The 69,674-nt window shown below is 44.5% G+C and overlaps 14 protein-coding genes across 14 annotated transcripts; 6 read left to right on the forward strand and 8 right to left on the reverse strand.

Moving 5' to 3' along the window:
• Positions 1-6,655: 6,655 nt before the first annotated feature.
• Positions 6,656-8,282, reverse strand: MYCFIDRAFT_212229 (uncharacterized protein). The gene is made up of 4 exons (XM_007931991.1): positions 8,102-8,282; positions 7,630-8,028; positions 7,317-7,578; positions 6,656-7,287 (listed from the first exon to the last, which is right to left on the reverse strand). The coding sequence occupies exons 1-4, from the start codon at positions 8,260-8,262 to the stop codon at positions 7,024-7,026; spliced, it is 1,086 nt and encodes a 361-aa protein (XP_007930182.1). The 5' UTR covers positions 8,263-8,282; the 3' UTR covers positions 6,656-7,023.
• A 567-nt stretch (positions 8,283-8,849) lies between these two features.
• Positions 8,850-10,553, forward strand: MYCFIDRAFT_190367 (uncharacterized protein; the record flags this gene model as incomplete). Its single annotated transcript, XM_007931992.1, has 4 exons — positions 8,850-8,912; positions 8,981-9,493; positions 9,564-10,165; positions 10,229-10,553. The coding sequence occupies 4 exons, from the start codon at positions 8,850-8,852 to the stop codon at positions 10,551-10,553; spliced, it is 1,503 nt and encodes a 500-aa protein (XP_007930183.1).
• An 8-nt stretch (positions 10,554-10,561) lies between these two features.
• On the reverse strand, positions 10,562-11,740 carry MYCFIDRAFT_34861 (uncharacterized protein; the record flags this gene model as incomplete). Its single annotated transcript, XM_007931467.1, has 1 exon — positions 10,562-11,740. The coding sequence occupies one exon, from the start codon at positions 11,738-11,740 to the stop codon at positions 10,562-10,564; it is 1,179 nt and encodes a 392-aa protein (XP_007929658.1).
• A 961-nt stretch (positions 11,741-12,701) lies between these two features.
• MYCFIDRAFT_34522 (ABC transporter, ABC-B family, MDR type) lies at positions 12,702-16,930 on the forward strand (the record flags this gene model as incomplete). Its single annotated transcript, XM_007931441.1, has 5 exons — positions 12,702-13,107; positions 13,175-13,986; positions 14,048-14,581; positions 14,647-15,463; positions 15,525-16,930. 5 exons carry the CDS (start codon positions 12,702-12,704, stop codon positions 16,928-16,930), a joined length of 3,975 nt encoding a protein of 1,324 aa, XP_007929632.1.
• Positions 16,931-19,014: 2,084 nt separating this feature from the next.
• Positions 19,015-19,452, reverse strand: MYCFIDRAFT_112759 (uncharacterized protein; the record flags this gene model as incomplete). Its single annotated transcript, XM_007931993.1, has 1 exon — positions 19,015-19,452. A coding segment is annotated over one exon (438 nt), but the record flags the coding sequence as incomplete, so codon positions are not given.
• Positions 19,453-20,583: 1,131 nt separating this feature from the next.
• MYCFIDRAFT_190370 (uncharacterized protein) lies at positions 20,584-23,110 on the forward strand (the record flags this gene model as incomplete). Its single annotated transcript, XM_007931994.1, has 3 exons — positions 20,584-20,677; positions 21,365-22,872; positions 22,949-23,110. 3 exons carry the CDS (start codon positions 20,584-20,586, stop codon positions 23,108-23,110), a joined length of 1,764 nt encoding a protein of 587 aa, XP_007930185.1.
• Positions 23,111-23,445: 335 nt separating this feature from the next.
• MYCFIDRAFT_167350 (glycoside hydrolase family 38 protein) lies at positions 23,446-26,830 on the reverse strand (the record flags this gene model as incomplete). Its single annotated transcript, XM_007931995.1, has 1 exon — positions 23,446-26,830. The coding sequence occupies one exon, from the start codon at positions 26,828-26,830 to the stop codon at positions 23,528-23,530; it is 3,303 nt and encodes a 1,100-aa protein (XP_007930186.1). The 3' UTR covers positions 23,446-23,527.
• A 22-nt stretch (positions 26,831-26,852) lies between these two features.
• MYCFIDRAFT_178066 (uncharacterized protein) lies at positions 26,853-27,280 on the forward strand (the record flags this gene model as incomplete). The annotated part of the gene is made up of 3 exons (XM_007931996.1): positions 26,853-26,889; positions 26,918-26,973; positions 27,002-27,280. 3 exons carry the CDS (start codon positions 26,853-26,855, stop codon positions 27,278-27,280), a joined length of 372 nt encoding a protein of 123 aa, XP_007930187.1.
• A 25-nt stretch (positions 27,281-27,305) lies between these two features.
• MYCFIDRAFT_208804 (uncharacterized protein) lies at positions 27,306-28,457 on the reverse strand (the record flags this gene model as incomplete). Its single annotated transcript, XM_007931997.1, has 7 exons — positions 28,118-28,457; positions 28,008-28,087; positions 27,761-27,973; positions 27,634-27,726; positions 27,485-27,600; positions 27,364-27,457; positions 27,306-27,336 (listed from the first exon to the last, which is right to left on the reverse strand). Exons 1-7 carry the CDS (start codon positions 28,292-28,294, stop codon positions 27,306-27,308), a joined length of 804 nt encoding a protein of 267 aa, XP_007930188.1. The 5' UTR covers positions 28,295-28,457.
• A 709-nt stretch (positions 28,458-29,166) lies between these two features.
• MYCFIDRAFT_183731 (uncharacterized protein) lies at positions 29,167-29,920 on the forward strand. The gene has a single exon (XM_007931998.1). The coding sequence runs from the start codon at positions 29,408-29,410 to the stop codon at positions 29,762-29,764; it is 357 nt and encodes a 118-aa protein (XP_007930189.1). The 5' UTR covers positions 29,167-29,407; the 3' UTR covers positions 29,765-29,920.
• A 154-nt stretch (positions 29,921-30,074) lies between these two features.
• MYCFIDRAFT_18509 (uncharacterized protein) lies at positions 30,075-30,451 on the reverse strand (the record flags this gene model as incomplete). Its single annotated transcript, XM_007931402.1, has 2 exons — positions 30,075-30,298; positions 30,382-30,451. Coding segments are annotated over 2 exons (294 nt in total), but the record flags the coding sequence as incomplete, so codon positions are not given.
• A 202-nt stretch (positions 30,452-30,653) lies between these two features.
• Positions 30,654-31,172, reverse strand: MYCFIDRAFT_34126 (uncharacterized protein; the record flags this gene model as incomplete). The annotated part of the gene is made up of 1 exon (XM_007931425.1): positions 30,654-31,172. The coding sequence occupies one exon, from the start codon at positions 31,170-31,172 to the stop codon at positions 30,654-30,656; it is 519 nt and encodes a 172-aa protein (XP_007929616.1).
• A 2,567-nt stretch (positions 31,173-33,739) lies between these two features.
• MYCFIDRAFT_178070 (uncharacterized protein) lies at positions 33,740-34,066 on the reverse strand (the record flags this gene model as incomplete). Its single annotated transcript, XM_007931999.1, has 4 exons — positions 33,740-33,789; positions 33,838-33,953; positions 33,980-34,017; positions 34,046-34,066. 4 exons carry the CDS (start codon positions 34,064-34,066, stop codon positions 33,740-33,742), a joined length of 225 nt encoding a protein of 74 aa, XP_007930190.1.
• Positions 34,067-34,103: 37 nt separating this feature from the next.
• Positions 34,104-35,569, forward strand: MYCFIDRAFT_35024 (uncharacterized protein; the record flags this gene model as incomplete). Its single annotated transcript, XM_007931479.1, has 2 exons — positions 34,104-34,696; positions 34,750-35,569. 2 exons carry the CDS (start codon positions 34,104-34,106, stop codon positions 35,567-35,569), a joined length of 1,413 nt encoding a protein of 470 aa, XP_007929670.1.
• Positions 35,570-69,674: the final 34,105 nt, after the last annotated feature.

The following is a 69,674-nucleotide window of genomic DNA, read 5'->3' on the forward strand; positions in this document are numbered from 1 at the left end:
CACGCTAGAGAAAAAAGGACTAAGCCGCTACTATAAAGGCTAGGAAATCCGCTAGTAGACAATTTGACAATATACGGCGACAAAACAAGCGAGCCCTAGGATTAGTATAGTAAGAGAAAGAGAAAGAGAAAGTAACTACTAAGAAGGAGATAGGGACAGCTACTATATAGAAGTAGAAGGAGAAAAAGGGGATACGAAAGGAGACAGCGTAGGCGGGAGTAAGTCGGACAGCTGCTACCTAACAGAGATTAGTAGCTATAATAGATGAGTTTTATACCAACAGTACGAAGAAGCCGACTAGATACTCGACGGTCCGCTAGCAAAATAGTACGAGGAAGCGGAAAGCACCTATATTCGATTAAAGTCCTACCCGCTAGGTACGAATAAAGACAACCGCTACGACTCGCGCTATAATAGTACAATAGCATACCGCGACCGTACGCGCTAATGTACAACTAGCCCTACTAAGTCGCCGATGTTACGCTACCCTTAACGCCGCTAAAGCAGCAATTACTAAAAACGAACGCAAGCTCGGTTTTACTACTTAAGACAAGTTTACTAGAATAATATAAGCAGAAAAAAGAGTAGGGGTTATATAGCAGGAGAAAGCGAAGGCTAACTAACTACTAGTCGAGAAGGAACGGGCTAAGAAAGAGAGAATCGATCGCGAACTCGACGTATATATAGCTAAAGGCGAAGGTATATCGCGCGCGTAAGAAGCTAGACGAGCAGAACGGCTAACATCTATAGAAGAACGCCGTATATAAGAGTAGGCCGAACAAGAGGAGGATAAGCGAATACACAATAAGAGGGTAACAAACGAGGTAGCGAATATAGAACGGCGCCGACTAGACTCGCTAAGTATAAGCCTAGGGATATAGCTTAAGTACTTTATTATAGTATGTATATCCGGTAAGGCGAAGTCGGCGTAAGGGGAAGTCTATAGTACGCGGACTATAAAGAAGACTGCTATCGAGGAGTTTAAGCATCTATATAGTAATGTAATCCGAGAGGATGTTACTTTACCGCTATACGTCGAGAAGTTGCGAAGAGGGCTACTCCCGGTCCAAGTTAATATATATAGCGGTATAGTATTAAGCTAGCTAGCGTTACTTAGTTGTTTTCTAAATGTAGGCTAGGCGGTTATATAGGTACGAAACGTTTAATATAAGGCGATGTCTAGTTAACAATCTACCGAGCCGACGGACGATAAGGAAGCGTCCTTATTCTAAAGGGCATTCGCCGACATAATAGTAGGCCTACTACGCGTTAACTTAGATAGTATAGCCGAGTCGGAGGAGCTAGACGATTAGGACATAGACGCAATAACGGGCAGTATTAAAGACGTATACACTAATATATATAAGTTTGTAGGACGTCTCGGCGTAAGAATAACTAGCGTATATAAACAATATCTAATATAGATACCGGCAATAGAAAGCCCGACGGTACGGGCTATACGCCGATAGCGTATTACAACGGATAGCGACGACTTTCTATATAGGGAGTAGGAAGACGAAGATGCGCGACTAGCGCTTACTACCGAGATAAACATCTTTATTACTAATAAAGAATATCGTAGACCTCGTCCATTCGACTCTAACAAGGCACCGCTAGAGTAGCGATTTTAGCGGACTAGGCTCTACGAGAGGGGCGGTTCTAGGCTTAGTAACAGATTGAGCCTCGCATCTAAAAGGGTATAGTCGAGTTGTTAGTTGTAGTTAACCGTTCTCCCGCGAATTTCTATATCTGCAGTAGGCTACTATAGATATAGAAACACCCCGCGCAATAGCCGCCTACCTCGGATAAAGGGTTTTGCAACGATATTACGAAACAACGGTATCTAGTAATAGATGTATAGGACTTACGCCCCGAGAGGAGCCGTCCGCCGGGTAAGCGGTCAAACTATTGCTTATAGCAAAGCTATAAGGGCGGCTATAAGGCTATAGTCGTTCTCGCGCGAATTTCTATATCCGTAGTAGGCTACTATAAATACGGAAAATCTAGTTCTAACTTAGTATAGCTATCGTCAATTGCTACGTAAGTATGTTATATAACGTATTGTGCTTGTCGGACTAACCCGTGCGAATTTCTATATCCGTAGCAGTATTTATAGAATATAGAAATTCGCGCGGGGCAGTCGGACAGATATAGATCGCTAGATTCGGGGTCTTAGCAGGACATTAAGGCCGCTAGTCTTCCTCTTATAAGACCTTACTTAGTAGATCGTCGAATAATATCACTATTAATACTATAACTACCCGCAGCTCCGCAGTATATACCGCCTAGCAACTACGTTCCTACCGAACTACAGCGATAGACATACCTTACCCGCTAGCGACGGTTATATCGGAGACTCGGAGTCGATAGAAACAATACGAATTACTCGACGCGATTGCTACGGCCCTCGAAGAACTATATAGATACCGGACTAGCTATCGTACACCGCGTATTTAGTACAAATAATACAACCCGAAGGTTTGTCGAGTACGTTAATATAGACAGCAATATAGACGCGCCTATATAGAGCGATACGTCCTATATATAGACAAGAGGTTCTATAACGTTACTACCGACAAAGGCATCTAGCTCGAGCTAGTTCAAGATGCTTATAAAGGGCTTACGCCCCGAGAGGAGCCGTCCGCCGGGTAAGCGGTTAAACTATTATATACATTGTCTACGAAACTGACTAGGGAATTTGAGTATAGGTCGCTATAGCATATATGCATCGCATAGCTAGCGGATAGCCGCGCTTCTCGAAATTGGTCGTATAACAAAGAGGCATCGGCTTCCTTCTAAACTCCGCCGGAAGCCTATAGTAGCGGCTGCCGATATAGCAGATAACTTCAACTTACTCTTATTACGGCATCGGTATAAGGATGTTATAAATTATAACTAAACAGAAGCAAAAGGATATAGCATCGGTACGAGGATATCATAAATTACAACTAGAAGCAAAAGGATATAGCCTAGGTACGAGGATGTTATAAATTACAACCAAACAGGAGCAAAGGGATATAGCCTCGGTACGAGGATACTATAAATTACAAACAGAAGCAAAAGGATATAGCCTCGGTATAAGGATATTATAAATTACAATTAAGTAGAAGCAAAAGGATATAGCCTCGGTATAGGCAAAAGGATATAGCCTCGGTACGAGGATGTTATAAATTACAACTAAGCAGAAGTAAAAGGATATAGCCTCGGTATAGGCAAAAGGATATAGCCTAGGTACGAGGATGTTATAAATTACAAACAGAAGCAAAAGCAGAAGGACACGGTATCGGTATAGGCAAAAGGATATAGCCTAGGTACGAGGATATTATAGATTATAAATAGAAGCAAAAGCAGAAGGATACGGTATCGGTATAGGCAAAAGGATATAGCCTCGGTACGAGGATATTATAAATTACAAGCAGAAGCAAAAGCAGAAGGATACGGCCTAGGTGCGAGGATGTTATAAATTACAAGCAGAAGCAAAAGTAGAAGGACACGGCATCGGTATAAGGATGTTATAAATTATAAGCAGAAGTAAAAGCAGAAGGACACGGTATCGGTATAAGGATGTTATAAATTACAAGTAGAAGCAAAAGTAGAAGGACACGGCATCGGTATAAGGATATTATAAATTATAGGCAGAAGCAAAAGCAGAAGGACACGGCATCGGTATAAGAATATTATAAATTACAGGCAGAAGCAAAAGCAGAAGGACACGGCATCGGTATAAGGATGTTATAAATTACAAGCAGAAGCAAAAGCAGGAGGACACGGCATCGGTATAAGGCACGGCATCGGTGTAAGGATGTTATAAATTACAAGCAGAAGCAAAAGTAGGAGGACACGGCATCGGTATAAGGTACGGCATCGGTATAAGGATGTTATAAATTATAAGCAGAAGCAGAAGGACGCGGCATCGGTGTAAGACGCGGCATCGGTATAAGACACGGCATCGGTATAAGATACGGCATAAATTCTAAATAGAAGTAAAAGGATATAGAAGGTTAGGTAGATTTACAGGTTAATCCGGTAATAGGGCAGAAGCAGGAGACCAACTTACCTTGCCTTATAGTAACAAGACAAAAGCAGAAGACTTACTAACCTTACTTGCCTTAGAACAAGAGACTTATATAGCCTTTATAGTAAGGGCAAAATACTCACCTTGCCTTAGGAGTAAAAGGCAAAAGACTCACCCCCTACCGCCTAGAAGTCTAAGTTTTATAGGAGGCTATAGAAACTCGATCGTAGCTAGAGGCTAGGCTTATACTGTTCTCGATTTTCTAGTAAGGGGTAAATTCACTTTAACGCGGTACTTTAGCCGAAGTAGGGTTACCTTAGTCTAACAATGTTAGACCTCCTAATCTAATATAGGTGTCTCGGAATAGAGCTCTTACGACGCTGTGCCCGAGGGCTTTAGAACTAATGTTTAAGGAAGCGCGACACCCCCTAGGGTTCTAGGCCGAAGCCCGAGGTTTTACGTAGTATTTGAATCCTCTAGGCAAAGGATATTTACTAATAACTAAGCAGAGGAGGGACTACACTCCCAACCTTACCTACTAGTGTAGTAGTAGGCTCGCGTCGCTATTAGATGCTAACTATCAATTCTTATATGTATATATGCCTTTATAGTTGTCGCTCGCGTAGTAGCTTAATAGTATAGATTGTAGACGAGGTAAACTTTCTACGATATAATAGTCGTAGGTTCAATCTACGATATCGTCCCTAATTATTCACTATTCCCGGTATTATAGACATAGTAACTCGGCAAGTGTCCCGCTAGAGGAGTAAATACAGAACGGTATATACTAACTGCTTAATAAGTCGACGTCTAAGGAGTTTCTAGAGTTCCGGATCTCGCAAACTATCCGAGCCTAAGCCTCGAGAAGATAACTAATTTCCGTATCCGCTAGCCGACCTATTGAATATAGAAACTCGCAACCTCGAAGCTAAACTTAGAGGCTAGTTTCAATTTCCGTATCCGCTAGCCGATATATTAAATATAGAAATTCGCAACCTCGAGGCTAATTCGGAGCCTCGAGGCCAAACCTAGAGGCTAGTTTCAATTTCCGTATCCGCTAGCCGACCTAGTCGATATAGAAATTCGCAACCTCGAGGCTAAACCTCGAGGCTAAACCTCGAGGCTAGCTTTAATTTCTATATCGACTAGTTATTCTACCGAATACAGAAATTCGTAACCTCGAGGGTAATTCGGAACCTAAAGACTAATTCTAACTCGAATTTCTGTATCCGCTAGTCCCTATACTAGATACAGAAATGCGGAATCTCGAGGCTAATACGGAACCTCGACCTCGCGACGGGCCCGACCGAATATCTAGTAGGTAGCGGCAATTTCTGCCTTCGCTCGTCTATCTATTAAATACGGAAAATAGCGACATCGCTAAACAATATAGGAATAGAATAAACGTACTATACTACAACGACGAGACAAGGGCCGGAGCGGGCAAGGCGTAGAGATCTCTTCTAGATCTATATAAACTACATTAAATGTAGTTTTTAGTTCAAAAATGCGGAAAAGTAGAGCTAGTAGAAACACGTAGACTACTAGAGCGAGAAACTAGCTACACCGCTAGCACTAAGACTAAGAACCCTAGTAGAAACGAAACAATAGCCTAGTAGCCCTCGTTCTTCTTCTTCTTCGTATCGAGACGGCTATTTATAATCGGTTAGTCTTACTCTTAGCATACTTAGTACAGTTAGCGATAGATATATATAACTTCTTACTAGATCGAAGACGACCTAGCGGCGTCGCCGTAGCGGCGACCTCTATAGTGCCCTAGGCGGGCGGGAAGTTAGCGGCGCGCGCGGCGCGTAGTATAGAGGTTGCTATACCGATCTTAATTAGCCGCTACGACTACTAGCGAGCAATAGACTTCGTACTAGAGCGCATTGTTGCTTCCTATACCGTTAACGTAGTTCTTGTATTTAAGGTAGTATTATAGATAAGGGTAAGAGGGTATATAGTCGAGAGGGCGTAAGAAGATGTATACTACTACCCGATATAATATTCGATTCTATCGAAGTTGCTATTGTATTGTTAAAGCTTACCGTACGTAATGTTTAGTGTTATATAATAGTATATACCTTAGCTAAATAGAAGGACTTTACTTAGCTTTACTTCACTTAGAATTTTACTAGATAGGGGTATAGGACTTTACTTTCCTAGGCGTTTTGCTAAGGTAGTATTTTAGTATTGTATGCGCTATCTTATATAATACAGAAATCCTGCTTTGCTTTTTAGGTATAGTAGTCGCGATATCCTACGCGGCGAGGGTGCGCGACCTACCTTATTGTTTAAGGCGACAACGATAGGGTACAGAAATAGAGGGTATACCGTACGAACCTTGAGCCTTTACAACTATACTATAGATACAATGATTTCTATATTTGCCCGCGTGCCCTATAGATGCGAAAAATCGTAGATAGAGTAGGAGGTGCTAATGTTTCCTATTTCAGTAATTTCCATGTCAATGGATTCCTATATATGTAATTAATGTACCAATGTATGTGCCAATGTTATAAAACTGTACCATTTTAGAAATCCCAGGCAATGTTGCCAATGTTGTCCCATCTCAGTAATTACCATGCCAATGAGTCCCATTTGAGCATTTACCCGGTTTTGAAATTGAGAACGGTACGCCGCGACTTCACCTCTTCTTCACATCTACCTGCTAGTAGGAAAAACGCCGGCACCTCACCGAGATTCTGACGGCTAGGCTAGCGGCGACTGGACACGAAACGATAAATGACACTATGAAGATCTGCGATCCGGCGATTCGGACGGAAAAACATCCTATCATGCCGGCTGGTATAGTCGCCATCGCTACTCTAGGCGATCAGGCGGCGCGAGAAAGCAACATGTCATGCGGATTGGCTTCAGATGCCGACATTGCGCGCACAGTGTCTACAGGAGTACCTTTGGCTTCCACATACTGGTGATCTGTGCACCGGCGCAGTCGACCTCCAACCAATTTGGACTTGTACATCATCGGTATGGCTTGTTCAAAACTAGACGAGCGAATAGACCAGCTTCCGTCCTTCGGTCTTGCCCTTTCGCAGCATGTCGATGCCTTCAGGGATCGCTCCTAGACCGCCGCTTCGCAGGTCTATCGGGTGCGTCGCCAGCAAGCCTGCATCGAGCACTTTCTGGGCCACAGGCTGCCACTTTTCTGCAAACATCTTATGTTTTGGCCTGGCCGCTTTTGCATATGGTCTCTTCCATCGTATAGCTTGTCCGAATACTGTCCATGCGAGGATCCATTCCGGAAGCACATCGCGCCTAGGATCCATTCCGGAAGCACATCGCGCCTGGTATGCGACCGAATGGGGAATTGGTCAAGTCCCACGTACCGTCCGCCCTGCTCACCCAGAGCTTCGTAACATATGCTCATGCTCGCGCTGTCCGTAATGCAGTCGAGAGCCTTGGTGAGACTGCCATTGGTGAACTTCCGAACGTCTTCTCCGACTGTCACTGAGTGGTAGTCAAAGCATGCCGCTGCGCCTAGCAACTTGAGTCTCTCAAAGTGGCGAGGTGAGCAAGCACAGACCACTTGCATTCCGGAGCTGCAAGACTATCAGCAGATGCATCAACCGCCCTTTCAGACCATGGCTTACAGTGCTGCACTCTGGATTGCCAAAGTAGCTGTGGCCGTTCCTCCCCCATATATGAACACATAAGGTCCTAGACACTCGGATTGCTTTGGTGCAAGCGGAAGTGGCACCTGCAACATGTAGTGCAATGCAAGACCAACGGTCATCAACGAGAGTCCTAGTGTCGCTGCTTGGCTGAAAGGCATTCCTTCCGGCATGCGCCATACCATGAGTTGGTGGATGGCGGCGAATTGAGCGAAACCGCCATTCTCTAAGCCGTCCGAGAAATTGCCTTTCACCGGGCCAAGAACTCTGTCGCCCACTCGAAGATCATCGCGACATCTGCTCCCAATTGCAACGATTTCGCCAGAAACATCGCATCCATGAGTGCTTCCTGCAGCTGGTGAAAGGTCCAGGGACTTCCTGTATCAGAAGAAAAGGCTTAGCTTGGGCTTCGAGTCGATGCTTCTTTCAAAATCGATGGAAGACACGATACCAATCGAAAGGGTTAAGTGCTACGCAATGCACTCGTACAAGAACGTCCTCCTCTCCAACTGGTGGTAGAGGTATGTTCTTTTCCAGTCGGATCACTCCAGCCCCAATCACTTTGATCGCTTGCTGTGCTTGAGGAAGGAGGGAAGGTGGATCAACAGCCATGATTGCAACAGTGCAGGTTTAGATCGGTGCGATTTCGTGTACCCAAAGTGGTTTTGCAGCGGCAAGCTGTATGCGATATTGCAAGCAGACACCTGGAGGACCGCCATCATGCTTTGACGTAAGTTGCCTAGTACTTACTGCTTATCGGACAAGATACCAGCCGGTGAAGAACCGCCACCCGGTTCGCAAGCTGCCCTACACAGTTCCGACGAGAAGGCCGAGCCATGTGGAGATGGAGCCCATACTGCTTATGACAGTTGAGTGTTGCTGTTTCACACAAGCTAAAGCTTGATAGAGGCCGCCCACCAAAACTGCACTAATGTATGCAGGCCGATGCCGTAGCTGGATCTCTTTCTACCCCAACAGTTGCCATACTGGATTTGGTTTGGACACCTACCGCACTGACCACGTGCGGAGACAAGGCACTTAGCTTGCGCTTGACTTCGGGATGGGCTATCACAAGGCTGCGGGATGGAAACGTTTCTATGACTACAACTTTGCTTCGAAGAGGGGGTCGTTCTCGTTGAGCATTATACTGCCATCTCTGCGGATCTTGCTCAGGTGTCGATTTCCTCCACAGCACTGCCATGGAGTTGTTCTTGCTGGGAGCCATTGCTGCCTTTCTAGGCCTTTTGTACAAAGTGTTACAGGTACGAATGCTTTACTTGGATGTCGACATGACGACAACATCTGTACATTCTGACAAGTGAGTCGTAAGATTGTTATACACGCCCGGAACGCACTTCCCCATATCCCTGGACCTTGGTATACAAGATACACCTCACTTGTATTCTACATCAACGGCTTCATACCGCGGGTTCCCGTATGGGTTGACAATTTGCACCGCCAATATGGACCCGTCGTGAGAATCACACCCAACATGGTGGCAATCGCAGACCCTGACGGAGTGGCCGACATCTTTCGCTCCAGTCGTGGATATTTAAAAGGTCCCATCTATGATTCTTTCCTGCGTAGCTTCTTCGCAGAGAGAAATCCCGCTTTGCATGGCCAGCGCCGTCGACTTTTTGCTCGTCCACTAGCAAATTCGTCGCTTCAAGCGTCCTGGGCGCCTGAGATTCGCCAACGAGTTGCTTTGGCTGTGAAGCGGATCAAGGATGATGCGCTGGCCACAGGAGAAGGTGATGCGTATAAGTGGTGGAACATCATGACGAATGATGTGATTACGAGGATCTCATTCGGAGAGTCTCTCAATCTTCTGGAGTCCGACGAGGTACCTGAACTCCCTCGTCTTGCTGCCATCTTGAGAGAGACGCATTCTGACAGTTCGTTTTCTCTCATAGCATTTGCCATATATCGAAGCCGTGAAGAAGACCATCAGATGCGTGTCGCTCCATCGAAATTTCCCCAGGATCATGCCACTCGCGAAGTATCTGCCGATCCGTCGATTGCAAGAAATTCTCAATGCAAGACCCAAGGCGGAGAAATATACAGTCAAAGCAGTGCAGAACTTTCGAGCACGTATCGACAAGGACCAGGACAAGACGGCTGGCACGGCTCGTAACATTTTCACGCAAATCGTAGTTCAGGCCGATGATCAGGACGCTGAGGCTGTTTTGGCGATCACTGATGAAGATGTGCACGAGGAAGCTCTTACCTTGATGCTCGGCGGTACTGACAGTACCTCGTCCACTTTGACATATTGCACCTGGGCTGTTCTCCGTCACCCCGAGATACGCGAGGAGCTGGAGAAAGAAGTTGCCGCTTTGTCCGACGAGCTTTCGTCCAAGGAACTTGAGCAGGCTCGACTTCTGAACGCCGTCATTCATGAGACCATGCGTTTGTACGGCGCTGTCTCGATCGGTCTCCAACGTGTCGTGCCAGCGAGTGGTGCTCAAATCGCGGGCTTCGACCTTGCGCCAGGAACATTGGTCTGGCCGCAGATGTATGTCCGAACAATTATCGTTCAGGCCCCGCGTGCTCGAGCAGTGTAAGCTAACTTTGACAGGTATACGACGCGCTACGATCCCTCGATCTGGCCGGACCCGCTCAAATTCGATCCAAGTCGTTTCTTTGATGTCAAGCTGCCCTCCATGGCCGAAGGGAATCTGACAGCCACACAAAAGAAAGTCTATGTGCCGTTCGGGGGCGGCACGCGAATGTGCCTTGGAATAAATCTGGCATACCTCGAACTGCGTCTGGGTCTTGCCTTGTTCTTCAGAGAATGTAAAGGAGCACGGTTGTCGAAGAGCATGACTGCTGAAGAGATGGTGCACGACAATTTCTTTGTCAGCTCTCCCAAGGGACGACGATGTATGATTACCCTTGGATAGCTGGAGCTTTAATCTTCATCTATCACGGCCACCCATTTGTGGTGGTCTTCCTTGCCGTTCATGATGCCTACCAACCAGTCCTTGAGTATTTGGGAGCATAAAATTCCCTTCACGGGCTCACAGTTGATCTCGATATCTCGTCCCTCGTGTCGAATTGCAGCAACGGGCGTGACGGAGACCGCAGTACCGACGGCAAAAGCCTCGATGATATGCGACTCGGACAGTTGTGTCATCGTCAACTTCCGTTCAGCAATCTCTATACGTTCTACAGCTCCTGCAACGGCATCCTGCAATCTCTCACGTGCTAGCTCCAGAATACTCGCGCGCGTGACACCAGGCAGAATCAATCCACTACCACCATCGTCCACTAGAGGTGGAGTCACGAGCTCCCACGTCTTCTCGTCCAGCCTAAGAACACAGAAGAAGTTGCTAGCCCCCGCCTCCGTAACCAGTCTGTTAGGTCCGAATAGCCAGAGAATCTGATCGCATCCATGCAACTTTGCCTCATCATGCAATGGCAGTCCAGGTCCGTAGTTAGCACCGATCTTGCAATTCCCGAAACCTCCAGGCCACGCGCGAATTTGGTCATTTGAAGAAGTCAGCAACTTCACGACTCTACGTGGGGGGTTGGGGATAGTAGCTCTTGGAAAGACTGCCAAGATGATGAATAGCATCGCCGAACGAGGTCGTATCGTGGCCAGAGCAGCATCCGTTCCGATCAGTGTTGGTCGAATGTACAACGCAGATTCTCCTCCCTCCTTCGGCAGCCATTTCGGGGCTTCATGTGCGCAGAGGGCGATGATCAGCTTCTCTAGCTCTGCGGCCTCGAAATCTGGCAGTGCTACTCGGGCTGCTGAGCGTCGCATTCGCTCGCAGTTTTCGCGAGGCCGGAACAGTCGCAGACGGCCGTCCTGGCCACGATGCACCTTCATGCCCTCGAAACATTCCGTAGCGTAGTGCAGAGCTGAAGCAGATGGCGGAATGGGAATCGGGCCGTATGGTTTTAGAGTTGGAGCTGACCAGCCCGTACGTAGATTCCAAGGCACGAGTATCATGTGGTCGGTGTGATACTCCAACAGCCTGACCTCGGGAGAACTTGGCGATGAAGGCAGAGGCCTTGGAGTGGTGGTCCATTCTGTGCTCAGAAGACTGGAATCGAGTCTTGATGCAATCGCATCCTCAACCATGATGTATGTCTGTGGAGTCGTCTTCTGATTTCTGCAGCTTGGCAAGGAGCTTTCAGGCAAATTTGCTGTCTCGAGTCGTCCAGTCGTCAAGTCGTCCCTCAGGAAAAGCTGAACTGTGAAGGAGCTCTCTCTCGCTCTCTTCCCCCTTCCCCCTTCCCCTCCGCCCGCGCATTTGGACGAAGTCCGAAATCCTATTACCAAACGACGATAGTCATGGGGGGATCGGTAAAGATCTCCCAAGCGTAGATATGGACCAAGCTAGTGGAGGCCGCCCGCCATGATGACGCCGCCTCGCCTTAGGCACAGAGAAGCTCTGCAGGGACAGTCGGAAGGTCGAGCAAAGGTCTGGAGTCCGGGGCCCCGGGCAGCAGCCTTGCAGGGGCACGGCCATGTCCAGCCTTGCACGTGCCCAGCACTAATTTGTACGCAGGATCAACGAGGCAGGCCGCACTGCTCGAAGGGGTGTTGGGGTCGTCCTATTTTTCCCGGTATCGCGTGATGTCTCAGTTGATAATGCATTCGTTCGGTCGCTATACAGTGGCCGTCGCAGAACCAGTAGTCGGTAGTGGTGTGCAGGGTGCTGGGCCCTGGTGAAGTTTCGTTCGGCACTTCTCGCGCCGAGGCGCCAATGTCGTGTGGCCTGTGCGCCTAGTTTGTGCTGAGTGAGGCCTTTACCAGACTTCACCTTATCAATGCTTAGTAGAGCCACACAGTATATCCACCGAAGATGCATCACTGTTTAACCGCTCAACAGGTTACAGTAGACTGTCGAGTGAGTCGGCTACGATGCATCATGCATGCCCTCGTCCGCAAGTTCAACTCAGCAGACCCGGAAAGGGAACGAACATAGACCCGCGAGTTCGTATTCTGACGCACGACGATTCACCTTGCAATGTATAGCGTGTCTACGTTGGTGAAGCAGTCCAGCGTGCCTCGATGGACGAAGCATAGTCTTAGCATAATGGCTACAACCATTCTCTCGCGCGTGAAGCAAGTCGCGCAGTGGCATGGTAGAGCCAAAGCAGATGTCTCGCGGGAGGTCGAGAAAGGATACAGCAACACCAACTCGTTCGCGCACTTGTCCGAACATGAAGCTACGACTCTGAGAAAGCAAATCGAGAGTCCTGCTGCAGCACCAGTTATATGGAAGTCACTCTTCCGCTTTGCCTCCCGCCAAGACATTCTCATCATTGCTGTCAGCTCCCTGTGTGCTATTGCTGCAGGAACTGCAGTGCCGCTGAATACTGTAATACTGGGTTCGCTAGCGGGATCCTTCCAAGACTTCAGCAACGGACTACCCAGAACCGAGTTTGACGAGCAGGTGAAGAGTCGGACACTGTATTTTGTGTATCTAACTATAGGCGAATGTCAGTATATGAAACCCAGACGAAAGCTGATGCACATACGCGAGCCCATGCTGAAATGTCGCTGCAGTCGTCACAATTTATTTTGCTACGCTTGGCTTCAGACATACCGGGGAGAGCATCACTCGCAAGATCAGAGAAGAATACCTCAAAGCCGTGCTACGTCAGAATGGAGCATATTTCGACAAACTTGGCTCAGGCGAGGTCGTTACACGCATCACGGCCGATACAAATGTCATTCAAGAGGGCATGTCCGAGAAGATTGAGCTTGCCCTCTCTGCCCTTTCCTGTTTCGTGTCGGCGTACATTGTTGCTTTCATCAAGTACTGGAAGCTCACGTTGGTTATGACTTCCATGACACCGGTTCTGTTCGCATCCATGTACGGATTTACGCAATTGATCGTCAAGTACACCAAGCTGTCATTAGCTGCACATGGCCAGGGTGTAGTCGTTGTGGAAGAGGCTCTCAGCTCCATACGCACTGTCACCAGCTTTGGGACGCAAGCGGCTCTTGTCAAGAGATACGATTCATTATTGGGTCGAGCAGAAGTGTTTGGGCTGCGCGCGAAATCTATTATGGGAGGCGCTGTTGGTTTCACGATATGCATATTCAATCTTGGTCATGCTCTGGCTTCCTGGCTCGGAAGCAAGTACATTGTTTCAGGGGAATCAGATCTTTCAGCCGTGGTGACCATTCTGCTTGTCATGATGCTGGGAGCCTTCGCTTTGGGGAAAGCAGCCCAACACATTCAAGCATTTACGAATGCTGTAGCTGCAGCCACTGGAATCTACGCAGTGATTGATCGCATCACGCCGTGGAATGAAGATTCCGAACAAGGTCTCGCACCGGAGCATGTGGAAGGCCGTATTGAATTTCGAAACGTAAGTCTGTATATCCATCACATTATCTATACTTGAAATAAGCACTCACAACGAACGGTAGGTGAAACACATCTATCCTTCTCGACCAGATGTGGTAGTCCTCCAAGATTTCAACCTTGTTGTTCCAGCCGGAAGCACGATAGCAATCACTGGAGCGTCGGGCTCGGGAAAAAGCACCTTGATCGCTTTGATGGGGCGTTTCTACTTTCCTGTAGCCGGCGAAGTGCTTCTTGACGGCAGAAATATTCAAAGCCTAAATCTTCAATGGCTACGTCAACAGATTGGACTCGTCTCACAAGACCCGTCACTCTTCACAGGTACCGTGGAGGCGAACATCTTGCATGGACTCAAAGAATCGACAACTGCTGATCCCAACCTCCGAGCACTCGTCGAGAAAGCCGCGAGGCTTGCCAATGCACACGAGTTCATCATGCAACTCCCCCAAGGCTACGATACGTACATTGGCGAGCGCGGGTCCTTTCTCAGTGGCGGCCAGAGACAGCGAATCGCTATCGCCAGAGCGGTATTAAGAGATCCAAAGATTCTACTTTTTGACGAGGCAACCAGTGCACTGGACAGTAAGACCGAGGAAGTAGTAAGTCTGAGCTCTTATGTTATGTTGACCATTACGGGACTGAGTCAACACTGTTTGGTCAATAGGTACAAGCCGCGCTGGAGAAAGCAGCTCATGGTCGCACAACGATCATGATCGCCCATCGTTTGAGTACGATCAAGAGAGCCGACAACATCATCGTTATGGGACCTGGTGGTAAGATCTTGGAGCAAGGCACATACGATGCGCTGTTGGCATTGAAGGGGACGTTGTGCCATCTCATCGAAGCTCAACACATCGCTCGGGATTTCAATGAGACAGCCGACCAGCAACACATCTTCGATGAAAAGGCCACTCCAGAATCTTCGATCGTGCAAGAAATTATGGCGGAGAAGTCACCTGCGCCGCAGAACGTTAGCACAAGAGGCAGTCGAGAACAGAACCCTGTGGCTGCTGACAAAGTTGAAGTGACGCATGCACCACCCTCACGTCCTCAGGAGTCTCGTCCCGAGATATCGCTCTGGTCGTTGATCAAATTCCTTACTTCCCTGAATCGACCAGAATGGAAGTCTATGCTGATTGGCATTATCGCGTCCATCCTTGCCGGAGCAGGAGAACCAATTCAGTGCCTCATCTTAGCAAAAACACTCGCGACTCTTTCGCTTGATGGAACTCAGCACCATCAGATACGCTCCCGGATGCAACTTTGGAGTAGCATGTTTGTCATGATCGCTGTCGTAATGCTGGCCTGCTTCTTCGTGCTCGGAATTTCACTTGCACATGGCAGCGAACGTTTGATTCGTCGTTGTCGAGAACTTGCTTTCAGGTCTATACTCAGACAAGATATTCAGTTCTTCGATCAACCTGAGAACACGATTGGAGCTTTGACGTCTTTTATTGGCATCCAGACAACAAATCTGGCAGGTAAGTTGAGATCACCCCAATGTACGCCGGAAGCAATTGCTTACAGAACGTGATGATCTAGGTATCACTGGCCTTGCTCTATCGACGATTTTCCAACTCCTGGCGACCTTGATTATCGGATACATCATTGCTCTCGCGGTCGGTTGGAAGCTCGCGCTCGTGTGCATAGCCACAGTGCCCGTGCTCCTCTTCGCAGGATTCGTCGGCGTTTGGAGCCAGTCAGAATTCGAGATGTACTTGAAAGATGCATATCGAGAAAGTGCTTCGCATGCCTGTGAAGCCGTATCTGCTGCCCGCACCGTTGCGGCATTCACACTCGAGGACCATATCTGCAGAAGATACCACGATCTCCTTGCTGCACAAGAGCACAGAAGTTTGCGCTTCAATCTCAAGTCGAGCATCTATTACGCAGCAGGTCAGAGTCTGGGCTTCCTATGCGTTGCGCTCTGTTTCTGGTATGGCAGTACTTTACTCGGTGATGGGGGCTACTCTCTTACACAATTCTATCTGGTCTTCTTCACCGTCATATACGGAACAAGATCGGCCGCCAATATGTTCGCACTTGCCCCAAATATGGCCAAGGCCAAAGTTGCGGCGGCTGAACTCAAGGCATTCTTCGAACGAACACCGGCTATTGACGTGTGGGCTAAGACTGGAAACATTCTGCCACATCTCGAAGGATCGGTCGAGTTTCGAAATGTCTACTTCGCCTATCAGGAAGCCGAAGGGCAGGGGATGATGGTACTTAACGATCTCAGCTTCACGGTACTGCCCGGTCAATTCGTCGCTCTGGTCGGTGCTTCCGGCTGTGGCAAGTCTACAGCCATCGCGCTTTTGGAACGCTTCTATGATCCATCGAGCGGAGGTATATATGTCGATGGTGAAGACATCTCGACATTGAACCTAGAAGCCTATCGAAAACATTTAGCATTGGTCTCGCAGGAGCCAACGCTGTTTCAAGGCACAATTCGCGACAATATCGTCTTCTCAGTTGACGAAGACGACATCTCCGAAGACAAAATCCTCAAAGCGTGCAAAGAGGCAAATATTCACGACTTCATCACTTCTCTGCCCGCAGGCTTTGACACACTCGTTGGTAGTAAAGGTGTGATGCTTTCGGGAGGGCAGAAGCAGAGGATCGCGATTGCACGAGCTTTGTTGCGAGATCCTAAAATTCTGCTTCTTGATGAGGCGACATCTGCGTTGGACAGCGAATCCGAGAGATTCGTGCAAGCGGCTCTGGATTCTGCTTCCCAAGGGCGTACGACGATTGCGGTGGCGCATCGACTTTCTACTGTGCGTAATGCTGATGCTATATATGTTCTGGATGGTGGTAAGATTGTGGAGAGCGGTACTCATGCTGCGTTGATGGCGCGGCGTGGAAGGTATTTCGAGTTGGCTCGATTACAGAGTTTGGAGAAACAGAATAAGGGGCAAGTCGTGGGGACAGTGCAGATGGGACAGTGATGCCACCAGGTCGGTGTGTCGCTCCAAGCTTTCAGACTTTCCTCCATGGATCTGGTTCTAATACTGTATGCATGGAGTCGCTTTTCTACAATGTGTTCCGCTTCAGCGTTGAAGGCTAGAAGATGCTCGAACGATTTGGAGCAGTAGTCGGGGGTGTTGGCATAGCCGGACTCGACGTAGTCGTCGAAGACCTTCCAAAGCTTGGTCACCCAGTGATGTGCGAAAATCGCAACGGTTGGAGCCTGCCATGTTGTCAGTCTTGATCTCTAGTTTGGTAGAAAGCGCAACGTACTGGACCGAACTTCTTTGGCTGCATGATGGCTTCTTAGCAGGATTTTGGGATTCGAGTCTCGCAGTATCTTTGGACAGCCCATCCCTTTCGCTGACTGCAATGCTGGAGATCGACGAACTAGTAATCGGCCGCCGAATGCAAGAGCTAGAAACGGCGGCGTGGCATAGCGAACACTAGGCAAATCAGTTGGTCAGAACTATGCAAATAAATTAGCTAGAGCGGCTCAGATGGGATAGTCAAACGACAGCCAGAACCGTGCAGGTCCCTTAGCGAAGACAGTGTAGCTTGAACAGCGAAAGCCGCGCACCAGCAATTGTGATTGTTGAGCAGTCTCGACAGCGGACATGGCCCAGTCTGAGTAGCAGCCACTGTGCAGCCATCATTGCCATAGCCGTAGACGGGAGGTGCGAAATTCTGCGGCGGCATGCAGAGTTTTCACCGCCAAGACGGTTTGGCCAGCGAGACGCGAGCGCAGCTACTGGCGGACGGTGGTGTTGGTAGTGTGTGTTCCATCTCTTCTCCAGCACTCGACGGTGGTGTTGGTGGTGTTGGTGGTGTGTGTTCCATCTCTTCTCCAGTACTCAGTCGCGACTGAGGCATGATGAAAAAATGATTCGCGTCACCTCGAGGTAGTGCGATACGAGCGACACGGTGGTCTGCGACATAGGCAAGCCCAGCGGTCACAGGCCCGAGGCCAAAAATAAGTATAATCATTGAAGTGGCCGTAGCCACGTTTCAGAGATTAAACTGAAAAGAACAGATACTACACTTGATCTAAGCCAAAAGGCCTGCGAAGATAGTCAGTAAAATGTTGTTGATGGTTGGAGGGTAGGGGTGGGTGTTGACATACAAAGAGAGCTGAAGAAGAAGAGAAAAGAAGAGGAAGGGAAGACGAAGGAAGAAAGACTCCCACACTCGCTGGAGAAGCTTGGGCCACAGCGGCGCGGTCCGTCAGTGACCGCCGTGCTGGAAAATATGTGCGGTATGCAAGATGCGGAGTGAAGTCAACCAAAATTTGAAGTGAGGGGCAAGTGAGCTGTCCAATTGCTGAAGCAAGTCGCCCATTCTCCTTCGAGAGCAAGGATCAATCCCATGCTCCTCTGCTCACTTGCGTAGACGCAGCGATGCCTTGAATAGAACCAGCGACGATACTAGAGACACGCCCTTCCTTAAGTCTGTTGATGCAATCTGTTGTCAGAATCGCGCTCTCCAGGTCGTGCAAGACAAGTTTGGTAGCCCGCATGAAGACCTGCGAAGGCTTCTCGATAGATGGTGTCAGAGATTTCCGGACACCGCGGACGACGGGGCAAGGTCGCTGTGCTTGTAGCGCTCGTTGTATTCTTGAGCTTCAGGAGGATTGACAGTCTCGTGCTGGCTCGCTGCTAAGCACAGAAGCTGCAGGCAATATTCAGATGGCGTGAACCAGCATGTCGCACTGGCTTCCATGAACCAAACACATACATCGTCGCCGATTGCGAACTGGCCGAGTTTGCAGAGGCTCTGTCTGGACTCATTGCTCGGCAAGAATTTCGCTTCAGTGTGCTTCCAATGCCTGATAGGCGCTGTACATGGCGGACAACACTTGAACGAGGATTCTGCGGGCGAAGAGAACCCCCCGGTAGAGCACGGCAGAATCGTGCCGTCATGAGCATCAAATCGCGAAATCGCTTCATTTTGTCACATCGCCCTCTCCCACAGCAGCCGCAACGGCACTCTGATGCACAGGTGTTGACTCGGGCTGGTTCCCGGTGCCTTCTGCCTTCGCCTTCTCTTCTTCTGCGAATAGCTCTTTCCAGTGGTTCTCATCAAAGCCATCCATGTATTGAATGAACTGTGGACCACCCTTTACCCAGCCTTTCACACCGCCTTCAAGTACCATGACATTCATATCATTATCTCCAGCAGTTTCGCGCACGTGTTGCAGGAACCATGAGGCACATCTTGGGCCTCTGCCATTGGAAGAGCCACATGTGAAGACCACCCATTCCATGCCCGCCTTATATGCCAGCTCGTACAGCATGCCTCTATTCCACCAGAAGCCTTGGGCTGGGATGTTTAAAGAGCCTCTGATGGCGCCGCCTTCATAGTCCGTACGCCGGACATCTACGATCAGCATGCTTGCGATCTTCATGGCATTGATCATTAGTGCGCGCTGCTTGGGCATGACAGGCAGTTTTTCGCCGGAGAACTCTGGCTTCGGCGGCGGAAAGGCGGTGTGCCATGGCTGCGAGTCGGCCATGATATCGAGATGAGAAGATGGGAGAATCATGAATGGCTTGCAAGCAGGTCGCGAGTGAGCGAGCTTGGCGAGATTGAGTTTCAGCAGCAAAGCTCGGCAAACGACTTCCTTTCCACTCACAACAACATCGCCACGAGCAGATTCATCTTAGCAATGCTCCCGATGAAGCGGCGACGTCTTGCAAGACCCGTACTACACCACCTACGCCCATACTGACCGCAGTCCCCAATCTACACGCTGAAGCAGTAAACTTCACCAAGTTCACATCCGCACTCAGCTCCGGTCCGTACGAGCTGAGAGATTGCACATCTGGATTATTCTTGCACGAAATGGCTGCTCAAGTACAGACTTCGGGCTGCGCGCGTTGCGTTCGATATCACCTAGTGGACCACAAATATCTCACCTCTCGGGCTTCAGTCGGCCGATGGTCCTGGAGCGATGTCGTCCAGACGATGTACTGGACTATTGGAAGGAATGCCTGCCTCCGTCGTCTCCACCTGGCTAACGAAAAGATACGAACGGAAGCAAGCAGACGACATGAACAAAGTCAGCAGGATTCACGAAAGGTGGTGAGGAAGAACTGATGAGAAATTTACGGGTCATACAGGGAGCCCTTGCAAATGCCAACCCCTGGCGCGGTCTTAGGTCTGTGACTTGGCAGGGTTCTCGATCGCCAGCAATTATTCTCCGAAACGCGCGGTACTGAATCAACGAGTGTGGAACGACTATTGGCAAGAATGCTTCAAACAGATCAAGCGATCACCATCTTCGGAACCGTTGAAAATGCCTCCGGGACCCGAACCCGGCCCGAGGACTCCATCTTCCTTACATCTCTCCTGAGCGCATGCATAAGTTTAGAAGCAAGTGTGGGATCTAAAGTGCATCTGCACTGAAGCGAAATTTTCTGTCGACCCGGAAGGACATGAACGTCGCACTGCTTCTCTATTGAGCGCCACCTCGCAGACTGTCGTATCACGAACGGTGCAGCGAGACAAACATCTCCACTGCACGCCCCGCGCCTATAGTGCCCTACACAGACCGCACGGCAAGCACGGTAGCGAAGAGCGGAAGACCTCAACCACTTCCGGTAACGAATCTTTCTGGCACGCGCCGCGACAATTGATGTTCGCCGCCGATCTGTGGAGTTCGGTAAATGGGATGTGCGGTATAGATGGAAGTCCCCTCCTCGCCCTCGCATCGCAAATGCAGGCTGGTGGTGAGTCTCCTGGAGTAGGTTCACTTTTTCTCGGAATTTCATACCTTCCTTCACTCACTCGTGTTTTCACTTTTGCGGGAGGCATATTTGATCTACGAAGCATTTAATTGTTTCTCTACTGCAGCACTGCCTCTGCGGTCGACAGTATGCGGTTGGACTACTACTCTATCTTGAATTTGGTAGCTTGGGCCACTGCCTCGGCCATTCCAACCGCGAGGTCACACGAGAGTCGCGCAGCCAGACAACAAGCGACACAATTCGTACCTGCGCGATCGATTTCGATAGCCAGAAGAAGAGGCGCCGATCTTAGATCTCGACAGGCAAGCACCGTGTCGATAACGTTCGATGAGCTGGTGACCACGCTATGGGGCGAGTCTATTTTGCTTTGCGGCTCGATTGAAGCGCTCGGAAATTGGGACACGAGCAGGTGTCCCAGTCTTGATGCAAGCGGCTATGCACACGATAATCCATTATGGTCTGCGACGTTGAACTTGACAGCTGGGGCAGACTTTGAATATAAGTATGTCAAGGTCGGCACAGATGGAACGATCACGTGGGAAGAGGACCCGAACCACAGCCATACCGTACCCAGCAGCAGCAGCAGAATCAGCGACACTTGGCAGCAGGCCTCGACCGCAACCACGATCACGCAGACTGTACGTGCAGTGACCTCGACGGCAACATCAGCTCCGACATCAACCTGCACCAACGGGCCGAACTCGCGCGATTGCTGGAGCCAGGCTTTCTCCATCGAGACCGATTTTGATGAGGACTGGCCAGTGACTGGTAACACAGTCTCTTACGAACTTACGATTAGAAACGCCACGATCTCACCAGATGGCTACGAACGCCAAGGCTTCACAATCAACGGGCAATATCCAGGTCCTACCATCTACGCAAACTGGGGAGACACCATTCGGGTGACGGTAAACAATGAGATGGAAGATAATGGAACCACAATTCACTGGCATGGCATGCGTCTGTATCACAATAATGGACAAGACGGGGTCCCTGGAGTCACCGAGTGTCCGATTGCGCCAGCATCACGCAAAACCTATACCTTGACTGCAACGCAGTACGGGACGAGTTGGTACCATTCACACTTCTCTTCACAATACGGAGATGGCGTTTGGGGACCAATTGTCGTTCACGGACCTGCTTCTGCAGACTACGATGAGGATCTTGGTCCATTGCCAATTACTGATTGGTACTATCCTGGCGTCTTTGTCGTCTCCGCACGAGCGCAGCACCAGAACGCTCTGGCACCAACAGCAGACAACGGTCTGATCAACGGAACCATGGTCTCGACCTCAGGCGGCTCGTATGCCCGCACAACACTGAAGGCTGGCAAGAAACATCGAGTCCGCTTCATCAATACTGCAGTCGACAACCACTTCCAAGTCTCGCTCGACGACCACACCATGACCGTGATATCCGCCGACTTCGTCCCCATCAAGCCCTACAACGCATCTTGGATCTTCATCGGCATCGGCCAACGCTACGATGTCATCATCAACGCCAACAAATCCCCAGGCAGCTATTGGTTCCGCGCCGAAGTCCAAGAAACCGCAGGCTGCGGCTCCAACTTCCAAAACAGAAACATAAAATCCATCTTCTCCTACGAAGGCTTCGAAGACGAGGAGCCAACCACTTCCCCCACATCCTACACTCAACGCTGCACCGACGAGACCAATCTCGTCCCATACTGGAACTCCTACGTCCCATCAGGCAACATCGTACGCAGCGGCGACTTCACCCGCCTCGAAACAGCAATCAACCAATCCACCGCCGCCGACGGCTCCCTCACCCTCTACTGGCAAGTAAACGGCACCCCACTCCGCGTAAACTGGTCCGAACCGACACTCGGCACAATCAGCAAAAACCCATCCTACAACTCCTGGCCTGACCGCGCCGGTGTGATCTCTCTGTCTTCCGAATCGAAATGGACATATTGGGTCATAACCGAAGGAATCGGCTCACCCTTCACAGTCAACATCCCGCACCCGATTCATCTGCATGGACATGATTTTTATGTGTTGGGTTGGGGCAGTAGGGCGTGGAGGGAGTCTGATGCCGAGGGTTTGAATTTCGAGAATCCGCCGAGAAGGGATGTGGCGATGTTGCCGACGAATGGGTGGTTGGCGTTGGCCTTTCAGACGAATAATCCGGGGAGTTGGTTGATGCATTGTCACATTGTGAGTCGTTTTCGTAGCAGGGAAGGAAGAGAGAGATGTTGTAGGGATGAGATCGCTGACTTTTTTTTTGGCATAGGCTTGGCATGCGGATGAAGGGTTCGCTGTTCAGTTTGTTGAGTCGCAGAGTACGATGTTGGATGTTGATCCTTTGCCTTCGGATTATGAGTCGCAGTGTGATGCTTGGAAGGAATATTACCCGACTTCTGCGGCCTTCTTGCAGAGTGATTCTGGAATATAGAGGTGAATGGATGCCATGCGTAATGTGTAATGTACAGACTATCCAGCTGAGAGCGGAATCGACTCTAGGCCTCCGCTGACACAATATCAACCAAGTGCGGTTCTAGGGAACCTCAGACTACGCTTGGTCCTTCATGGTAGAAGAGGTATCCCAGAGTTCTTGGAGTTTCAGTCTCAGGAAGCGTGCTTTGAGTGTCAGCGAAGAATCTGCTGAACGCCTCTAGAGCTACGTGAGGCTGCCCAGCTGGCATCGCTGCGCATTTCGTAGCACAATGGCTGCATCACAGTCTCTTGGCGGTCTTTGGTCGACAAGATGAGATGGCACAAGGACAGGGCCTGCGGTTGCACTCCACGCATGTTTGTATATGAGCTGCTGCTACCTCATGCTCATCGTTCGCGCCATCTTCTCTCATCCTTCTCACAACACCTCTAGCTTATAAGTAGCAATCTCAAAAGCCCTCAACTCAATCTCGACACCCTCATCACTGACCTTGACCTCCTCGATAACATCCTCAAGCACATTGACCTTCCAAGCCTTGCCCACCTTGACACTTCCCAAACCAATCGTGCCCCGGCTAGTACCACCAAGACTGTCATAAACCCTCAATACCACGTGTCTGCCCTCTTTAGGCGGCAGATCGCCATTCGAGACGTCCTCATCATCTTCAGCACGCTTGATAGTATCGACGACCAAGCTTGGTGAGGAATCTGAGGTAAGCTTGAAAGCACTCAGTAAGCTCTTCAGACTGCCTGGGTTGGAGTGGCGGTGGATCTCGAGAGGATGATTGAACTCGAAACCTGCTCGGACTGTGCGCTCATCGAGAGGCCCGGCGTGAGGGAGGATGGCCCATTTGATGTGGTGGCGGCCCATGTCTGCGTGACCGTCTGGTGCCTTGGGTGCTCGCAGGAGAGAAAGTCTCATCAGACTGCCTGTCGTAGCGAAGCCATACTTGGAATCGTTTAGGATCGAGACACCGTAGCCGTGCTCGCTCAGATCAGCGAACTTGTGACAGCACACTTCGAACTTAGCCATGTCCCAGCTGGTGTTGTAATGAGTTGGTCGCTTGACCAGACCAAATTGTGTTTCGTACGTAGCTTCGGTGTTGCGGATGTTGGTGGGGAATTCGACCTTTAGGAACTTCATGGTCTCGTGCCACTCAACCTCTGCTTCGACTTCGACCCGGCTAGTCTCGAAATCGTCAGAGCTAGCGTGAAGGCTGATCTTAGTCTTGATCCAGCTCTTCTCCGAGATCTGAGTCTGGGTCGTCACCGCAACTGCAAACGGGGAGCATCTTGTAATCTCCGTCTTGCTCGATGCCTTGAGTTCCTTACGCGACTCAAGATGGTACACTTCCACATCCCAAGCCTGCCAGTAGAGCGGCTTGTCGTCGAATATGACGAGCTGGTTGGCGCTCTTGCCTTCGGGAACGACTTCTCGCTTGGCCACCTTGTCATAGAGCGAGGTGATGACACCATCCGCAACCCTGACAGAAAGCTTTGAGTTCTCAAGCAAGAATGTTCCGTCTTCCAGTTCCTGAACGGTCGCCAGTTTGAGATTCTTGAAAGGAGACAAGACCTCGCCAGCAGGTTGACCGATAACCGGGATACTTATACCATGCACCTCCCTGTCCTTGTAGCCTGCGGCTTGTAGACGATACAAGGGCTCTCGTTTCCAGCCCAAAGTGTTGAGAACCACCTGTTGCTCATTGCTGTTGTCATCGAAACCGAGTGCATCCATCGCGCATTTCAGAGCCTTCCTGCCGATCTCGAACACCTTGGCGTATTCTTTATCGGAGTCATCATAACACATCTCAATTGAAGAGCCCGGCAGGCAGTCGTGGAACTGGCAAAGGAGCACGCTCTCCCACATCTCGTCGATCTCCGCTTTGGGATACTTGTAGTCCTTGTTGTGTAGCGTCGCAAGAGTGGCTAGGTACTCGATGTCGTGAAGGAGGATCTCGGACTTCCGGTTGTTTCGCTTGTTGTTCGCTTGAGTCGTATATGTGCCACGGTGCAGTTCGAAATAGAGCTCGCCGTACCAGGTTGTGAACTCGGTGTTCTTCGTCGCAGCATTATGCTCCAGTCTGTTGAAGAAGTCTTCCACACTCCAGCCCATGTGTACTCGCGGGAGTGCGTTGCCGATCCTGTCGCTGATACCACGGCATCGACGCAGTTTCTCAATGTGCTCCCATGTTGGTCCACCACCGCCATCACCCTTTCCAAAGACCAGCAGCGAGGTCGGGTCTTGATCCATGCTCTTGTGCTGCGTGACAGACCTCTTCACGTCGCCGAAGTGTGCTTCAGCAGTGTACGTCTCGGATGGCGCCATGTGGCAGATCACTTGGCTACCGTCTAAGCTGACCCAATTGAAGGTGGTGTGAGGGAAGTTATTGATGTTGTTCCAGCTCAGCTTCTGCGTGAAGAAGCGATTCATGCCTGCTAAACGACATATTTGCGGGATCTGTGAGGAGTAGCCGAAGGTGTCTGGCAGCCAGAAAGTCTTGCATCGTTCGCCAAACCGAGATTCAAAGAATCGTTGTCCGTACAGGAATTGTCGTACCAGCGACTCTCCAGAAGGCAGGTTTGTGTCGTGCTCAACCCAGCTACCACCGATAGGCTGGAAGTTGCCCTTCTTGACGTGCGCCTTGACGCGGTCAAAAGCGTATGGATAAAGCTTCTCCAACCACTTGTACTGCTGAGCCTGCGATGCGCAGAAACGGTGCTCGGCGTATCTGTCCAGCAAATCACACTGACTGCTCCAACTCCTCGCCACCTTTCGCTTTGTCTCGTCCCAAGGCCACAGCCAGCACGTATCGATGTGACAATGTCCAATACCGCTGACCAGCACCTCTCTTAGCGGATCACCTTTGGTCAAATCGTAAACCTCTGGACCATCCACCTTCTCACCAACATATTTCTTGGCAACTTTCCTACACTCTTTGATCGCCTCACCGCTTCCATTCCCCTTGATGAAAGTGTCCATGATCTCATTACAGATCTGCAGCGCATAATGTTCCTCCCAGCTATCCTTATCAAATTCCCTCGCAGCGTCTCCAATAATCCAAAAATCATAGTAGAGAGCCCTCGCATCCTCATTCACCGCCACAAGATCCGCAGTCTTGAGCTTAAAATACCGATTCGGGTCTGGAGGCTGAATGCTATCACCTCCGGGCGCATTTCCAAACATGCCATTACAAGCCACCTCAATATAAATGGTCTCCTCCTCGTAGCTTCGGTATGATGGAGGCACGATCCATTCAATCCTCTCCCCATTTCCAGTCAAACCCTGCAATGGCTTCCCATCGTCCGTCCACACCATACCCTCCGAACTCGAATCCCAATGCAATTCCACAAGATGCTCATCCTCCCAGTCAATGGGCACAGTAAACTGTACTTTGAACCAATGCGTACTCCAGCTTGGACCAAAGCATGCTCCTATCTCGGTCTTTTTATACTCGTTCTTGCTATCCGTAGCTTCCTTGAACGTGGGGCGCGTCAGACCCGGAGCATCCCACACCGACAGTTTGACATGGTTGCCGCCGGAGACTCTGCCATTGTAGAGCTTCGCGAGTAGACCTTGTTGTCGGTATTGGCCTCCGTCGGTGAACTGGCGTAGGCGGGAGGTGTAGATGTCGTGAATCAGCTTGCCCTTCGGCCGGTCCGCGAGCTGCGGGTATTTGGGCGTGGTGGAAGCCATGAGGTGGTGAGTCTCGCCGCCCATTCCGAACACGACTTATATCAAGATGCAGAAATACAGGAAGGTGTTGTTTGCACAGGTAGGTCAGGAGCTCTGCTGGGTGGTGGTCAGCTGCAGCTGCTGTGAAACGTGGTCGAGCTCTGGTCCTCTGGATCGTTCCTGCAGCCGTGGGAGCCCCGGGCAGGGATTCCCCAGCGTCCACAGAAGCTTGGACTGGGGTACATGGCCAAGAATAGCAATGATGAGGTGGAATTCATCAAATGCTGCTTCATGAAAACAAGCATCGCTCGAGTCAAGCGATATCAGAGAGAAAGTGACGATGAATGGTATCAACCAACGACTCCTCTCAACATCCAAGACTTGAGATATATGCCACAGGATCTAGAGCACAACCGACCTCAGCACGAAACACAACGCCATCATGTCCTCGCGAGCCCAGATCATGCCTACTTCTGCGCATCATCCCCATACTGAGTGAGCGTTGGTCGAGCATGTCCGATCAGAGCATGAAACATTCTGGAAGCACATGACTTGCTTCTGCGTGACATCGTAGCCACAGTAATCCAGCCCTGCCGAGGAAGCAGAGTCTAGCGTCGCGCATGTGATAGAATAAGATGTGTTCCTTAGCGACTGCCCAAGGGTGCTTTTCCGCTCGCAGCAATCAAGTCATGGACTCACTCATGGTGGATGTCGAAGCTGGCAATGATATTGAGGTGTACGTATCGGCATTGATTTCGGATGGGAGCAATAACGTATTCAGGCGCAGGAAGGTTATTCTAAGATGACGAGGCATCCTTGCGGGCTTCTGAGATCGATCTGCACATCACTCCTCATCTTCTTCTTCTTCTTCTTGCTGCCGCTCTTCGATGATGTATCTCTCCCTCGCTGCGTCATCAAATGCTTTGAGAGTGATGGCCCGTCTCGCCAAGGAAGATGCAAAGGACAGCTCGACACGACTCGAAAGATGAAACGCAGCAGAGATTCGACGGCGTTTGTGAAAGGAGCAGTTGAGGACGCGTTGGTATGGAACACAGAGCAATCGGGGGCGGGCGGGCGGGCGGGCGTGCGTACGAGATGACAAGCAGATCTGAATCGATGTGCGGTCGCCATGTCACTGCCGGCAAGGTACCGTAGGGGCGCTGCGCTGTTTCGACATCGACCAAAAGACTTGGAAGATCCCTGGCAATATTCTAGTTCTGACGTTCCAGGTTGTTGACGCTCCCACCCACCTTCCACACTCATCACATGCGGAAGCATCTGAGATGATGGCTTGCCGTCCTGCTAATAATAATGCAAGTGCGCGTCTGCCACGCGCGCGCCCATCCCATCCCATCCCATTCCACACGCTCTCGCCAGCTTTCTTCCACTCACTTCACCTCCAGCACCACCGACACCGACACCGACCCCGACAAGCCGTCGCCAGCTTCTTCTGCTCTTCCCACTCCACACGCTCGCTTTCCTCTGCATGCTGCCGCCAAGCCGACACATCGCCGCCAATCGACGGTCGCGATGATGGATTCTGCACCAACTGCTTCCTCCCCAGCATACCGCATGGCATTGCGATACATCAAAGCCTTGTTCGTGCACGAGCAGTATCGCAGGTGCATCCAAGTCTGTCGAGATGCGCTGAAGCTCGCCGACCGTGGCAACCAAGTGCCGCTGCACCGCACTTATCTCGCTCTCTATCTCGCTCTCTCCTACGATGCCATCGCTCGCGCAATGCACCACAACTCAGTGGCAAAGCTTCCCGCCTTCGACTCGGCCGAACAACACTTCTATGAGGCTCTTGCCGGCCTCCCATCACCAGAAGAAGCTCGAGAACTGTGCACGCGACTTGCTTGTGCGCAGCGAGAGGATCCGTTTCTCGACGAGGCGGGGAAGCGCTACAGCATGCACTCGCAACGACCAGAATCTCACCCGTACGACCAGACTCCATCCAGGGCCAGCTCGATATGGCTGTCTCCTCCGCAATTCGATGGCGAACACATTCCTTCCTCGCCCGCGCAAACCGCGTCTGAGCTTGACGATGCTGGAAGCCATGCCAGCTTTGACCTGACCACTCCAAAACGTCTCCCACGTGAACACTCCCGAATGTCGCTCCTCGATTCTTCTCCACTGGACAACCGGGCTTCCATGCCTTCATTGAGCTCGCTCTCAGTGCAGAGGCAAAAATCCGTCCGCGGGCTGATGCGCCCAATCAGACTCGGATCACCCGCCAAACCGTTTCACATTCCGCCGAAACTTCCGTACTCCGAGTCTGATTCCCGCAGACGGTCGATGCTGCCGAGATTGTCCACAACAGAGCAGAACAGCTCTCGTCCGGCATCGTCATACCTGGCCTATGCTTCCATGCCGTCAGAAGATATCCGATCGCCAGTGTCACCCGTTTCCCCGATCTCCCGCGCTGGTTCAGACAGCCACTCAGAAAACACGCCGGTGTCCCCAATCTCGCCCCAGACACCACACCCGCCAGCGCCACCACCAGCATATCATGAAGCCGCTTATCACGAACCAATCTACCCACCCTCTATGATCCAGGAGGAGCCAGAGGAAAATCTTGATGAAACAGCACTCTTGCGCTTCATAGATCATCTTAACGCCATGCGACGTCAAATTGAGGCACACTTGACCATGCTCTACAACTCAAAGGACCAGCTCTATCAACTCCAAAAGGAAAAGAAAGCTGCGGCCGAAGCTCGTATGGGTGCAGCCATGCCAGGTAGCGCACGCGATAGTGGGAAATACTTCTTCAGCAGTCCAGCACCTTCACGGGACCGAAGTCCAGAAGCCCAACCAGTGCCTCAGTCGAGAAGCTACTGGTCATTTGTGCCAGAAGACGTTAGAGTAGACGAGAGGAGGAAGCGAATTGAGGAGGGTCGGCAGCGGAAGTGGACGAAGAAGCGCTTCGACCCTACACGGTACCAGGAACTGTGCGTCAAGGCATTGGCCGAGCTGTAGAAGTAACAGAGAAGTATACAGTAATGTATAATGAGTCATAGAGCGGAGGAGAAGTATCAGGATCCACTTCACCAGAGATACCCCCGGGCATACTTGGGATAGCAGTAGTGTGGGAACGCATCATAATCTTGTATATTGTATCAACAATCACACTGTAACCCTAAACACCCAATCAATTCGCAGTCACATTAGCCTCCTCATACTCCTTCTGATCAACCTCATCAAGCCACGACGTCTCTAAAATCAAGCACACATCAGCATCCCCTCGCTCAAATTTAAAATCACATAACATAACGACGGTTTACTCACTCCCCAAACTTATCGCCAAATGCGCCATCATCGTCGTCGAACTCCCCCCATGCCAATGCATTTCTCCAGCAGGAATATGCACGATATCCCCAACCTGTAATTTCCTTGGCGCTTGCCCTTTCGAGCAGATTAGTCCTGTGCCCATCGTGACCGAAAGAATTTGGCCATGCTCGTGCGTATGCCAATATGTGCGGGCTCCGGGGGTGAAGAAGACGTTGTTGCCCACTGGAAGTGAAGGGGATGAGGGTTAGATTTTTGGGTTGTCAGTGGTAGGAGGAAAGGGTGAGGTTTGATGGGGGTATACTTACTGCAGGAGTTGTCTTCTGCGGTAAAGACGGGGTCCATGTGTACTGTTCCACTAAAAGTTTCCGTGGGTTGTCTGGAAGCGGACTCAGGTTTGTGGGCGGCTTTTGTGAGGAGCATTTTTCGCGGTGTTGGGTGTCGACGATGATGTGAATGCTGTGGAGAAACTGCAGTAGGTAATGGTGGTGTTGTTGTCGAGCTCCACATGGGGAAGCTGGCAGTAGCTTCACCGATCTCGGGCAAGCAGGACGCGCATGGCCGAGAGTGCCAGTCCATCTCAAAGATCCAATTGCATATACATCACACCCTCAATCGGATTCTCATAGTAGGCTTCCACCTCCACGAATCCAAGCAATCTATAAAGCTTCCTCGCACTCATCATATCCGCGAGCGTGTCCAGCACAACATGTTCATATCCCAGTCGTTTTGCCTCAGAAATCGCCGTCTCGGCCAAAGCTTTTCCAATGCCCATTCCTCGACCTTTGGGATCGACGTAGAGTCGTTTCATCTCGCAGCATCCTGTTCCGGCGGAAGGTAGTGGTCTGAGTGCGACGCAGCCGACGACTTCGTCTTCTGAGTTGTGGGCTAGAAAGATTGCTCCTTCTGGTGGAGCGTATTTGCCGGGCATGTTGGCCATTTCTGATGCGAAGTCTTGGAATGTGAGATCTAGGCCTAGAGACTCGGCGTAGATCTTGAAGAGGGTTTTTGTGGTTTCCAGGCCTTCTTGGCTTCGGACGGGCGCGATGAAGCATGTTGCTTGCGTGACAGTTTTTGTGAATTCGATTGCCTCTCCCATTTTGGTGGTAGTTCAATGGTCACTCGATTGTGATTTGAAGTGGAAGGCAGGAATGAGAAAATGGTGTGACCTGGTATTTGTTGTCGCCGTGGTTACTGTGCTCCACTGACTAGCAGGGAGCGTGGCTCAAAGATGGAGATGGCGATGGGACAGCATCTGCAGGGCGTGGCTTTGCATCTTACAGCGATGGTCTTGCAACATCGCAAGTGAGGAGCGTCATACATGACTGGAAATCTTGAGAGGGGGGGTTTTCATGTTGGTGAATGGTAGAAGAAGTGGTTTGGGAGCAAGGAGGATGTCTTGAGGCTGGCGACCTTGATGGCATGCCAAGAACACCGCTACTTCCACGCGTCTGTGTCTCGGAAGATGTCGCGCAGCTTTCGCGTCTCTCCTCTTGTTGTTCTTCACACCTCATAGCCAAAGGGCAGTCACCGAGCGATGCATACCGCTCTCCGTATTGACGGACAGAACATGCTGACCCGACAAGATGAACCTCCTCCAATCCGAATCGAATTTTCCTGCCCAAGACAAGGCCAAGTCCGTGCAGGGAACAAGCAGTTCTATCGTGCGCCCGCTCCCCCAGTGATGCGACGAGCCTCTCGAAGTCCTCGCTGGCCGCTAACATTGCTACAAGAGAAGGAAACAAGCGTTCTGCAGTGATTCGAGATGGAACAGACGGCGTCGAACAACCCCGTGAATAAGACATATCAAGAGAACCAAGATTTGAAGGCTTTGAATCCATTCGGGATGGCGGATGCTCAGTTACCTCCTTGCCAGAATGACTAGAGCAATGCGAGGATCGGGTTTTCTTCAATAGAAATGGCTGGCCTGGCCTGGCCTGGCTTTGATTTTTCTTCCGACTGCAACGAGTTGGATCTCTCCCGCCCCGGGACCCGAAGCCCCACATCACACTGATCTGAGTCGTGCGTGGCATCCTGGAAGCTTGGCAGGGGTGCAGTACAGTACTGTGTACACTTCCGTCCGGAGCAAATTGTGTTCATCTCGACGATATCCGGGGTTGCGCCAGCCCACTTCACCCCTCGCCCCGGGCTCGGGGATTCGAGCCATACGCAAAATCGCTTTTTCTTAGCAGGCTATACGTAAAACTCGATACTGTGGTATATTATAGAGTATATAGATCGGCTAGTTAAACAGGGGTACGATTAGGGTTAAGAAGCAGTAGATTTCCGTTATATTAGTAACTAAATTACGACTATAGATAGTTAAAATAGACCTATAATCGGCTTCCGCGTATGCCTTACGTTAACTATATAATTAATTACTTTAGAAGTCGGTCTATAGGTCTATTAAAATTTAAATTATCTCTACTTCTTATTATAATTAAGCAAGTAGTTAACTACTAGAGCTACTATCTTAAGACTCTTCTAGCTTAATAGGATTGTCCCTATTACTACTAGCGACCTCGCCTAAATAATAGCTAGTTTTCTTTAAAGGCTTATAGAAATAGCGCTTTCGCTATACTAACTTATAGTAGTAGCAAGGATATAATAAGTAAGGCTAAATATTAGTATATATAGTATTTTTAGACCCCGTAGTAGTTCGAATTAGTTTAGTTTAGTTTACTAAGCCGAAATTCTAGTTTAGTTTTAGTTAGTTTACTAAGCAACTATAGGAGTAGTAGGTTCGAACTATCTCTTTTTACTCTTTTACCCTTTTTACGCCCTATACTAAGTTTTATATATAATCCATATAGTAGAATATAAGAAAGAGGAGGAATACGAGGAATATACGCTTTAGAATAAGTTAGACGCGCCTACTAAGGATTATATAAGTATAATAAGAAATAGCGATAGTAAGGTCCTATAGCTACTATATACTTAGTTAAACTAGCTAATATAATATTTAGACTCGTAGTTTAATACTATACCTACCTAGATATCTATATAGGACTAGAATATACTATTTATCGAGTTTTACGTATAGCCTACTAAGAAAATACGATTTTACGTATAGCTAGAAACCCCGCGAATAGTAGGGAGGAGTATCTAATAGAACCCTAGATACCTAGACTAGCCTCGCTAGTAATAGAGCTATATATATATATATATATATATAGGTATACGCTCTATAATATACTATATTAGTCTATATATATAGGGGCGGAAAATTTAGCTAGTATATATATATATATATATATATAAGGAGGAGTTATCGGATACGCTAATATCTTACCTATAGCTAGCTAGGCTACTCGATAATCTTCGAATATCCTAGTATTCGGATAGGGCCGATATATATATACTAGTATCTACTAGTATATTATTCTAGCGAAGCGGAAGGCACCTAGAACAACTCGAGGAGCTTACGATAAGAGTTATAGAAGGTATCTAGAGCGAGTATAAAATAACGATTCGAGTTCTACCTTAGGTTATATAGGGGGCTAGGCGAGGGTTTAATTGTTAAAAGGGCGCTCCCTAACAGAATTTAGCTCGGCCTCTAATTAGTAGAAATCAAAAAGAAACGTTACGTACCGAGCTATTATTAGTAGAAATTAAAAACACAAATTACGTACCGGCACGACGATAGTATATACAGCGGCGACACAATCAAAAAGCACGACGGCAGCAAAGAGTACGGCGACGCGATAGTTTTAGAGCTACGCGATAGTTCGCACTCTTCGCTAGACCTTATAAGCAAGTTCCACTGGCTCTGAGAATATCCTTGTACAGTGTACAGAGCCTGCAGGCTGCATTCACAGAAAGCTGTATTCCAACGTCCCTAGGCCTCGCGCGGCCTGCCATTTTGGCAAACCCATGCCTGCTTCCTCACTTCGGCAGTTCTAGCACGTGTTTATAAGCATGCAAGATCCCCATCCCATCCCTTGCTAACCAACTTCACCACTCAAACATTACACTGTACTGCCTCTTCGTCATGCAGCGCGGTCTGCGTGCATTTATGGCGCTGCTCGGAATGAGCAGCGCGCTCTCAAGTCAACAAAACTTCGACAGTGCAATCTGTAAAGACATCGCCGTCATTGGAGGTGGCGCCGCCGGCACCTATGCAGCCTTCCGACTCCGACAAGACTACAACAAAAGCATCGTGGTGATCGAGCGCGGCGGCCGGATAGGTGGCCACGTCGACACGTTTCATGATTCCACTACAAACGCATCGATTGAGTATGGCGTACAAACATATATCAAATATGGCCCAGCAGAATCGTTCTTCAAACTTCTTGGTCTGGAGATAGGACCGGCCAGGTCAGATCCACCCTCAGTTCAGAGCTTCATCAACTCAGCCAATGGAGAGCTGCTCAGCAACTACAAGGCACCTTCCGATGTCATTCCAGCTCTGGAGAGATACAGGGAACAAGCGAAGAAATACAATCAATATCTGACACCTGGTCTCTGGGACTTTCCTGCTCCGAAACACATCCCAGAAGACCTCCTGCTGCCATTCGAGGATTTTGCAAAGAAGTACGATTTCGAAGTCCTCATACCGACCATTCAGGTTGTTGCAAATCCTGGAGTGGGTGGTTTTCAAGGCACACTGGCTCTTCATGTGCTGTAAGTGAGGCGTCTAAAAGATTCTGCACGGCATGCTCACGAACGCTTTCCAGCGCATTTGCATTTGGCTATCCGGTGACCGACGCCTTGCTCACAAACGGACTCTTCAACGCCGCCAATGCATCTAACTCAGCGCTTTATGAAAAAGCTTATGATTTGCTGAAGGCCGACATCCTCCTCAAAACTGCTGTGCACAGGGCAGAGCGATCATCGGATGGTATCAGACTGGTTGTGAAGGCAGCAGATGGCAAGCAGACCGCGATTGAGGCCAAACAATTACTTATCGCAGTCCCACCAAGCCACTCAAATTTAGGCGTTTTCGAACTTGACAAGAAAGAACATGATGTCTTCAGTCAATTCACACCAACCTATTCCTTCGTTGGTATGCTGAGGACATCCGTTTTACCAAAGAATCATACGGTCAGCTTCATCGCGGAGCGAGCCGTTCCAGACCATTACTTCGACCTGCGGAAACAACCGTATACTCTGACGTTGAATCCCAAGGGCGAGCCAGAGGAGCAGCTGTGGCAATTTTTGCTTGCCTCAAATGAGACTGTGAACGGAGATCAGGCCAAGGCCAAAGTGCTCGAAGGTCTAGAGCTATTGGTTTCGAGAGGCACTTTCAAGAACGAATCTACTGCCAGCGTAGACCTTGTAGCAGAAACCGAGATTTTGGCATTCGCGGATCATAGCTCGGTCTTGCACCGACAACCCGCAGAGGCATACAAGAAGGGCTTCATTCAGGACTTCTACTCGTTACAAGGCTATCGATCGACTTGGTATACAGGATCATTGTGGACGGAGGACTTCTCTAGCACAGTTTGGGCGTTTACCGACACCGTGCTTGAAAAGATGGTCAAGGCAATGAGATAGGACCGTCATCTACCCTACGAGAATGTACTACTTATGCCACGTTGTATAGGCACTCTGAAATTCCATGCCACAGCGGCCACGATGCCCACAGCTCCGACTATCGGTCCTATTGCTTGCATTGACTGCTTTCTTCTCTCTTCGCATTAGTCGCAGCGAACCTCTGAAAGAAGTTTCGCCTAAATTAAAGAGTCAGTTACGGCATCTGAAAGATGAGTAGGATGTCTCGTCGAATAATTGAATGTACTTACGTATCGTTTCTACTAGGGAATGTCTTAGTCGGAATAGGAACATTTAGAAACTCGTATAACGGCTGCTATCCCTATATTACGTCGTAGTCGAACAGTTGTTCCGGCGGTATAAGAGCCTTAATTTTCGCAATATAATTATTAAAAACCTCCCTCGTAGTATACTTCTTAAAATCTATAATAGGGGTTATATTAGCAGGTAGATAGGGTAGTAGTAGGTATAGTAGTATTCGATAAGGATCTAGGAGGAGAGGGAGGAAGGTAGGAGAGTTAGTCTAACGCTAAGCGCTAAGCCCTACCTAAGGCATTAAGACCCTAGCTTTACTCGGCCTAATTATATACTAATTACGTATAGCCTCTTTAGCCCTAATATACGCTTCCCTTCTAAAGGCCGCGCCCTCGTAGCCTCTCTATATTCTAATCTCGACCTCTATTACTACTAACTTAGCAAGTCTAATAAGCTAATTAGCCCGCGCTAAATTAAACACTTAACTACCTAATTATATAACTATATTAAACCTTACCTTCTAATACTATATCTAACTCTAACTACGCTATCCTTGCGTATAATAAAGTAATATATATCTACGAGAATTAAGGGCTATCGACTAATTATAATACAAGCGCGTCTTCCCTACTATAATAGGTAGACGTACGAGGTATTATAGTACTGCCTCCGTTCTAAGTAATGTTATCCGAGTTCTTTGCGTCTACTCTAAAAGATCTAGAAATATCCGCTCCGAGGGATTATTCTTATTATTACGAGGGCTATTATTATTCGTAGTTTCGCTAGCTCTAATTAGTTAGGTTTAGTAGCCTTTAATTGTTAATTAATCTTATCTTTTAAAAACACAGTTCGTCTAGTTTCTATAAGTAAAGGCTATTATAAGTATAATAGTTAAGGTTCGCCTCGCTTAAAGGGTCGGAAAGATCGAGGAGTAACCTATTATTAGCAAAATCGACCCCGGCTAGCTTAGCTCTATATTTTTGCCCTTAGTTAGTCTATTAATCGCTTAACCTTTTAAGCCTCGAGCCCTTCGAACGGCTTAATCTTTTAACCTAGCTAGCGTAGTACGTTCCGGCCTTAGGCCGCGGTATAGGTAAGGTTGTTCTTATAGGTATAGTAACGATAGCAAGTAAGGTTAATAATAGTAGTAAGTAGGTAACGTTAACAATAGCGGCGCTAGCCGTCTTAGCTCTAACTTTACCTTGCTTCTAATTTTCCTCTTTAATTAGTAATACACTCCGTACTACCGTTATTAATATAGCCGCGCCGTCCCCTAGCTATCGCTAGCTCGTATTATTATTGTTATTATTATTATTATTATTATTATTATTATTATTATTATTATTATTATTATTATTATTATTATTATTATTATTATTATTATTATTATTATTATTATTATTATTATTATTATTATTATTATTATTATTATTATTATTATTATTATTATTATTATTATTATTATTATTATTATTATTATTATTATTATTATTATTATTATTATTATTATTATTATTATTATTATTATTATTATCCGCGCGCGCGCGCTATCCCCGCCGACCGCCTAGGCCTCGAGGCCTCGATAGAATAAAGGAATAAGAGGGGGTTTAGGCATTAAGGGAAGGGCTTATAGGGTACGCTAGTAAAGAGGCAGATTCTTTAAAAGAGTAGGCGAATAGTTAACGCGTTATAGCGCGCTTGTTAACACTCGGTACGCGTTTACCGTAGTAGTATAGTCTTATCTTTACTAACAATTACTCGCCTCTAATTAGTTACTAGCTAATAGCACCCTAGGGGTAGCATTAATCCTAGGTCTCTCTAGCGGCATTATAGGCCCTTAGCCTTCTTCCTATGCTTTATACTAGTCTAATACTCGTCTAATAACTTAGTTATATCCTTAAAGGAGCCTTTAGCTTCCTATAAGTCCTATTTAGGTAAATAGCCCTACTACCTTAGTAGGTACTCCTTCTTGCCTTGTCTAGTCCGATGCTTTAGTATACGCTCGACCGACTATAGCTCTTTACTATTAGCTAAGACTTCTTCTAACTTAGTAGGCGCCTTATCGCCCTCGCGCTAGTAATATAGCTTAAGGAGGGACATATAGAAGGTATTATAGATAGTATAATAAGGAGGAAGCTACAATTAGTAGGCCTATATGCCCTTAGCCTCTCGAATACGGAATAGGCTAATATATCTTAGTGCGAGCTTAGGCCTTGTTTTGCTATTAGGTAATAGGTGTTTGCGGATACGGAGGTTCTTCGTACTAAGTATAACTATATCGCCTTATTTAAAGGTTATTAGTATATAGCGCTTATCGTAGTAGGTCTTTTAGTACTCTTAAGCCTTTGTTAGCTTCTTAGCTATCTTAGTATAGATTTCTCGTATCTTCTAGGCACGTTCTATTACCGCTAGTGTCTCTAGTACTTAACGCGCTTCCCTTTCCTTGCGCTCGGCCTCGAGCGAGGTAAATAGACCTTATAGTAAGGCGGCGTTTTAGCTAGACCCCGTAGTAGTTCGGTTTCCGAACTACTAAACGTATATAGTTTGGTTTCTTAGCGGCGAACTAGCTCCCTAGTTCCGGTTTAGTTTTTTTGAACTATATAGATTCCTAGTTTAAACTAGAGACTGTATTAGTTTTACTATAAGGATACTCTTATTCGACTGCCGGCTACGATTGCCGGCTATAATAGTAACTACATTACATTTACTATGCTCTTTTACCGTTACTAGGGCGTAGTTGCCGTTACTAGAGCGTAGTTTTACTATAAGGACACTCTTATTCGACTGCCGGCTACGATTGCCGGCTATAATAGTTACTAGGTTATATTTACTACGCTCTATTGCCGTTGCTAGGGCGTAGTTACTGTTACTAGGGCGTAGTTACTATTGCTAGGGCGTAGTTGCCGTTACTAGGGCGTAGTTGCCGTTACTAGGGCGTAGTTACTATTACTAGGGCGTAGTTGCCGTAGTTGCGAAAGCTTACCTATATAACGTTATATAGGCGGCAACAATTAGGGCTTCGCGATATTCTTATACTTTTAACTTCTTCCTCTATATCTATACCGATAAGAACTACTATACGCTACGCCCCTGCCCCTTTTCCTTATAATAGTAAGGGAGAAGCGCGCTACGCGCTAAACAGAAGATAGAACTAAAGACTACGAGTTTGTTTTGCCTAAGCGTCTAACTAAAAAGCGTAAGACTAAAGAGAAGTACTCTACGAAGAAGAATTCCGTACGAGACCGCGAGAGAAAGGAGAAGATAGATAAAGATAAAAGAGCTAAGGATAAGAGAAGAAAGGCGCGGAATAAAGTATTCTATCGATAGCTAGCGCCTATAAAAAAAGTAAAGGTTAGAATAAGAAGATAACCTAAGAAAAGGCTAAGAGGAGGAAAGAATTGCGGCTAGTTTTCGAGCGTAAAGTTCTAGTAGCGTAAGTTAATCTAGCTAGCGGCCGTAGCTAGTAGCTATAGCCGGTAGCTATAGCCGGTATATTTTTCTTTAATACGTTAACTAATAGTATTTAGACCTATAGCCGCTATCTCTATCGATATAACCGATAGTAACGGAGATATTTAGATAGCCGAGAACAACAATACTAGAGTTTAGGATGCCGCGACGGAGCTTAATACTACGAATAAAGGAACTAAAAAAAGCGAGGAGATACCCTACGTCGATCTAGTAATAGGTATAGTCTTAGGGCCTAACGCTATAGACGATAAGCGCTAGGAGTATATTAGGACTAAAGAGGTTATACGTAATTAGTATATAACTAGGCTCGAGTAAAGCTAGGGTCTTAATGCCTTAGGCAGGGCTTAGCGCTTAGCAATAGGCTAACTTACCCGCCTTCCTCTCTCTCCTCCTAGCTCCTTATCGAATACTACTCGTACCTACTACTACCCTATCTACCTACTAATATACTCTTCTTATACAGTATTCGATCTAACCTTTAAGGGTAGTAGCTAGATAGTCCTTATTTCAAGCTTTTAGCGGTATAGCTACGAAAACTATCGATTTAACTATATTACGCCCGAAGAACGGGACCTATACGTACTATTCTACTAAAACAACCGCCGATACCTACTAATTCCGCTACATCCGCACTATAAGGGGCTATAATACATTATTAGTACTACCCCTTATTATAATAGCCGGCTTATTACGAAATAATAATAACAATAATCGCGGCGCTACTAGTAGCGCTAGCAATAACAATACTAGTAGTATAGTGCCTACCGAAGTGCCTACTAAAGTGCCCGCTAAAGGGCCTGCTAAAGAACCCGTAGTTCTAGGTAATAATCTAGAATTGCCTATTAACGACATTCTTAACAATATTGTTAATCGACGATATAGCTAACTAGCCTTTAGCCCCTAACTAGTAGGGAGACTTTAAGAAGCTACCTAAAACAGGCTTACTGCCCTACGTTAAGAATAGTAGCTAAAGGATAACCTCCTCGAGCTCCGTCGCCTTTAGGAAGCCCTAACAACTACTACTAAACTAATAGCAGGACCTTCCTTACTATCCGTTTAGAAGAAGGATGCTAAGCTTAAGGACTATACTGTGTTTAACAGCTCTAGTCGCAAGCAGTACAATAATTATATACGTAACTATAAGCTCAACTAGCGAAATGTACCTAGGGCTCTTCTAGACGACTATTTATTAGTTGTCTACGCTATATAATACATTAATAGCGACCTAAAACGCACCTAGGACGACTATTTTAATTCCCTTAATAATTAGACCGCTGTTTAGTAGCAGACCTATAAAACTATTATACTAGACACCCTTAGAAACCCTATACTAAAGTAATAACATGCTTAGGACCTATACCTTCGAGCTAAACAAAAGACTAATTAATCGGCTCGCTTATTTAAGGCCTATTTAAAGACCCTCGAGGACGACCTTCTAGCTAAGACTAATTCTATATAGATCTCGGAAATACGCCTAAAGCTTAGATAGGAGCTTATCCTCGAATTAGACCGTCGCCGTATATTTAAACAAGCTAACCTAATACGTATTTAATTTATAGTCGAAGTAGAAATAGCTAAACGAGCTATCTAGCTCTAGTAACGAGTAGAATCGAGGATCCGACTAACTAGTACTAACCGTAGCAACCGTAGTACCCGCGGAGGAAACTAAGGTTCCTACTAAAACAATAGTGCTAACAATAGGAATAGTAACAATAACCGTAGAAGAAGCCGTAGCCGTCGGCTATATAGAGGAGGCCGCGATAGGGGCCGTAGAAGGGGCTCGTATCTCTACAATACTAACCGCTCGACTAATAATAATAGCTACGGCAATCTCCTAACTAGATTGAAGTGTTTCAACTATAATAGTACTAGCTATCTACTAGGCTAATGCGATAAACCTAAGGATTAGGCCCGAATTAACCGTAGTTCCGCTAAATATAGGAAACATCTCTTAGCCGCTAATACTACTCCTATTAGCCCTTCTAACTATTCGAAAAAAGAATAAGCGCCGTACTAACTATTAGCCTTATACGGCGTAAGACTATCGACATTGTGCTAGCTATTATACGTACCTATCTCGTATAGGACACGTATAGAACTAACTATAAGACTAAGGTTATACTAGATCTAGGAAATTCAGTTAGTACTCTTATTAGCTATCGCCTAGCTAAGCAATTAGACCTTCGATAATTGAATAGGGCTAACCTACTAACCCTTGCTTAGTTTAATAACGCTCGGTACTTAACCTATAGGGCCTACTATATTCCTATAGTTCTAAGAGACGACCTCGGTAACGAGCGCGTATTAGATTTTACCGCCTACGTAGTAGATATAGATAGCCTCCCCTCCGATATTGTTATTAGCAACCCTATCCTTAAACACTACGCTATAGCTATAGACTTAGGCAGTTAGTAATAGCGATTTAGAATCGCTAGGAAAGAGGACATTAAACATATTAATATTAGCGAGTGCCCTAACGATAGTAGGGTCCTATTTATTAGTAACCTAACCCTAGCTAATCCGACTACCGACCTACTCGGTAGTAATAACGAAGAACCTATGCCCCTTAATAGCATAGACCCTAATTAGCTTGCTCGTATACTAGAGCCTATTCGAGAGACCTATATTAATGTATTTAAACACTACCTAGCATCGATATTGCCTATATTTAAAGAGACGGATTATAAGATTGACATTATAGAGGGCAAAGAGGTCCCTTTTAGTCCCCTCTATAACCTTAGTAAACGAGAGCTTGCTATATTGCGTAAGTACCTAGAGGAAAACCTAGCTAATAGTCGAATTTAGTATAGTAATAGCCCTACTAGTACACTAATCCTATTTGTTCTAAAGAAGGATAGTAGCCTACGTTTATATATTAATTATAGAGGGCTTAATACTGTTACTATTAAGGACCGCTATCTACTTCCGCTTATTAATAAGACCCTCGATCGCCTATCTAGCGCCTATTTCTATACTATATTAGATATTAAGGATACGTACTATCGTATCTATATTCGTAAGAGCGATAAATAGAAGATAGCCTTCCGTACTCGCTATAGCTATTTCGAGTACTTAGTTATGCTATTTAGGCTAGCTAATACCCCTACTACATTCTAGTCCTATATTAATCGGGCCCTTTTAAGTTTTAGGCCTATTAGACTACCTCTATATAGTTTACCTAGATAATATCCTAGTTTATACCTATTCGCCTAATATTATAGAATACTACATTACGAAAACTTTTTTTCCGATCGCGAGGATCCTATTAATAGGATCGCTTAGGATCGCTTAGGATCCTTAGGATTGTACGTTAAAGATCTTATTAGATAGGATCGCTCGGGATCGCGGGGCCGCGATCCTATCGATAGGATCCTCGCGATCGAAATTTCGGGACGGGCCGTCCCGAAATTCGAGGGTAAGGAACGTAAAGGACGCGGGACAAGTTAGCCCGTAGTTAGAGCCCGACTGCTACTACTACTCCGTATACTACTACTACGAGGCATTTCGGGATAATACGTATAGGTTAAATTTAGCGGTTTCGTAGGTTTTTTTTATAAATAAATTTTTTTCGTTGAGGTTTCGTTAAATGTAGCCGATATTTCGTTAAGCTTTCTTTTAAAAGCCGACGCTTAATAAGCAGAACTTTAAAAAAAAGTACACTCGAAACACTCGAGATTCTTTTCTAGATTCTAGGATAACTACTAGGTATTAGGACTTAAAAATTTATAATACTCTTATTAGTATATAGAACTTTAAGTTCTATTTTTTAGATTTCTAAAAATAGTAAAGTATAACTTAGAAAAGCCAAAATACTATATTGCTTATTTCTGTTCCCTAGCTTTAGTTTCGTAGAAAATCTATAAATTTTATATTTTTTTATAATAATATACTAAAAATAGAGTACCTTTCTACTATATTACTAAGCTATAAACCTACTAGAAAAAAAGATAAATTAGAAGTAAAATGTCTAGAAAAGTGATTTTCTTTCCTTTATATCTTTTTATCTAGAAGGTTTACGGCTTAGTAATATATAACAAAAATGTTTTATTTTTAGTATAGTATTAGTCAAAAGTCTAACTTTTATAAGTTACCTATTTATCGTTCTAGGATAGCTTAGGATCGCTCGCGATCGCTTAGGATCGCTCGCGATCGCTTAGGATCGCTCGGGATCGCTCGCGATCGCTAGGATCGATAGGATCGATAGGATCGGTAAAAAAATTTCCGTAACGTAGGCTATAGTACGTAAGGTGCTCGACCGCCTACGGGCCTATAGACTATACTATAAGCCTTCTAAATGCACCTTCGCTACTAAGGAGGTAGCCTTCCTTAGCTTTATCGTATTAACTAATAGTATTAAGGCTAATCCTAATCGGATTAAAACAATTACTAAATGGCCTATTCCTACGTTAATTAGGGAGCTATAGTCGTTCCTCGGCTTTGCTAACTTCTACCGCCGCTTTATCGAAAGCTATTCGAGGTATATAATACTATTAACTAAGCTTACTAAAACCAAGGCTAACCTAACTAGAGAGTCTAAATAGACTAACAAAACATAAGCCGCTTTTAACGGTTTAAAGCAACGCTTTACTAAAGTCCCCTTATTATACTATTTTATACTAAGCAAGCAGATCCGTATTAAGACTAACGCTTTACAGTTCGCTATATTAGCTATTATGTTATAATAGGCTAATAATACCTATTAGCACCTAATTGCCTTCTTTTTACGAAAGATAATCGATATAGAACGTCGATACGAGACCTACGAGTAAGAGCTCCTAGCAATCGTAGAAGCCTTTAAGTACTAGCGCTACTATCTTAATAGTATATAGTATACTATTTAGGTCTATATAGACTATAACAACCTGCGTAGCATTACTAAGGTTACAAGGGTTATAGGTTAACAGGCTAGATAGGCCGTCTACCTCGCTAGGTTCGATTTTAATATATTATATCGGCTAGGCGTAAGCAACCCTACTAATAGCCTATCGAGGCGGCCTAATTACGATAGCGAGACTTAGTATATCAATTCATTATTTCTAACCCTATAGCATAAGATTGCTATAGCCTATATTATTAATAAGCAAGCGTAGGATAAGCGGACTTCTAGACCCCGCGGCGGCAATAAATACTATAGCGGAGTTGTCGTTCTTCTAGTATACGTTAAAAGAAAGGACGTAGATCGCTCGAGCTATAACGACTCGATTAAAGATATTACTATCTATAGCGATAGCACTATAGAAGAGATTGTAGTAGTTCCGGCTACTAGTGCTATTAGATATATATAATGCGTACCTCGTTTAATAGCGAGGGTGCTATTAAATAACCTTGCAAATAGGGATAGTTAATCGTTTATAGATAAGCTATTATAGGCTTAGTAGAGGGACGCCTTTACTGTCGAACGTATTAATAGGCTTATAAGTAGGCGAACGACTCGACCTAGTAAGAGTAACTAGTCGATTAATAATAAGGGTTACTTAAAGTTTAAGGGCAGATACTATATCCCTACTAAACAATCGATTAGACAAGAGCTTTTAAAGAGACACTATAATAGTAAGCTCGCTAGTTACTATAGTATAGAGAGGTCGCACGAGCTACTATCGCGTATATACTACTAGCTAAATAGTAAGCGGTATATAAAAGAATATATATAGACCTATATAGTATACTAGCGAGTTAAAGCACTAAAGCACTTACTATTTAGCGAGTTGTCCTTACTTCCTGTTCCTAGGAAGCTATTCGTAGAGCTTATAATAGATTTTATTATAGGCCTTCCTCCTACTAAGCGTAGAGGTAGCAAGGACGTATATAATGCTATCCTTGTTATAGTAGATCGATTTACTAAAGGCGCTCGATATATCCCGGCGCGGAAAGATTAGACTGCTATTAATATAGTAGAAGCGCTATAGAACAATATCTTCTATACCTATTAGGGAACCCCTAAGGGGATAGTGTCTAATCGTAGATCGATACTAATATTGCACTATTAGAGCGAAATATACCTATAGCTAAGACTAAAGCATCGGCTATTAACAGCCTTCTATCTATAGACTAACGGTTAGATAGAGAGGCAAAATGCTACCTTATAGCAGTACCTACGCAGCTATATTAATAAGAACCCCGAAGACTAGGTTAACCTTCTATAGCCTATAGAATTCGTATACAATAATAGTATACACTCATCTACTAAGGTTTCGCTATACATAGCTATAATAGGCTAAAACGCTGCCTTACTATAAGATCTATTTACCTCGCTCGAGGCCGAGCGTAAGGAAAGGGAAGCGCGTTAAGTACTAGAGACACTAGCGGTAATAGAACGTATCTAGAAGATGCGAGAAATCTATACTAAGATAGCTAAGAAGCTAACAAAGGCTTAAGAGTACTAAAAGACCTACTACGATAAGCGTTATATACCGATAACCTTTAAGCAAGGCGATATAGTTATACTTAGTATAAAGAACCTCCGCATCCGCAAACACCCGTCGCCTAATAGCAAAACACGCCCTAAACTAGTACTACGGTTTATTAGCCTATTCTGTATCCGAGAACCGAAGGGCAATAGCTAGGCCTACTAGTTATAGCTCCTACCTTATTATACTATCTATAACACCTTCTATATCTCCCTCCTTAAACTATACTACTAGCGCGAAGGCGATAAAGCGCCTACTAAGTTAGAAGAAGTCTTAGCTAATAGTAAAGAGCTATAGTCTATAGAACGTATCCTAAAGTATCGAACTAGGCAAGACAAGAAGGAATACCTCCTAAGATAGCAAGGCTATTTACCTAAATAGGACTCGTAGGAAGCTAAAGCCTCTTTCGAAGATATAACTAAGTTGTTAGATAAGTATTAGACTAGTATAAAGAACAAGAAGAAAGCTAAGGGCCTATAATATCGCCTAGGAATAATACTATCCCTAGGGTGCTATTAGCTAACTAATTAGAGGCCGGCAAACTAGGACAATAAGACTATACTACTATAGTAAACGCGTACCGAGCGTTAATAAGCGCGCTATAACGCGTTAACTAATCGCCTACTCTTTTAAGGATTTTACCTCTCCGCTAACGTAATAAGGCCCTTCCCTTAGTATTCGGGTCCCCCTCTTATTCCTTTATTCTATCGAGGCCCTAAGGCCTAGGCGGTCGGCGGGGATAGCGCGCGCGCGGATAATAATAATAATAATAACGGTAGCGTCGCGCTACGAGCTAGTAATAGCTAGGGGGACGGCGCGGCTATATTAGTAACGGTGTTACAGAGTGTATTATTAGTTAAAGAAGGAAATTAGGAGTAAGGTAAAGTTAGCGCTAAGACGACTAGCGCCGCTATTATTAATATTACCTACTCGCTACTATTACTAACCTTACTTATTATCGCTACTATACCTATAAAAACAATCTTACCTATACTACGCTAACTAAGTTAAAAGATTAAGCGACTAATAGACTAACTAAGGGCAAAAATATAGAGCTAAGCTAGCCGGGGTCGATCTTGCGGATAATAGGTTACTCCTCGATCTTTCTAACCCTTTAAGCGAGGCGAACCTTAACTATTACACTTATAATAGCCTTTACCTATAGAAACTAGACGAACTATGTTTTTGAAAAGATAAGATTAATTAATACTTAAAGGCTGCTAAACCTAACTAATTAGGGCTAGCGAAACTACGAATAATAATAGCCCTCGTAATAATAAGAACAACCCTCGGAAGCGGACATTTCTAGGTCTTTTAAGAGTAGACGCAAAGAACTCGGTATAATATTACTTAGAACGGAGGCAGTACTGCAATACCTCGTACGCCTACCTATTATAGTAGGGAAGACGCGCTCGTATTATAATTAGTCGATAGTCTTTAATTCTTTTAGTTATATATTACTTTATTATATATAAGGATAGCGCAGTTAGAGTTAAGCATTATATTATATTAGAAGTAAGGTTTAATATAGTTACATAATCGTTAGTTATACGTTCAATTTAGCGCGGACTAAGCGGCTTATTAGACCTGCTAAGTTAGTAGTAATAGAGGTTAAGATTAGAATAAAGACTAGCTACGAGGGCGTAGCCTTTATAAGGGAAGCGTATATTAGGACTAAAGAGGTTATACGTAATTGGTATGTAACTAGGCTCGAGTAAAGCTAGGGTCTTAATGCCTTAGGCAGGGCTTAGCGCTTAGTAATAGGCTAACTTGCCCGCCTTCCTCCCTCTCCTCCTAGCTCCTTATCGAATACTACTCGTCTCTACTACTACTCTATCTACCTACTAATATACTCTTCTTATAGAGTAGATCGAGTATAGTTAAAGAGACGAGATACTAGTAAAGGGCTAAGGTATAAGTCCTATTAATCTAGAAAATTATAGTTAAAGCTACTACGAAAAGCTAGCAAGGATTAGAATCGAGACTAGTTGTCTTTATATCCTCGATATAGAGTAGAAGTTTCTTTATTAGTATTAGAGCGAAGCCTTTACGTCTATAAAGGCAAAGTAGCTTACGATTAATACGATCGAAGCTAGGTATCTAGGGACGGTAGAAGTATTACTAAGGGAGGAAGGGGTATAGGTAATTATTCTATACTCGGTATATATAGCCGGCGTTCGTAGCCGGCAGATACTAACAGTTAAATAGAAAGCGTTTCTCGAGGGCAGAGTACTACTACTATATAAAATCTTTACTAAGGTAGAGAGGGCTTATATCCGGAATCTAAGCTACTAGTAGGATAGGTTAGCGTTAGAATTCTCTAAATCTCTATATAAGCCTCCGAAGGATTACCTATTTTAGCGATACGGCTTTATCTCGACTACTCCGTAGGTACCCGACGAAGCTCGAGCGCTCTTTAAGGTCTTTACTAAGAAGCGGAAGGAGTTCGAGGATTATAATTAGTTAATAGAGCTATTAGTTAGTCTTAGGTTTCGTAGTTAGACTCGGCCTAAGCATTTGCTTATCGAGTGTCTTATACCGAAAGAGGATAGATTAAGACTAAAAACGAGCTTAGATTCGTTAGGTATAGTAGCTCGGTTCCGTTAGTAGGAGAGAGCCGCCGTATAGAAGGCAAAATTTAGGTAGTTAGGGTAGCTAGGAAAGAAATTCTAGTAGTTAGGCTAGCTAGGGTAGCTAGGAAAAAAAAATCTAGTAGTTAGGTAGCTAAGAAACAAAAAAAAAAGATAGCTAGCTATTTACTACCTAGCTATTCCTAACGATACGATACTATAAAAGAAAGGGTGTTTCCCTATAGCTACTAGTATATATCTACTACTCCTAAGTCCTTACCTTACTATACGAAACTTTAAAACATACCGACCGACATTATATAAATACTAGGCGCTATACTAGGAAGAATAACAACGAGACGATAGTCGAAATAGTCTAGTATACTATATACGAGCGAGATTACGACAACGTCGAGACGAGGTCGTATACTTACCTTCGAGCCTATCGAGTCCTAGACGACGATTAGGGCTAGATTTATCCTCTCCGAATCCTAGTAGTAGGAATTTATTATAGGGTACTACTACCTAGTCCTTACCTTTACGGAGTCTAAGTAGAAGGTTATTCGGAGATATAAGAACATCGAGTATTAACCCGGAAATCTTCGAAAAGGCTAGCTAGGCGTATCTTTAGAAACCCGAGTATATAGAGTAGTTTAATTAATAGGTCTATAAGATATAGTTCCCTTTATACTTACGTTCGAAGGAGTATAAACTCCGGAAGTACTCGATACGATAGGGGAGTAAGGAGCGAACGGATACATTCTAGAAGTTCTTTATAGAGGGGGTATTATACCGTTATACGACTTCTCGACTTAAAGGTTAACTAGTAATTGTCTATAACTTCTACGGCTTAATCTTAAAATACCCGAAACTAGGGGATAGGAACTTATCGCCTACGAACTATCTCTATTCTAAACGGTATCGGGAATCTTAAGGAGAGAGGAGAGTTAATATAGATATAGCGTTCTAGAAAGAGGTACGTCTTCTAAAATACCGGCTATAGCTGCCGGCTATAGCTACCGGCTATAGATTCCGGCTACTTTAATTAACCGTAGAGATCTAGCTAATTATTATAGGCTACGCTTAAGGAAGCTCTAGGATTAAAGGCTACCGATTTCTCTCCCGAAGACTTTAAGTAACTAGTAAACGAAATGCTAGCTATAAACGGTCTTCCGGAAGACTTCTACGAAAGGGAGTCTATATAGAAGACATACCTATAATATATATCTTATAAACTATCCTCCCCTATTTCTCGGCGCGATAATATAGCGTATTATATTCGAAAAGAATAAAGAGGCTACGTAAGACGATATTCGGGAGATCCTCCGTAATACTCGCCGAGTAGCTATTACTATTAATAGCTAGTTAAGCCGGAATATAAGAGCCTCCTTCCTCTCGATTATACTATACTTTATATTAGGACTAAAGAGGTTATACGTGATTAGCATATAACCGGGCTCGAGTGAAGCTAGGGTCTTAGTGCCTTAGGCAGGGCTTAGCACTTAGTAATAGGCCTAACTTGCCTGCCTTCCTCCCTCTCCTCCTAGTTCCTTATCGAATACTACCTATACCTACTACTACCCTATCTACCTGCTAATATAACCCTTCTTATATAGTATTCGATCTACCCTTTAAGGGTAGCAGCTAGATAGTCCTTATTTTAAGCTTTTAGCGGTATAGCTACGAAAACCGTTAATCTAACTATATTACGCCCGAAGAACGGGACCTATACGTACTATTCTATCGAAACAACCGTACTAATTATTAAGCAAGGCCTTCTATACGGCCTATTATACTAAATTAATCGCACTAAGCCGATATCTACTAACTCCGCTATATCCGTATCTTAGGGGCCTATAATATATTATTAGTATTACCCCCTATTACAATAGCCGGCTTATTACGAAGCAATAACAACCGTGCTGCCGCTAGTAGCGCTAGCAACGACAACGCTAGCAGCACAGTGCCTACTAAAGTGCCTACTAAAGCACCTACTAAAGAGCCTACTGCTAGGCCTGCCGAAGAACCTATAGTTCTAGGTAACGACCTAGAGTTGCCTATTAACGATATACTTAATAACATTGTTAATCGACGATATAGCTAACTAGCCTTTAGCCCCTAGCTAGTAGCGAGACTTTAAGAAGCTACCTAAAACAGGCTTACTGCCCTACGTTAAGAATAGTAGCTAAAGGATAACCTCCTCGAGCTCCGTCGCCTTTAGGAAGCCCTAACAACTACTACTAAACTAATAGTAGGGCCTTCCTTATTATCTGCTTAGAAGAAGAAGGATGCTAAGCTTAAGGACTATACCGTATTTAACGGCTCTAGTCGCAAGCAGTACAATAATTACATACGCGATTGTAAGCTTAACTAACGAAATGTACTAAGGGCTCTTCTAGACGACTATTTATTAGTTGTCTACGCTATATAGTATATTAATAGCGACCTAAAACGCACCTAGGATAACTATTTTGACTCCCTCGATAACTAGACCGCTGTTTAGTAGCAAACCTATAAAACTATTATACTAGATACCCTTAGAAACCCTATACTAAGGCAATAATATACTTAGGACTAGTACCTTCGAGCTAAGCAAAAGACTAATCAATCGGCTCGCTTATTCGAGGCCTATTTAAAAACCCTTAAAGACGACCTTCCGCCTAAGACTAATTCTATATAGATCTCCGAGATACGCCTAAAACTTAGATAGGAGCTTATCCTCGAATTAGACCGTCGCCGTATATTCGAACAAGCTAATCTAACACGTATTTAATTTATAGTCGAAGTGGAAATAGCTAAACGAGCTGTTTAGCTTTAGTAACGGCTAGAATCGAGGATCCGACTAACTAGTACTAACCGTAGCAACCGTAGTAGCCGCGGAGGAAACTAAGGTTCCTACTAGAACAACAATACTAACAATAGGAATAGTAATAACGACCGTAGAAGAGGCCGTAGCCGACGACTATATAGAGGAGTCCGTAATAGGGGCCGTAGAAGGGGCTCGTATCCCTATAATACTAATCGCTTAACTAATAATAGTAGCAATAGCGGCTATAGCAATCCCCTAATAGGATTGAAGTGCTTTAACTATAATAGCACTAGCTATCTACTAGGCTAATATAACAAACCTAAGGACTAGGCCCGAATTAACCGTGCTTCCGCTAAGTATAGGAAACATCTTTTAGCCGCTAATACTACCCTAGTCGGCTCGTTTAATTAGTCGAAAAAAGAATAAGCGCCGTACTAACTGTTAGCCTTATACGGCGTAAGACTATCGACATTGTACTAGCTATTATACGTACCTATCTCGTATCGGATACGTATAGAGCTAATTATAAGACTAAGGTTATGCTAGATCTAGGAAATTTAGTTAGTGCCCTTATTAGCTATCGCCTAGCTAAGCAATTAGACCTTCGACAATTGCCTAGGACTAACCTACTAACCCTTACTTAGTTTAATAACGCTCGGCACTTAACCTATAGAGCCTACTATGTTTATATAGTCCTAAGAGATAACCTCGGCAACGAGCGCCTACTAGACTTTACTACCTACGTAGTAGATATAGACAACCTATATAGGGGAGCTACTATTATTATTAGCAACCCTATTCTTAAGCACTATACTATCGCTATAGACTTAGGTAGCTAATAGTAGCGATTCGGAATCGCTAGGAAAGAGGACATTAAACACATTAATGCTAGCGAGTGCCCTAATAATATTAGGGTCCTGTTTATTAGCAACCTAATACTAGCCTCCGCCTTAGCTAACCCGACTACCGACCTACTCGGTAGTAATAACGAAGAACCTATGCCCCCTAATAGTATAGACCCTAATTAGCTTGCTCGCATACTAGAGCCTATTCGAGAGACCTATATTAATGTATTTAAACACTACCTAGCATCGATATTGCCTATATTTAAAGAGACGGATTATAAGATTAATATTATAGAGGGCAAAGAGGTCCCTTTTAGCCCCCTCTACAACCTTAGTAAACGAGAGCTTGCTATATTGCGTAAGTACCTAGAGGATTCGAAAACCTAGCTAATAGCCGCATTCGGTATAGTAACAGCCCTACTAGTGCACCTATCCTATTCGTACCGAAGAAGGATAGTAGCCTACGCCTATATATCGACTATCGTAGGCTTAACGCTGTTACTATTAAAGACCGCTGTCTACTTCCGCTTATTAATAAGACCCTCGATCGCCTCTCTAGCGCCTACTTCTATACTATACTAGATATTAAGGATACGTACTATCGTATCTGTATTCGTAAGGGCGATAAATATAAAACAGCCTTCCGTACTCGCTATAGCTATTTCGAGTACTTAGTTATGCTATTTAGCCTAGCTAATGCCCCTATAACATTCTAGTCCTATATTAATCGGGCCCTTTTAGGCCTATTAGACTACCTCTATATAGTTTACCTAGATAACATCCTAGTTTATATACACTCCCCTAATATTACGGAGTACTAGGCTATAGTCCGTAAGGTACTCGATCGCTTGCGAGCCTATAGACTATATTGCAAGCCTTCTAAATGTACCTTCGCCGCTAAGGAGGTAGCCTTCCTTAGCTTCCTTGTATTAACTAAGGGTATTAAGGCTAATCCTAATTAGATTAAAACTATTACTAAATGGCCTGTTCCTACGTTAATTAAGGAACTATAGTCGTTCCTCGGCTTCGCTAATTTCTATCGTCGCTTTATTAAGGGCTATTTACGGTATATAATGCTACTAACTAAGCTTACTAAAACCAAGGCTAACCCGTCTAGAGAGTTCAAATAGACTAATAAAACACAAGCCGCTTTTAACGGTTTAAAGAAGCGCTTTACTAAAGTCCCCTTATTGTACTATTTTATACTAAGCAAGTAGATCCGAATTGAGACTAACGCTTTACAGTTCGCTATATTAGCTATTATGTTATAACAGGCTAATAACACCTACTAGTACCCGATTGCCTTCTTTTTACGAAAAATAATCGACGTAGAACGTCGATACGAGACCTACGAGTAAGAGCTCTTAGCAATCGTAGAAGCCTTTAAGCATTAGCGCTACTATCTCGATAGTGCTTAGTACACAATTTAGGTCTATATAGACTATAACAACCTGCGTAGTATTACTAAGGTTATAAGGGTTATAGGTCGATAGGCTAGATAGGCCGTCTACCTCGCTAGGTTCGATTTTAATATATTATATCGGCTAGGCGTAAGCAACCCTGCTAATAGCCTATCGAGGCGGCCTAATTACGATAGCGAGACCTAGTATATCAATTTATTGTTTCTAACCCTATAGTATAAGATTGCTATAGCCCGTATTGTTAATAAGCAAGCGTAGGATAAGCGGACTTCCGGACCCCGCGGCGGCAACAAATACTATAGCGGAGTTATCGTTCTTCTAGTATACGTTAAAAGAAAGGACGTAGATCGCTCGAGCTATAATAACTCGATTAAAGACATTGCTATCTATAGCGATAGCCTATATAGCGACAGTACTATAGAAGAGGTTGTAGTAGTTCCGGCTACTAGTGCTATTAGATATATATAATGCGTACCTCGTTTAATAGCGAGGGTGCTATTAAATAACCTTATAAATAGGGATAGTTAATCGTTTATAGATAAGCTGTTACGGGCTTAGCAGAGGGACGCCTTTACTATTAAACGTATTAATAGGCTTGTAAGTAGGCGAACGACTCGATCTAGTAAGAGTAATAGTTAGTCGATCGACGACAAAGGTTACTTAAGGTTTAAGGGCAGATACTATATCCCCGCTAAACAATCGATTAGATAAGAGCTTTTAAAAAGGCACTATAATAGTAAGCTCGCTAGTTACTATAGTATAGAGAGGTCGTACGAGCTCCTATCGCGCATATACTACTAGCTAAATAGTAAACGGTATATAAAAGAATACGTACAGACCTGTACAGTATGCTAGCGTATTAAAGCACTAAAGCACCTGCTATTTAGCGAGTTGTCTTTACTTCCTATTCCTAGGAAGCTATTCGTAGAGCTTACGATAGATTTTATTATAGGCCTTCCTCCTACTAAGCGTAGGGGCAGCAAGGATATATATAATGCTATCCTTGTTATAGTAGATCGATTTACTAAAGGTGCTCGATATATCCCGGCGCGGAAGAATTGGACTGCTATTAATATAGTAGAAGCGCTATAGAATAATATCTTCTATACCTATTAGGGAACCCCTAAGGGGATAGTATCTAATCGTAGATCGACACTAACATCGCACTATTAGAGCGAAATATGCCTATAGCTAAGACTGAAGCATCGGCTATTAATAGCCTTCTATCTACAGACTAACGGTTAAATAGAGAGACAGAATGCTACCCTATAGTAGTACCTACGTTACTACGTAGTTATATTAACGAGAACCCTAACGACTAGGTTAACCTCCTATAACTAGCTGAATTCGTATATAATAATAGTGTCTACTTATTAACTAAGGTGTTACTATACATAGCTATAATAGGCTAGAACGCTACTATGCTATAAGACCTACTATCGCTCGAGGCCGAGCGTAAGGAAAGGGAAGCGCGTCAAGTACTAGAGATACTAGCGGCGATAGAACGTGTCTAGAAGATACAAGAAATCTATACTAAGATAGCTAAGAAGCTAACAAAGGCTTAAGAGTATTAAAAGGCCTACTACGATAAGCGCTATATACCGATAACCTTTAAACAAGGCGACATAGTTATACTTAGTACGAAGAACCTCCGCATCCGCAAACACCTATTACCTAATAGCAAAACAAGGCCTAAGCTCGCACTAAGATATATTAGCCTATTCCGCATTCGAGAAGTTAAGGGCTCCTCCGTATAGGCCTATTAGTTGTAGCTTCTACCTTATTACACTATCTATAACACCTTCTACGTATCCCTCCTTAAGCCGTACTACCTACGCGAAGGGGATAAAGCACCTGCTAAATCCGAGGATATACTAGCCGATAGTGAAGAGCTGTAGTCTATAGAGCGTATACTAAAGCATCGGACTAGGAAGGGCAAGAAGGAGTACCTACTAAGATAGTAGGGCTATTTACTAGAATAGGACTTATAGGAAGCTAAAGACTCCTTTAAGGACATAACCGAGTTGTTAGATAAGTATTAGACTAGCGTAAAGAACAAGAAGAAGGCTAAAAGCTTATAATGTTACTATTAAGGCCTAGGATTAATGCTACCCCCGGGGTGCTATTAGCTAACTAATTAGAGACAAGCGATTGTTAGTAACAAAGGACAATAAAACTATACTACTATAGAATCTGCCTCTTTACTAGCGCACCCTATAAGACCCTTCTCTTAGCGCCCCCTCTTATTCCTTTATTCTAGTAAGGCCTCGAGGCCTAAGCGGTCGGCAAGGACGGCGCGGCCGGCGCGGCTATATTAGTAACGGTATTGCGGAGTGTGTTACTGTTTAGAGAAGGAAAGATACGGCTATGTTAGTAACGGTATTGCTAAGTTGTTATTAGTTAAAGAAGGAAATTAGAAGCAAGGTAAAGTTAGCGCTAAGACGGCTAGCTAAGCGCCGCTATTATTAATATTACTTACTATTATTACTACGTCTATAGACACAACCTTAGCTATACCGCGAGCCTAAGGCACTAAGGGGGTTAATTAAAACTTTGATTAAAACTTTAAGCCGCCTAAAAGATTAAGCGACTAATAGACTAACTAAGGGCAAAAAACTATAGAGCTAAGCTAGCTAGGGTCGATCTTGCGGACAATAGGTTACTCCTCGATCTTTCCGACCCTTTAAGCGAGGCGAACCTTAACTATTGCACTTATAATAGCCTTTACCTATAGAAACTAGACGAACTGTGTTTTTTGAAAAGATAAGATAAGATTAATAATTAAAGGCTACTAAACCTAACTAATTAGGGCTAGTAAAACCACGAACAATAATAGCCCTCGTAATAATAAGAATAATCCCTCGGAGCGGACATTTCTAGGTCTGTTAGAGTAGACGTAAAGAACTCGTACGATATTACTTAGAACGGAGGCAGTGCTATAATACCTCGTACGCCTACCTATTATAGTAGGGAAGACGCGCTCGTATTATAATTAGTCGATAGTCCTTAATTCTTATAGATATATATTACTTTATAGTTTATTATATATAGGGATAGCGCAGTTAGAGTTAGACATTATGTTAGAAGGTAAGGTTTAACAATAGTTATATAATTAGGTAGTTAAGTGTTTAATTTAGCGCGGCTAAGCAGCTTATTAGACTTGCTAAGTTAGTAGCAATAGAGGTCGAGGTTAGAATATAGATAGGCTACGAGGGCGCGGCCTTAGAAGGGAAGCGTATATTAGGACTAAAGAGGTTATACGTAATTGGCATGTAACCGGGCTCGAGTGAAGCTAGGGTCTTAGTGCCTTAGGCAGGGCTTGGCACTTAGCAATAGGCCTAACTTGCCTACCTTCCTCCCTCTCCTCCTAGTTCCTTATCGAATACTACCTATACCTACTACTACCCTATCTACCTGCTAATATAACCCTTCTTACACTTTATTAATTCGGATTAGAAACTCTAGGAACTTATAATCGGATTCCCTAAAATTCTAGGTTCCTATACTAGTAAGGATATAGCGAAGCTTATCTATACGGTAATAGATAGGGTTAGCGTAACAACGAAACTAATCTTAATTACTACGGACAACGCTAGTAATAATCGAATATTATATAAGGCGTTATATATACAATTCACTCGTATATGTCTTTAAAATTACTAATCGTATTAATAGGGTCGAGTATATAGAGGAGATTACAAGGTCTATAATCTAGCTTAATCTTCCGAATGTTAAGCTCGCTACGATTCCAGATACGCACGATAATACGTACGATAATAACGATAAAGAGGAGCCTAGTAATAGCCCTAGCCCTATTAAATCGGAGCCGACGTCGATGCTAGTTATATCCCTATAGAAGTTTCCCTACTTCGCTTATATAGTTTAAATCGCGATCCGAGCCCTCTTTAAGACGCTTAAAATTGCACTATTAAACGACGACTAATAGAAGATCCTAGATAAGGATAAAGCAAAGTCGAAAGTCGAGAAACTCGTTATAGTAATAAGACGGGATAAGGCAGAGAGCCTCGCTCTCGTTTTATATAAGGTATAACTTTTGTCCGTAGCCGGTACCTATAGCTAGCAACCTAGTATAGTTCTAACTCTTTTTCTCTAGCTTCGTCGTCTAGCAATATATACGAACTCGAGCTTATAGAGATATAACCGATTCAAGGCTATTTAAAAGAACCTAATCGAGCGCCCTAAAACCGATGCCTAGAATATCGTATAGAATAAGCGATAGCAAAAGCGGCCTCCTTAGCGCCTACTCTATTTTACCTAAGACGTTAAGACTTAGTTCGATTTAACTTTCTATATAGTTACGAAGGGATATACTTTACGTACCGCTCTCGAGATCTATTAGAGTTCCGAGGGTATTAAGTAGCTCGGGCTTACTCCCGCCGAATAGCGCTAAGTAGAGTATCTCGTTAGTATTAGCAAGTATTACGCGAAGGTTACTACTACGATTAGAAGAACCCGAGGACCGACGATCTACCTTATCTTTACGTACTATAACTAGCTCTTTAACGAGCTCGACGAAACTATAGCTAAGCTAGCTAAGAAGAGCGTTCCTTAGAAAGTAGCTATAATGAAAGCTATAGACACCTCCTATACTAACTTATATAAATATTATAGTGCTATCTTTTAGTCGTTCGGTGATATCTATAGCGTTGCGTACTTACTTAACCCGGTAGAAAAGGATATATACTAGTAGAAGCCGGAATAGAAGGGCGACGAGGAATAGCCTAAGTATTACTAGACTATTCTAGAAAAGATGTTCTACGAGCGTCGGAAAGAAACTAGTCTAAATACAGCTCCTATAAAGAAAAAGAAGGTTTAGAAGGCTCCGATATTATACCTATTTCGTAGATAGGAAGTCTAGGTAGAAGAGGAAGCAACTACTAAAGTAAATAAAGAAAGGTCTAGTATATAATACTAGGCAATTTCGCGAATAAGTCGTCGGAAAGGAGCTTTACGGAGTAGGAGATTATAGTCCTTCTAATACTTCCGAATCTTACGAAGGGCTACGGCTAAAGAAGGATTAGTAAAAAAATAGTAAGAATACCGGCTACGCTACCGGCTACGCTACCGGCTACGCTACCGGCTACGCTACCGGCTATAAATAGGACTTACTTCCTAGGCGCTATCGACGCTTCGTACGATTATTACTACTAGTAGTAGAAGCGCTAGTCGTCGTCTTACGTAGAGCCTTACCCGCCGTCGTCTTATATAGAGCCTTACTTAGAGTCGCGACGCCCTTTCTAGTACTAGAGCTAGCAGTAGTAGTAGCAGCCTTCTTACGTTAATATAATATACTCGTTCTACTACTTCCGGTCTTATTATAACCCGTAGAAGTAGTAGGTCCCTTCTTACGAGACGTCGTAACTTAGTTAAGTAGACTTAGTATTATAAAAGTCGTCGAATTAATAAAAAAAGTGCGTTACGAAGGTATACGAAGGCGCGCGCGGAGCGAAGGTATTACGGAGGTAGTAGATATAGAGCGTAGAGGTATAGGTATTAATACGAAGGTTAAATATAGCGAGGGAGGTAGTATCGCGGTATCGCTATGTATTATAGGTAAGTAACGCGTACGTAGATACTAGATATAAGACTTAATAGGTTCGATAAAGAGCTAAGTCTATCTACGTAAATCCGAATAGTTTTATGCGGTACGCTAAGCGCTAAGCAGTAGGTTAGAGTCGCGTAGGCCGAATACCTAAGGCTAGCGCTTTCTACCTAGGGCGTAGCCCTTTATATTACCCCCGTCCTCCTCCTCTTCCTTAGCAGGGATAGAAAGCCCCTCGTAGTTTCTATCGTAATTACTTTATCCGTTAGATCTATACTTATCTAAGTTTCTCTAAAGTAACGCGCTTATAGTTTCCTCCTTTGCGATTAGGGTTTCCGCTACTTTCCGGTCGGGGTTACCGTACCTAGGGTCTTAACCACTATAACTTTCTTCGCGACTGCTAAACCGCGCTCTTTTACCTGCTTACCGCCTTCTAAAACGCGCCGTAACTACGCTTTTAAACGCTTTACTTATAATCTCGCCTTCCGTTACTTTCGCGACCTTTACTTCTACGTCGCTTTCTAAGAGTATTAATATTTCCCTCTTCTTCTTCTTCTTCTTCTTCTTTTCTTTATATATACCCCCTACTACTACTACTACTACTACTACTACTACTACTACTACTACTACTACTACTACTACTACTACTACTACTACTACTACTACTACTACTACTACTACTACTACTACTACTACTACTACTACTACTACTACTACTACTACTACTACTACTACTACTACTACTACTACTACTACTACTACTACTACTACTACTACTACTACTACTACTACTACTATAGTAAGTCCCTCCCTATCCTCCGCGATTTCCTTCGTAAAATTAACTTATCCTAGATAGCTCGTCGAATCTACTATATTAGTTGCTATAACTCCGGCGAGGACTATAATTATATCGATTAATCTATAAGGTTCCCGCCCTATTTATCGTAGGGTCTGCTAACTTTTCTTTAGCCCGCTAGCTCGAGGGCCTACGCTAATTACGCTCGTAAGAGAATTGCTTACGCTCTACTATAAGTTTTCGCGATTCCTATACTAAAACCCTCGCTAACTATTTAGTCCTTAAATAGCCTACGTAGCCTACGCTAGCTATACCCGCGCGACCTATAGCACCGTCGCCGAGAAGCACTCCGAGCTTCTTAAGGTTCTTAAGGTATAGAAAGCTCTTAAGTCTCTCTAGCCGTAGGGATTATTATCTAAGTAAGATTTCCCGTTTCCTGCGATAAAACCCTCGCTAACTATTTCTTTTAGCGCTATCGCCTCGGAGGTAACAAACACCGTTGCTAATATCGTAGTATAATAGACTTAGACGTAAGTTTATCTCTATCCTTAGATTTTCTCTTACTAATCTTCTTTTTTAGGGGTGTTCCTACTACTCTCCGTCTTAGTACTAATCGTATCGGTCCGCCGGATTAGCTAGGTTAATAAGGGTTTCCGTAGGTTTTCTAGTAGGCTCTAGGTAGTTTCGGAGGTATTATTATATTTTTTTTCTAGTCCTAAGGGGACCTCCTAATTTCGGGTAGAGACCCGATACTTACTTATAAATACCTAAATAAAATTTTTCTCTATCCTAAATTATATTTCCCTTCTCTAGTGTTTCTAGTAAACCCTAAATATTTCGTAAATAAGAACTAATAAGTTAGTAAAAATCCCTAAAATCTATAAATTAATAATCGTTGCTTCGCGGAAAAACTCTAGGTTATTACGTTATTTCCTCCGTTTCCCTCTCTTCTCCTAGTCTCCTAGAGGTCTATCGTTCTCCTCGATTTGTCTATATTTCGCTTCGAAGTCGTTAAGTGCTAAGGTATCCGCGATATAGTCTAGGGGTTCCTACGTAGGTTTATAGTATCCGCTCTATTTTACGAGCGCTTCTCGTCCCTAGCCCTACTTCCTTTTCTAGGTATATAGGATTTCTTCGACCTACTATTCTTTATACGTCTTAAATAAAATAGGGTCCGGCTATTCGTCGTCGATTACCTACCCTAGTAGGGGGTCCCTACTTATAAGTCTTAGAAGGTCGGTATAGAATACTAGGTAAATATTACTAGGTATCCCTAAGAGTTATACTAAGATAGGCGATAATACCTCTTCGACCGTATACTTAGCGTATCTCGAGTCGAGGCTCTTCTTTAGTCTATCGGTTTAGTAATTCCTTAGGTCGAGCTAGACCTTGTCTCCGATACGGTATACTAGCGCTAGCGTCCTAGTCTTATTCGCGCTTTCCTCTTGTTTCTATACTACTTCCGCTATTTATACTTAGTATAGGTCTAAGATCTTCTTAATCTTGCCTACGAATTCCTCCGCTCGTTTCGCCGCGGTTAGCCGCCTATCGATAGCTAGGTCCTCTTCTAGCGTAACGGGGGAGGTAGATTCGTAACCGTAGGTCGCGAAGAAAGAGCTTATTCCTAACCCCGCTTAGTGTCTCCCGTTAAACGTAAGTTCTACTATAGGAAGCTATTAGTTCTAGTCGGACTATATTTAGTTAATATAGTTCCGTAGGTACGCTTAAATGTCTTAGTTTACGCGCTCCGGACCTCCGTCGGTTTATAGGTAGTAAGCGGAGCTTAACCTCTACTTTACGCTAAGTAGTCGATATATCTCTCTCTAGAAAGTGCTTGTCTAATTCGTACCTCTATCGCTAGTAATAGTACGAGGCAGTCTATAATACCTAACCTAGTATTTTAGAAACAAAACTACGTATTCCTCCGGTTTTATAGAGGGAGTACCGATAAGGGCAATCTATTTACTAAGGCGGTTTTTAATTACCTAAAGATATCGATTCCTATCTAACTCTAGTAGGTTAGTTATAAAGTCTATCGAGATTTCCTAGAAGAAACAGTCGGGTACTAGTAGTAGTTTTAGGAGGCTATATTTATGCTCTCTCTATACTTTATTACATCTATAATAGTTGCAATTCCGTAGGAATTGTCGTACTTGCTTCGACTATAGCGGCTAGTAGAAGTCGCGACCTAGTATAGAAGCGGTAGAATCCCGGCTAGAGTAACCGTAGAGCGGTAAGTCGTAAATCGATTAGATAATATTCGTATATAGTATATCCTATTATAGTTCTTCGGTCCCTATATCTTTGTATTTAGCTTCCGTCGTAGCTAGGGCTCCTAGAACCTAGAGCTTACCGCGGTAGCGTAGGAACCCCTTAGGGTCTATCGTACAATCCCCGATCTAAATTTTCGCTTTAATTTCCGGTTGTAATATCCTATATCCCTTACGGACTTTCCGTAATACTATCTAGTATACCGTATCCTTCTTAATAATGCTTTTCTATATATCGTTTATTTCCGGGTCCTAGAATAGGTTAGCGCTTTCTAGCGGGGGTTACGCGGGTTCCGTCTTATTCGCGAGTAAGAATAACGGGCCCGCTTCGGTTATACGTAGGAAGCTACGGATCGTAGCACTAGAGATTTGAACGTTTTCTAGCTAGTTTAGAGAGAGGTCCGGCTCTAGAAATCTCCGGAACCTCGAAAGCTTATTGTCTTAGCCTAACGTATCCTATTCTCTCTTCGATAAGGTATCCGGTAGGATAGCCTCGATTCCCGGCTAGTAGACTAGGGTAAACTAGTACTTAGCTAGTTCTTCCTACTATCGGATTTGTCTCTCGAATAGCTAGCGCTTTACTATAAAGTATTCTAGGTTCTTATAGTCCGTCTAAATCGTAAAGGGGCTATATAATTTTAGCTCGGAGTCCTAAAACTTAATACTAGATACGACCGCGAGTATTTCCTTATCGTAGATATTATAGTATAAGAGGGGTATATTAGTAGGTAGATAGGGTAGTAGTAGGTATAAGGAGTATTCGATAAGGATCTAGGAGGAGAGGGAGGAAGGCAGGCTAGTTAGCCTAACGCTAAGCGCTAAGCCCTGTCTAAGGCACTAAGACCCTAGCTTTACTCGGCCTAATTATATACTAATTACGTATAGCCTCTTTAGCCCTAATATACGCTTCCCTTCTAAAGGCCGCGCCCTTGTAGCCGTTTTATATTCTAATCTCGACCTCCGCTACTAACTTAGCGAATCTAATAAGCTGCTTAGCCTGCGCTAAATTAAACACTCGACTATATAATTATATAACTATATTAACCTCACTTTCTAATATAATGTCTAACTCTAACTGCGCTATCCTTACATATAATAAAGTAGTATATAACTACGAGAATTGAGGACTATCGACTCATTATAATACGAGCGCGCCTTCCCTACTATAATAGGTAGGCGTACGAGGTATTATAGCACTACCTCCGTTCTAAGTAATGTCGTTTCGAGTTCTTTGCGTCTACTCTAAAAGACCTAGAAATGTCCGCTTCCGAGGGTTGTTCTTATTATTATAAGGGCTATTATTATTCGTAGTTTCGCTAGCCCTAATTAGTTAGATTTAGTAGCCTTTAAGTGTTAATTAATCTTATCTTTTTAAAAACATAGTTCGTCTAGTTTCTATAAGTAAAGGCTATTATAAGTGTAATAGTTAAGGTTCGCCTCGCTTAAAGGGTTAGAAAGATCGAGGAGTAACCTATTATTTGCAAGATCGACCCTAGCTAGCTTAGCTCTATATTTTTGCCCTTAGTTAGTCTATTAGTCGCTTAATCTTTTAACTTAGTTAGGGTAGTATAGGTAAGATTGTTTTTATAGGTATAGTAGCGATAACAAGTAAGGTTAGTAATAGTAGCGAGCAGGTAATATTAATAATAGCGGCGCTAGTCGTCTTAGCGCTAACTTTACCTTACTCCTAATTTCCTTCTTTAACTAATACTACACTCTGTAACACCGTTACTAATATAGCCGCGCCGTCCCTCTAGCTATCGCTAGCTCGTAGCGCGACGCTACCGTTATTATTATTATTATTATCCGCGCGCGCGCTATCCCCGCCGACCGCCTAGGCCTTAGGGCCTCGATAGAATAAAGGAATAAGAGGGGGACCCGAATACTAAGGGAAGGGCCTTATTACGTTAGCGGAGAGGTAAAATCCTTAAAAGAGTAGGCGATTAGTTAACGCGTTATAGCGCGCTTATTAACGCTCGGTACGCGTTTACTATAGTAGTATAGTCTTATTGTCCTAGTTTGCCGGCCTCTAATTAGTTAGCTAATAGCACCCTAGGGATAGTATTATTCCTAGGCGACATTATAGGCCCTTAGCTTTCTTCTTGTTCTTTATACTAGTCTAATACTTATCTAACAACTTAGTTATATCTTCGAAAGAGGCTTTAGCTTCCTACGAGTCCTATTTAGGTAAATAGCCTTACTATCTTAGGAGGTATTCCTTCTTGTCTTGCCTAGTTCGATACTTTAGGATACGTTCTATAGACTATAGCTCTTTACTATTAGCTAAGACTTCTTCTAACTTAGTAGGCGCTTTATCGCCTTCGCGCTAGTAGTATAGTTTAAGGAGGGAGATATAGAAGGTGTTATAGATAGTATAATAAGGTAGAAGCTATAACTAGTAGGCCTAGCTATTGCCCTTCGGTTCTTAGATACGGAATAGGCTAATATATCTTAGTGCGAGCTTAGGCCTTATTTTGCTATTAGGTAATAGGTGTTTGCGGATACGGAGGTTCTTCGTACTAAGTATAACTATATCGCCTTACTTAAAGGTTATCGGTATGTAACGCTTATCGTAGTAGGTCTTTTAGTACTCTTAGGCCTTTATTAGCTTCTTAGCTATCTTAGTATAGATTTCTCGTATCTTCTAGATACGTTCTATTGCCGCTAGTATTTCTAGTACTTAACGCGCTTCCCTTTCCTTACGCTCGGCCTCGAGCGATAGTAGGTCTTATAGCATAGTAGCGTTCTAGCCTATTATAGCTATATAAGGTAAGATCTTAGTTAATAAATGCATACTATTATTATATACGAATTCGGCCGGTTATAGGAGGTCGACCTATCTATTAGGGTCCTTATTAATATAGCTTCGTAAGTATTGCTATAGCGTAGCATTCTGCCTCTCGGTTTAGCTATCTGTTTATATATTAGGACTTAAGAGGTTATACGTAATTAGTATATAACTAGGCTCGAGTGAAGCTAGGGTCTTAATACCTTAGGTAGGGCTTAGCGCTTAGCAATAGGCTAACTCTCCTACCTTCCTCCCTCTCCTCCTAGATCCTTATCGAATACTACTTGTACCTACTACTACCCTATCTACCTACTAACATACCCTTCTTATATAGTATTCGATCTACCCTTTAAGGGTAGTAGCTAGATAGTCCTTATTTCAAGCTTTTAGCGGTATAGCTACTAAAACCGTTAATCTAACTATATTGCGCCTAAAGAACGGGACCTATACGTACTATTCTATCGAAACAACCGTACCAATTATTAAGCAAGGCCTTCTATACGGCCTATTATACTGAATTAATCGCACTAAGCTAATACCTACTAATTCCGCTATATCTATACTATAGGGGCCTATAATACATTATTAGTATTACCCCTTATTACAATAGCCGGCTTATTACGAAGCAACAACAACCGCGGCGCCGCTAGTAGCGCTAGTAATAACAACGCTAGTAGTATAGTACCTACTAAAGTGCCTACTAAAGCGCCTACTAAAGAGCCTACTACTAGGCCTACTAAAGAACCTGTAATTCTAGGTAATAACCTAGAATTGCCTATTAACGACATTCTTAATAATATTGTTAATCGACGATATAGCTAGCTAGCCTTTAGCCCTTAACTAGTAGGGAGACTTCAAGAAGCTACTTAAAACAGGCTTACTGCCCTACGTTAAGAATAACAGCTAAAGGATAATCTCCTCGAGATTCGCCGCCTATAGGAAGCCCTAATAACTAATACTAAGCCGACCGTAGGGCCTTCCTTACTATCCGTTTAAAAGAAGGATACTAAGCTTAAGGACTGCACTATATTTAATAGCTCTAGTCGAAAGCAGTATAACGACTATATTCGTAACTATAAACTCAACTAGCGCAACGTACTAAGAGCGCTGCTAGATAACTATTCCCTAGTCGTATACGCTATATAGTATATAAATAGCGACCTAAAACGCACTTAGGATAATTATTTCGATTCCCTTAGTAACTAGGCTACTATTTAGTAGAAAACCTGTAAGACTATTATGCTAGACACCCTTAGAAACCCTATACTAAGGCAATAACACGCTTAGGACTAGTACCTTCGAGCTAAACAAAAGACTAATTAATCGGCTCGCTTATTTAAAGCCTATTTAAAGACCCTCGAGGATAACCTTCTAGCTAAAACTAATTCTATATAGATCTCCGAAATACGCCCTAAATTAAGATAGGAATTAGTCCTTAAATTAGACCGCCGCCGTATATTCGAACAGGCTAATCTAATACGCATTTAATTCATAGTCGAAGTGGAAATAGCTAAACGGGCTGTTTAGCTTTAGTAATAGCTAGAGTCGAGGATCCGACTAACTAGTACTAACTATAGTAACCGTAGTGCCCGCGGAGGAAACTAAGGTTCCTACTAAGATAATAACGCTAATAATAGGAATAGTAACAACGACCGTAGAAGAGGCCGTAGCTAGCGGCTATATAGAGGAGGCCGTAATAGGGGCTATAGAAGGGGCTCGTATCCCTATAATACTAATCGCTTAGCTAACAATAGCAGCAACAGCGGCTATAGCAATCTCCTAACCGGATTGAAGTGCTTTAATTGTAATAGCACTAGCTATCTACTAGGCTAATACGACAAACCTAAGGACTAGGCCCGAATCGACCGTACTACCGCTAAGTACCGAAAGCACCTCTTAGTAGCTAACGCTACCCCTATAGGCTAACCTTCGAAAAAAGAATAAGCGCCGTACTAACTATTAGCCTTATACGGCGTAAAACTATCGACATTATGCTAGCTATTATACGTACCTACCTTATATAGGATACGTATAGAACCAACTATAAGACTAAGGTTATACTAGACCTAGGAAATTCAGTTAGTGCCCTTATTAGCTATCGCCTAGCTAAGTAATTAGACCTTCGACAATTAAATAGGGCAAACCTACTAACCCTTGCTTAGTTTAATAAAGCCCGGCACTTAATCTATAGGGCCTATTATATTCCTATAGTTCTAAAGGACGACCTCGGAAACGAACGCCTACTAGACTTTACTACCTACGTAGTAGATATAGACAACCTATATAGAGGAGCTACTATTATTATTAGCAACCCTGTCCTTAAGCACTACGCTATAACTATAGACTTAGGCCTTTAATAGTAGCGATTTAGAATCGCTAGTATTAGCTAGTAACCGGCCCTATACCTATAGGCTAAGTTTAAGCCTATATAAGAGGCCTCCTTCGGTATAGTAGGCAGATTATTACCCTCGTATAGCACATTGTTTATATTACACTTCTATAATGCCTATGTTGTAGGGCTCTAATTATTAGCCTAAGCGACTGCCTTATTATCCTATTATACTAAACGTAGCTGCCTATATTGCTATAGGTTATATTACCCTCGGTTGCCTATACTATTGCTACTAGTAGTAGTAGTAGTATTAGTTTCCGTCCTTTATTAGAGCCGAAGGTAGGGCTATCTCTTTATATCTAATAGGTACAGGTGTGTTAAAAATAGTCTCTAGGTACGAATAGCTATAACCGAAGCGAGGGCACGATAAGAGCCTACGATATAGACGATATAGAAGTATCTCGAGGGTCTATTACGACAAGCGAAGAAACTTCTTAACGAGGGCATCTCTTTAACCCCGAAAAGCTACAAACCCTTAGGACTATTACAGCTTAGGGCCTAGTCTATAACTATAGCTAGCTTCTAAGGACTCGGCTCCGGGTCGAAGACCTATTTAGTACCGCTTGCTCGAGATAAGCTACCGCCCGCCTAAGGAGGAGATAGATTAATTACCTATCGGCCTTACTTAGTTTGCTAAGACTATTAATAGATAGCAAATTCTAGATTGTAGGTCGGATAGCCGGGGAGTCCCCTATTAATTAGGTAGGGCGTTCCTAGATTCGCAGCCTCGCTTAGACAGTACTTAGCCTTCTACTAGAAAAAGAAGGCTACCGCCCCCCCGCCTAGCTAAAGGAGATACGAGCTAGTTTCTAGGATCTAGGTATAAATAGAGATTGTAGTCTCTTCCTCCGAGCGGCTTTCGTCTAAATTTACTAAACTAAGCTCCTAGAGGTAATTAGGCGACCCCTAGGAGGCTAAATCCTAATGCTACCCTAGGGGTAATACTAGGAGAAAACAGCCTAACCTACTATTTTCTCGCGTAGCAATATCGAAACAAACCTACGAAAAATACACTAAAAACACTTTTCTATAGTATTTTATTTTAACTATTCTATATTTAACTATTTTACAACAATCGAATAAGCTCTAGTAGAAGCGAGCATTAAGAATCCGCGGAGTCTTCTAAATCCGAAAACGCCCCTAATCCTATTAACGAAGAAATCAGACGGCGACTAGTTAATATAAGCGAGCCTTCTACGCCCTCTACGCTAGAGGCACTCTATAATATCGTTATAAAGATAATAGAGAAGCAAACTAAGCTTCTCTATTAAAACAAGCGTCGCCCGCTAGAACTAGGGAGTAGCGCAAACCCCTTATTCGAAGGGTAGAATGCTATAGTATATATAGAGCGTTTTAAGGACGGCTTAGTTAACTACGAGCTCGATAGAGAATTCGACTAGTACAAGATCCGGTCCCTTACGAGGACTACTAGCACTAAGCTTTACCGAACCCTTAGAACCCTAGTCGGCTACCTAGAGAAGGACGACAAGTCTAATACTAACTAGGAGACCTTTAAGCTAGCCTTTCTAAGGGAGTATCGGGAGCGCGATAGCCGTCGTATTAAAGGCAGTCGTACGTAGGTCGAGTCCCTTTGCTTAGTAAGGCGCACTAAGGACGACGACCTAAAGGGGTACGTCCGCGAATTTGTCGAGTTAGTAGACGGTATCGAATAGAGTAACCTCGAAAATTCTTAGAGAACGAGGCTACTCCTCTAGGGATTGCCGTAGCCTATAGCTTAGCGTGTCTTCCGCCGCTATAAGCTTAGCGAGGCCGATCCTAAGAGCTTTAGGAGATACAAAGAGGTCCTAGTATATATTAAGGCCGACATTAATAGTACCGCCGATACGAGGAAGTTTATCTACGGCGAAGATAGGAATAACCTAGCGTAGGTTAGGAAAGATACTATAGGAAGCAAGGGACCTAAGTTCCTTCCTAAATCGCAAAGTAGTCCTAAGATAGTAACTCCTACTATTACTAAACACTTATAAGACGTTACGGACTTAGCTAAATCCCTAGCCTAACTCAACCTTAATGCGAAAGCATTATAGCGAGTTAGGGAAGTTATTAATGCTACTATACTAGGCGATATGCTACTAGTCTACTAGGTTTCAGATCCTAACTACCCTAAAGCCCTTTTAGTAGATGTCTACGCTATACGGAAGATCTATTCTAACTTAGATAGTAAGTGCTAGATATATAGTAGTTTTAAGTATATCTAATCGTCTTGCCCTATCTAGAAAGAGCTTCTTAATACGAAGCTTATTATATAAGTAAATAGTCGATTCTACTATATAGATACCGGCGACAAGATTAACTTTAAATAGGATCGGAGAGCCCCGAAGCTACCTCAATTAAAAGCCCTTCTAGAAAGGAAGTATAGCGGCAAGATCGAGTTTAAGGACACTAGGAATAGTACCCTCGCCGCTATTACTAAACGAGAAACTTAGAAGGTTAGGGCTAAATAGGTTAAGGAGCGAAGTAGTAACGGTACTACCGAGCCCGTTAAGGTTAACTTTGTTTC

Source organism: Pseudocercospora fijiensis (genome assembly GCF_000340215.1).
Source record: "Pseudocercospora fijiensis CIRAD86 unplaced genomic scaffold MYCFIscaffold_8, whole genome shotgun sequence".
NCBI classification, from domain to species: domain Eukaryota; kingdom Fungi; phylum Ascomycota; class Dothideomycetes; order Mycosphaerellales; family Mycosphaerellaceae; genus Pseudocercospora; species Pseudocercospora fijiensis.

What these genes read in the sequence shown, in the direction of transcription:
- MYCFIDRAFT_183731 (XM_007931998.1), top strand. Translation starts at nt 29,408, where the DNA reads ATGCGACGTCAAATTGAGGCACACTTGACCATGCTCTACAACTCAAAG.
- MYCFIDRAFT_212229 (XM_007931991.1), bottom strand. Translation starts at nt 8,262, where the DNA reads ATGGCTGTTGATCCACCTTCCCTCCTTCCTCAAGCACAGCAAGCGATC. An exon ending in GCACTTAACCCTTTCGATTG is followed by an intron (nt 8,029 to 8,101) that starts GTATCGTGTCTT and finishes CTTCTGATACAG; the next exon opens with GAAGTCCCTGGACCTTTCAC. An exon ending in GCAATCCAGAGTGCAGCACT is followed by an intron (nt 7,579 to 7,629) that starts GTAAGCCATGGT and finishes ATAGTCTTGCAG; the next exon opens with CTCCGGAATGCAAGTGGTCT.